Source organism: Mya arenaria, chromosome 9 (assembly GCF_026914265.1).
Source record: "Mya arenaria isolate MELC-2E11 chromosome 9, ASM2691426v1".
NCBI lineage: Eukaryota > Metazoa > Mollusca > Bivalvia > Myida > Myidae > Mya > Mya arenaria.
In genome coordinates, this window is record NC_069130.1 from 75,805,540 (window position 1) to 75,877,628 (window position 72,089).

The 72,089-nt window shown below is 34.1% G+C and overlaps 4 protein-coding genes and 2 long non-coding RNA genes across 8 annotated transcripts in view; 3 read left to right on the forward strand and 3 right to left on the reverse strand.

The window, feature by feature from the left end:
- Nucleotides 1-9,574: 9,574 nt before the first annotated feature.
- Nucleotides 9,575-14,364, forward strand: LOC128246396 (uncharacterized). Its single transcript, XM_052964581.1, has 7 exons — nt 9,575-9,752; nt 10,004-10,303; nt 10,490-10,795; nt 10,911-11,213; nt 12,716-12,847; nt 13,727-13,833; nt 14,179-14,364. The coding sequence occupies exons 1-7, from the start codon at nt 9,575-9,577 to the stop codon at nt 14,362-14,364; spliced, it is 1,512 nt and encodes a 503-aa protein (XP_052820541.1).
- A 4,859-nt stretch (nt 14,365-19,223) lies between these two features.
- Nucleotides 19,224-21,985, reverse strand: LOC128246397 (uncharacterized). Its single transcript, XM_052964582.1, has 5 exons — nt 21,974-21,985; nt 21,807-21,882; nt 21,096-21,227; nt 19,879-19,985; nt 19,224-19,431 (listed from the first exon to the last, which is right to left on the reverse strand). Exons 1-5 carry the CDS (start codon nt 21,983-21,985, stop codon nt 19,255-19,257), a joined length of 504 nt encoding a protein of 167 aa, XP_052820542.1. The 3' UTR covers nt 19,224-19,254.
- A 4-nt stretch (nt 21,986-21,989) lies between these two features.
- Nucleotides 21,990-22,963, reverse strand: LOC128246676 (uncharacterized). Its single transcript, XR_008263326.1, has 3 exons — nt 22,909-22,963; nt 22,341-22,658; nt 21,990-22,088 (listed from the first exon to the last, which is right to left on the reverse strand). It is a non-coding gene; the product is annotated as an uncharacterized LOC128246676 (long non-coding RNA).
- A 3,909-nt stretch (nt 22,964-26,872) lies between these two features.
- LOC128203156 (uncharacterized) lies at nt 26,873-35,098 on the reverse strand. 3 transcript variants are annotated; one of them, XM_052904442.1, is made up of 11 exons: nt 34,984-35,098; nt 33,955-34,272; nt 33,181-33,477; nt 32,636-32,944; nt 31,749-32,051; nt 31,217-31,438; nt 31,000-31,107; nt 30,683-30,734; nt 30,452-30,468; nt 29,637-29,734; nt 26,873-29,309 (listed from the first exon to the last, which is right to left on the reverse strand). In XM_052904442.1, the coding sequence occupies exons 1-11, from the start codon at nt 35,033-35,035 to the stop codon at nt 29,130-29,132; spliced, it is 1,956 nt and encodes a 651-aa protein (XP_052760402.1). In that variant the 5' UTR covers nt 35,036-35,098; the 3' UTR covers nt 26,873-29,129. The 3 variants fall into 3 exon arrangements, with proteins under 3 accessions (XP_052760402.1, XP_052760401.1, XP_052760403.1); XM_052904441.1 differs by having other exon boundaries at nt 31,217-31,498; XM_052904443.1 differs by lacking the exons at nt 32,636-32,944; nt 33,181-33,477 and having other exon boundaries at nt 31,217-31,498.
- Nucleotides 35,099-43,115: 8,017 nt separating this feature from the next.
- On the forward strand, nt 43,116-50,431 carry LOC128203384 (uncharacterized). The gene is made up of 8 exons (XM_052904789.1): nt 43,116-43,218; nt 44,144-44,461; nt 44,696-44,995; nt 45,184-45,489; nt 45,605-45,907; nt 47,403-47,534; nt 48,324-48,430; nt 48,842-50,431. The coding sequence occupies exons 1-8, from the start codon at nt 43,179-43,181 to the stop codon at nt 48,986-48,988; spliced, it is 1,653 nt and encodes a 550-aa protein (XP_052760749.1). The 5' UTR covers nt 43,116-43,178; the 3' UTR covers nt 48,989-50,431.
- A 12,574-nt stretch (nt 50,432-63,005) lies between these two features.
- The window catches only part of LOC128203769 (uncharacterized), a 12,720-nt gene continuing 3,636 nt past the window's right edge, over nt 63,006-72,089 (forward strand). Inside the window, exons 1-2 of the long non-coding RNA XR_008256045.1 lie at nt 63,006-63,098; nt 67,657-67,775. This is a non-coding gene — a long non-coding RNA (uncharacterized LOC128203769). The remainder of the gene's footprint in view (nt 63,099-67,656; nt 67,776-72,089) is intronic.

Consider the following 72,089-nt stretch of genomic DNA (forward strand, 5'->3'; position numbering starts at 1 on the left):
CTGTTTCTTTACTTCCAAATATAACAGTGATCGTTAAATGTTTCGTGGATGACCAGAATGATTCCGAGCAATGGACTCTTTTGTGGGAAGATGAAAATAACACTTTAATAATGACTTGTATCAATGCAGAGGAATGCCTGTTAACATTGAATTATACAGGAGATGGTGATAAGAGGTACATTTGCATCACTTGGAAATCAAAGGTGCTTCTGAGAAATTTCTTGACAGTTTCAAGCTCAAGGACAAATGGTTTGTAATTAACAATTTAGATAATGATAAAAAATTAATAATAGATAATAACCAGGCATAAATGGTACTATAAATGAAAGGATTTTGTACATTGCATACCTTATTCTTATTCACTCCTTTCAACTGTTTAATAATTCTTAAAATTCAGTTTTGTTTGAGAGATATATTTCTTCACATTCATACAATCCACACAGTAAACATCTGTGGTTTATTACTGTGATTTATACGCTCCGAATACGAGGCAATTTCAAACTAAATGTCTGTTAAAAATGAGAATTTATTGAGATGTTTTACTGTGTCACTGCCATCCACAGATGAAGACCCATGAAATAAATAAGATCACTGTTTCCAATGTATTAATTAAGCATGATTTAAGCAAACTGCAAAACTACATATGCAACTCTGAATGAATCTCAACCTAATCTAATTGTTGTTGTTTTTTTTAATGTTTAATTGATTAAAAAATAAACTTGTCAAGGTTAGTTAGTTGCCATTACATTGCATATAAGAAATGCAATGAAATCATTGAAAGATGGACGAAACAATATAATGATGAAACTGTAATAACCAAACTGAAATACTTGTACAACAATTGTTATCTAATTGCAGGAGCAACAACCAACCCTGAACTAGTTGTAACCCAACAGTGGTATTTGGTCCTTTACGCTGTAGCTGGAATACTTCTAGTTTTACTTGTAGCCACGTTTACCGTGCTTCTGTTTCGTCGGTGCAAAACGCATGGTAATTGTTCAGATTGAAAAGTACACTTTTGAAATCAATAAAAAATATTCTGCGGTTATTGTTCACAATCAAATGATTAATTGACAACTACTAACTAGCTCAATTAATCGAAACTCAAGTTGAGCTATTAGTTGTCGTCTACTTCCCGTTGACATTGTTTTTACTCAGCCGTCTAAGGTAGACTCATTTCTTGTTTAACTGTGGCATGAGGCGAGCCATTGGTAAGCAAATGTCGACTTTAAGGACTTATATATGAATCGTGTGTTACTACACTGCTTAAAACAGCACAACCTGACCCTGCATTCGAAAAATCATGATTGGCGTTTGAGAAAGTACAACCAGCTTTGCAACATTTGTAATGTTAATCAGCAGGACACTAGATCGAAGGAAGAGAAACTTATTAAATCGATATTGCAAAACCCATCTCATTACTACTACTACTACTGCTGCTGCTGCTACTACTACTACTACTACTACTACTACTACTACTACTACTACTACTACTACTACTACTACTACTACTACTACAAATAATAATAATAATAATAATAATAATAATAATAATAATAATAATAATAATACATTATAGTGTTTTAACGTGCAATTTGTATTAGTTAGTTAAAATTGAGTTCCAGTGAAGTTTTTTTATTACACAGATAAATAACATTCCTAAAATCCTGAGCTTCAACTGCTTAATCCATATTCATCATAGGTTGTTTTCGACGGAAAATGGCCGAGGTGTTTCGATTGCAAAGAATTTTAATGGCACATAAATACTAAGTGCATATCAATTTGCACACAAATACTCACACAAAGCTTATGTTTATCAGTAATCCTTGGATATATCAGCAATACAATCAGAGAAATCAACTCATTTTATAATGCCATACTTGAATATTTTTTATCTCTCCATGTCCACAAAAGAAGTAAAATACATGAATCTTTGACTTTCACTTGAGTGTATGGCACTCAGATAAGTGGCAGAATGCCATCGAGTCCTTCGCAAATTACAAACATTTTATTTTATTTTAAATTCCAAGAATAAAACTGTAACTACATGGATGATAAAAATATTTATTCTCTGAAACAGTGTATGAAACGCTTCTACGCCGAAGAAGAACTGCAGTTAGAGGGCAAAGTTTACACGTGTATGATGTTGTGCAGGCTAATGTGGCTACAACTGCCCTTCACAATCTAGTAAGATTTCTTTAAACCATAACAATCAAATGTAATGTCATCTAGACTTAAAACCATATATTGTCTCAGGATTCCCGATTTATGTTTATCATTGTAAGATAACGTTATTAATAAACGGTTGAAACCGTGACATTGCAACTGATTCTTGTTTAATACACGTGTTCAAATACATCTTACTTTCGACATAAATGACGCTTTCCGATTGAACAGAGCGAGGTATGATAGTAACACTGATCGTAGCTGAAACCTTCAGTGGCCTGAAACCATTCAGTGCGAAGAGGTTTCTTGAAACAAGTATGTAATCGTGTACATGATAGTCTTATTTCATAAACTATTGAAGGAGGATTAGTGAGTTCAATGAAGTCTTTATATTCTATTTATAAAGTACAGTTTCTTTACATTTGTAGGTAGGTGTGTCTGCAAGTGCTATCGCAAACGAACATGTACCATCACCATTGGATATGGAAGAAAACGAAGTCCGTTCGAACGAAAATGTTAGCCACTACGACTATGTTGACACCACATTCGATCACAGAGACCATCGGACAAACGCATCCGATGCAAATTATATTCACGCTATATAAAGCTTTTTCAGTATCCAATCTAAATATTTACTATGTAGTCAGACTTGAGTATTTGGCAATTCTCAATATCATAGTTTCGCTTACAGTTTCAATGCGTTTATTGTTAGAACGTGTATATCCATAGTGTTGTTAAATGTTTGTTGTAATATGTAACTATGGCAATGTTGCAGATATAAACGTGTATATATAAACCAAACTGCTACTTGTAATACTCGTCTATGAACTTTTGTCTAAATACTGTTGAGTTATTACAGACAGAGCCTCTCAAATAACGGTTTCATTTATTCAGTCGTTAGCTGGTCGCTGTGCGATTTGCATATGCTAATAAACTCATGTGCCTTTTATGTTGTTTTTCCTTCAATGGTAAATATAACAATACTGATGCCAGTTCTTACACCTTTGCAAGTAGACACTTGAACCACTATACCATTCTTATCCTCTAATGGCATTGCAGACACGGGCAGATATGTGTGTTTGAATTATCTTAGGCATGTCATGTTGTCTTTTAAAATATCAGAATTAAAAGTCACCGTTGCAGTATCTCGTTTCATATATATCATTATTTCATCCTAAGCTGCCTTGAGTATAACAACCTTAGAAATAACTCAGATTAGCTTAACATTTTTAATGTTTGAGTAGACTTCCTTACCACGGGCGTTATCTTTAATCTAATTTTCACTATTCCCCGCGATATAAGCATAACCCCACCGCGTTCATTTCTATAAAACCCCGCGTTCCACCGCGTCGAGTCAACGTTATACGTGGCGTTGAGAAGTGTTAATTAACGATTATTAAGGTAGCTGTCAGTTTCCTGAAGGATATTTCTTTGTTCTTGTCCTATAAATATATAATTCTAGTCAGTTTTATTGATATCATTCAAACTCGACCTGTAATCTACAACTTACTCAATTCGTACTCAAAACAAAGTTTGATCCTTGAAAATTATGCTATGCACATGTGAAATGTTTTAGACGATAGTGTCACTTTATTTGCAAAACTCTTAATTTCGAATGCACTTGTTTAACTTGAAAAAACGAACGGAGCTTCTTGTTTAACTCTTCTTAGAACCATGACAGCCCTTTCGCAGATATGTTTTGATATCAATAAATAAACTTATTAAAAATGCTTTAATAAACACTCAATATTCCAGACTATTCCCCGCGATAGAAGCATAACCCCACCGCGTTCATTTCTATAAAACCCCGCGTTCCACCGCGTCGAGTCAACGTTATACGTGGCGTTGAGAAGTGTTAATTAACGATTATTAAGGTAGCTGTCAGTTTCCTGAAGGATATTTCTTTGTTCTTGTCCTATAAATATATAATTCTAGTCAGTTTTATTGATATCATTCAAACTCGACCTGTAATCTACAACTTACTCAATTCGTACTCAAAACAAAGTTTGATCCTTGAAAATTATGCTATGCACATGTGAAATGTTTTAGACGATAGTGTCACTTTATTTGCAAAACTCTTAATTTCGAATGCACTTGTTTAACTTGAAAAAACGAACGGAGCTTCTTGTTTAACTCTTCTTAGAACCATGACAGCCCTTTCGCAGGTATGTTTTGATATCAATAAATAAACTTATTAAAAATGCTTTAATAAACACTCAATATTCTAGCCACATAATTATCAAGTTTCGGGGATGAGATTGTTTACCCTCGCAATCGGGTAAAAATCCATTCTGCGAGCACGGTTCAATTAAGTCAAGTCAGGGGAAATATCGTTTATTAACTTAAACCATAATGTATGACACATGTGGTATATACAATATACATACATGGCGGTAGATACATGTTTAAATGTATCGAAGAGTCATGCATTTGACTTGGAATCTAATTAACTAGCACACACACACACACACACACACACGCGCGCGCACACACACACACACACACACACACACACACACACACACACACACACACACACGCACGCACGCACGCACTCACGCACGCACGCACGCACGCACGCACGCGCACACGCACACACACGCACAAACACGAGTCGAGCGCTGTAGCAGCAGATGAAGGTGATGATAACGCGCACAACCCGATTTAATACGATGAGACAATCTCGCTCGAGGTGGCACCGCGATTTTTTTTCCAAAAAAACGTGTCGATGGTAGAGTAGCTATCTTTGGAAATTAGAGAAACAGTTATTAGCTGCATGTTTGAGAAATGCATGAATGTATGTTGATGCTTAAGTTATATGTTAGCATGGATACGCATATATTGGTTTTAAAACAAAAAGTGTACGTATACTTGCACGCTTATATGCAGTTAAATTCAAAAGTCATTTTCGATTTTCCTTTCGCTTTAAACATGTACTTGTAATTACGTGTAGACAAATTGTTTTCATTTTTGTACGTTGTGTGCTGGTCAAGGGAGATCACTGCGTATGAGATGGGATTGTATCTGTAGTTTGTATTGGCATTATATTGTAAGTTCCCCTGTTAATTGCTTGGCCAGTCTTTAGTTGTCCGTCCTCGTCAACGATTTCCTAATACAACCACCTGGCCAATATTGATGTGCCCCGGTGTTGTGACACTGACTGTACATTTATATTAAGTGAAAGTGTTATTATCAAAGTACTCACAGTTGTCATGTCAAATTTGTTGTTGTCCGTGATGGGGTAACTTAATTTTAAACCCAATTATAGACACGAGTTTACTTTGTAGAATTACCCCACCCGGCATTTCGTTTACTGTTTCCTGCTAATCCAACGTATATTCCGATTTAGAACATGCAAGCAACTTAGCTATATTGTGTAACAGACTTATATGACTTCATTTCATAAGCTTCTTACTTTTAAAACATGAGGAATATCACGTAATTTTGTCTGTTTCATAGCAACTTATTGCAATATCATAGTCAGTCAGCCATCTTGTTTCATTGATTTTTGACATTGACGTCACATCCTTTTACCAAGGTTGCTATAACCGCGAAGTTTAAACTCTAGAGGTTGATAATTTTACCTTGTATTGTTATTTTGCTTTGCTTTAGCCCTGAAAACTTAATGCGAAAATGTTTATTCTAGCATAACTATCTTAATCGCCATATTTTCAGCGGTTCTATTTTTAGACCGATCAAAGTTTTACTAGTCGATTCAATTTAAGGCGATCGATCGCATTTTCCTAGATCGATCAGCTGTAGTCGATGCGCTTTTTTGGTGTCGATCTACGAGTCGATGCAGTAGTCTGCATCACGCATATATAAGGAGCGTAGATTTTTGCTCAGGAGTTCTCCAGTTTTCTTTCGTGGCGGAAGCCTGCGTTTAACATCTCGGCATTTTTTAAAGTAATTATAGCATAAAAGAATCAAGAAATATTAAAGAACATTAGTTAAATAATAGGTGGAACCGTTTTACAACGTTTAAGTAATTTATAAGATTTTGCTAAAGTTTTATTAAATTTTATCAATTTAAGGCGCTTGATGGCTGACTGTTTTAGTGTTTGATTGACAGGGAAATAAAACTGTTTTAGTCATAAACAATAACAACATTTTAGCCTTTCTCAAAACGACGGTTTTACCATGCATGTTTTCTTGTTGATGTTAACATAGTAAACTGAATACATATTTTAACGGTTATTATCGTTTGTGACTTATCACCCGGATGTCAGCCTAAAGTCCGCGCCAGAACTGTAATACACGTAGGGCCAGAGCTAGCCCACAACAATATCGGTTTAATTAGTCAATTTTGAGAGTTGTTTGTGAATAATTGTGACAACGAAAAGTACAGAAAATTATTCTACAAAAGATGTCAAAGCCGACAGAATTCATAGAAGTTTATATACATGCAGTTTAAGCGTTTCTTATTGGTCAGTTTTCACACTCTAATAACTTTTATATCTAAAGATGTACATAAAAATCATTTCAGCTGTTAAAACCAAGACATGCAGTTGCTAAAGCAAACCTTATAAATATCGACGATTCTTCACCAACTGTAATGAATGGTTTTCCCATTCATAAAACAATCAAAGTATTTTACAATTCCTACACTATTTGCCCTGCATTTGATTATTTGTGTAAAAGTTTCGCCTGAAAAAAAAAACATTTCGTACTGCCAAACCACTTTAGCAGTATGAAGAAAAGCGACTTCAAACAAATTGAATTACTTTTTGTTTAATGACCTCCCTTTCAGTTAAAATCATAACATAATTAAACATTCAAATAGGTTTTATCAGTGAATGTCAGCTTAATGAAACTTTCCATGAATTATCTTCAGAACAATATTGCTATTATGTAAGATTGTAATTGTATTATTATCAGTGAAATATTCAAGGAGTGTAACCCACATAGTAATAAGACCTTTATTCCATTTTGAGATCTTAAAATGTACTGATATGGGCAACAATGTAACCACATATATTATAATAGAAAACAAATGCAACATTATATAATTGTTTCTGTTTTTGTGGTTGATGAAACTTTATGAAATTATGAAATCAAAATGGAAAATAGCAATATACTTTTTAATGCCAAAATGTGTTAAGTCATTTAAGCATTCGTTTGCACAAACTGAAATTCACTAAAGCTTATGTTCGTTGCCCGCCGCCAGAAAGACAAAGTCATTCAGAGATAAAGTTGTCAGTGAATTTTCTTCTCTAACGCCGCAAGAAAGCAACCAATTTCAATATGAATTAAATATTTGACCAATCCATTGGCTTACTTGTGACATTAGGTCTACGATTGTATTAAAAAACACACTACTGTTTCCCTAAAATAAATAAATAACTATCGTGCGTAAAAAGTTGCAATGATGCAATCTATCCGTACGCTAGCTTTTGAACGGGTAGTCTACGCCTTCTTGTAACGGCTCAGATATGGGGCTTAATGTATAGACGAAAGGAAAGGAAACTCTGTCAAACATGGTACAACTAATTTTATAGCGGTTTGACAGTACTCTACAAGTGTGTTAGAAACATGTTTTCTTATTTCTTATTGCAATATATTGCCCTGTCCATAGTTGTTTTATATCCATTAGTAAAATATCCAAAAGGTCGAGAGCACAGAGTACTGTATTTAAAAAATACATTGTATCATAACGTTTCAAAGCCATTATCAAATGGTACTTTTAACGATAGTGTATTCAAAACCTCACAATTTCATAATAGCTGGGACAATAGTTGGAGATATGATCATAGTAACCGGTTTAAAACCCATCCCCAGTGAAATATTTTATTCATTTAGCGTCCAAGACGGTATCACGAACACCGTTTTACTACATTTATATAGACATTTAAATGTTGATGGAAACTTCGTCTATTGCCATGTGGCGTTGTAAGTCGCGTTTAATAAGTATCAATGTGTCATGTATACTTGCGACTTTTAACATAATTGTTGTTTAATCCTGGTGCCATTCATATTCCTATTGAATTATTTGCTCAACTGTGATTAATCAAATGCTTTATTTTCTATTTTGTTCGTGCATTGTTTTTCGAATGTAAACATTGGCAGTGATTGTCCACTGAAAGTAAAAGTTTAACCACCAACGATAAAAGGATATTGTGTGGTTATTGTATTGTGTGGTAAAGTGTTTTATCTTGATTACTTTGAAACAATTGCAACCTTCGGGCGATAATTATTAATGAAACATTGCATGCGCGAATCTTCGTATTATAGAACAAGTTCACTACCACCATTTATATATAAGAAGCTTTTGATTATTGCAATGTCGAACATGAACGCGCTAGTGTAATGGATAAGTATTGCCAGTATCATTTGATTTCTGGTCTCGGTAAGTTGTTCGGTTGGTTTTCTAACAGCTGTTATTATATAAGTTGTGTCAATCTTTTACTTTTGTAGTTCTCGCGTTCTTCAAACTTGGATGAGGGTCTGTGGTAAAAGAATGTAAAGCAGACGGCAAACTAGTAGTTGTGCTAAGAAGCGAAAGTACTTTTATTTCATTTTTTCCGGTGTTTTATTGAAATATATCGGTGGATTATATCTCAATAAACTCATCGTTTAAAACACTGAGTTAATCGAAAAAGTAATTTCACTATTTTCTCAAAGTTTAATCGTTTCATTGTTACAATAGTAACATAAACACTTTTAATGCCTGGAAGAACATGCAATGCCGTCATTAAATTTCGTATCCAGTATGACGTCATTAGGTTAAAATTGTCCTATTTAATATCAATAAATTGTGCTTTTGTTAAATTATAGGCATGGAATAAAAAGAAAATTTGTTTATATCGGGTTAAAAATACAAAAGTAAATATTTCGCTTGTTGCGAAGCCACCTGTGTCATATTACTTTTGGTGCTCAATCGGTGAAATAATTTGCATATCTTAAACTGAAACAACGAAGTATACTCCATGCAATTGATACATTATTTTGAAATCGTTTTTAGAACTCGTCTGAGGACCTTAATGACTAATTAACTCAACAGTCTAAGTGGCAGACGAGCTAAATGACGAGCCTGTTATATTTCGAATTAGCATCGATCTGTATGGCAATCATCATCACCAATCAGGCATTGCTATTTCACGTGTTGTTGTTTTATTTTAATGTCGGGTTGAATATCGATTCCTGACGTGTGTGTTTTTTCAATTGCAAACCCCAACTCCTTCGTTGATTAAAATAACGATACTAATATTCCATTCATTCATCATGTGCAATCTCCGTGGATACATTATGGCTCCCATCCGATATTTCAGCTCTTATTGGTTACTTCTGTGCAGCAGAGAACAAGTATGGAACAATATCTTTGGTCGGGCCAGTTTTTGTGAACAGGGAGGTTACCCTGAAAGTAACACAGTTCTACCCTTGGAGATGTGAGGTAGAATGGAAATACATAATGGAAGGTGACACAGAATTTCAAACAATGAATGGGCCAAATGTTACAAGATATTCGGAGGATGGGTCGTTCTTCTTAAGATGGACGGCTTCAATTGAATACAACAGATCTTCCTTCTACGCCGAATGTTCAACAAACACAACAATTACAACAAGCATGATTTCTTTAAATATGAAAGGTATATAACGAGGTTCATTTTAAGATATTAACAATTTTTACATTTCACACTTATTTCTTATGTAAAAATTAAAGTGTTTAGTACATATTTGTTTAATCAACAATTATTTTTTTTTAATTGGGTTTAATTTGGAGTCTCATGGAATTGAGGTATTGTTTCTATGTATCTGAGCATTTTTTGGCTATCAATTTAGCATTAACATAAAATAGACAAATGGTTTTGTTATAATATTTTTACGTTATAATTTACAGATATTCCTGGCCAATGTGGCGCTCTCGTTCCTCTTAGCCCAGTTGTTCGCGACGCCGACGTCAAACTGGGTTATTTTCCGTCTGACGCTGCTTTATGGCCATATGCATTACAGAGACGATTATGGAAGAAAAACATCGAATATATACAGTTGCACAAAGGCCGTCATTATGAAGAGGAAAAAGTATCTGAATATTTGTACATATTAACTTTATTCCACTTTAATGAAAGAGACGAGGGATCATATAGTTTAGAGTGCAATACAGTGGATAGCACGGAACCTGTGCAGCTTTATATTTCAGGTACCTTAATTGTAATTCATCAAGAATTCCGGCAATTAGTTTATTATGTATGCTTGAAATGAAAACATGAGTCATTTAAGTGTAAAAATAATAATAACTACATAAGCAGTAATGTAAAGTACATTTTCATCAGGACTTGAAAATGTTTTGTAAAAAATGATTTTAATGAGTTGTGTTGTTTTTCAGAGCGACCGAGTTATCCAGTCCTCGGTCCACAGTACCCCGACTATAACACAACAGAATGCATTTATGTGTATGAAGGCTCCGTTGTTTATTGCAAAACTAACAATGGATCAGAACCCGTTAAAGTATTACTTATACTGGGACATGATTCATTTGTTCTTGCTGAAAGCAAACGGAACAGAGGGTTGTACCGAATCAATAACGTCTATCAACAGATGGCTGGACTGTCAAGACGGAATGTGACATGTCAGGTTTCTAATGCAGCCCTTGAAACACCCTATGAAGTGCATGGCATTCTATGTTACGTAGGTACGCAATTAGGATATGCATACTTACAAGCTTTGATTCGTTGATTTGTAGAGGTTAAAATTATTGGATCGTATATACTATCGAATGCTGTTAATTCATTGTGTTTGATTTTCAGAGAAAGGAAGCCTGCCTTTTCTCACAGTTCCAGCATTCCTTCATGGAGAAAGTTCTACATCAATTTGTGAAGTGCGCAATGCTATTCCAGCTCCGGTTATTGAATTTCACATTGACAACGACTTGCTAGCAGATGTTCAACAAATCGATTTATTTAATATATCTTCTCATACGTTTACCAGCACAGCAACGATTGCAAACGCTAACAAAACATGGAATGGAAAGCAAATGTGCTGCACCAGGAAAAGCATGTACAGTTTTGGTTTTACAGATGTGTCAGTATGCAAAAACATTAGTATGAAAGGTAAGTTAAATCTAAATTTGATCGTTTTCGAAGTTGAATAAAGTAGATAAATGTTAGAAACGTATGGCATTCTATCGATCTTGTTGAACATGCATTGCATGCAACTTAATAATGAGAACAATTAAATAATCAAATATACCAAAACGGTCCAAATGGACATAATAGTTATATAAAATGCACATACATTCGAACTGGTCAATCATTTGAAATTATTAACATTGTATTATTATAAAAATCCACCTAATTTAAAGGAACTAGCCACCAGATGATCCCAAAATCAGTAGATACAGTATTTCCTCAAAGCAAGCCTAAAATTATCAATACGAGCTTATATGATACCGATAATGCATCACTTCACATGATAAAAAATATTTTGTCGCCGTCTCAGCTGAGTTTACTCGTTTAAAATAGCGCACAGTTGTTTATTGTGTGTGTATTTACCATGTGAAAGTCACGGGAATAGTACACAGATACAATTAAGGACGCTATTTTTTTAATTTACTGGTATTTACGTGGTAGACAAACTCAGTAGATTTTGAATAGTAAAATACGCAAAAACTGCGAAAGATACATGTGTCGTAAGCGATGTTAAACACCAGTAAATAAACTTCAATGTACACAACGAATACAATTTTATGTAAGTTTTTGACAATTTTCTTTTTTGCAAGTATGTTTTCATGTACGTACTCGATCTTATTTTTTGACTTTCGTTCACCTACTAAAGCCGACCCTGACTGATATGTTCATCATATATTTCCATATCTTTCACATCTTTCATTTAGGATGGGTTAAGACCATTTAGTATAAATATGTTTTAATCTACGTTGAAATGTATAGTATCAGTCGTTTTCTCTTAACATCATTGGCAGTTTTAAGCTCAATGACAGAGGATTTGTATATAACGATTCGAATATTCACTTTTAAATAATACCGAAACGAGGCTTCAATTAGTATGTCGTCAATGGCACGATAAATGAAAATGGTATTTTGCCACTTTTCATCCCTTATTTTTTATTAACTCTTTTTAGCTGGTTAATAATTCTTGACATTCAGTTTGGTTGAGAGAGCAAGTTCTTTGAAAACAATGGTAAACTCCACACAGCAAACGACTGTGGTTTATTTTTGTGATTTATACCTTCCAAATAGGAGACAATTTCCAACTTAATGTCTCTTAGCAATGTCAATATATTTAGATGTTTTACGGAGCCAATGCAATCCGCGGATAACATGAAGACACGTGAATTAAATGAAATAACTACTTTGAATGTGCTTATTAAGAATGTCTTAAGCAAACTGCAAAACTTCATATGCAAATCTGTATGAAGCTCAACCTAATCTGATTGTTGTTGGCTTTTTTAATTTAAAATCAAAGTACGTTAGTTGGCATTATATTAAATATTAGACATGTAATAAATGCATTATATGAAGGAAGAAACAATATAATAATAATACCCTAATAACCAAACAAAAGTACGTGTACAGCGAATGTTATCTTTTTACAGAAGTAACAACCAACCCTGCATTAGCTGTAACCGAACAGTGGCATTCGATCCTTTACGCCGTAGCTGGAATTCTTCCAGCTTTACTTGGAACGACGTTTATCGTGATTCTCTTTCGTCGATGCAAACATCATGGTAATTGTTCAGATTGAAAAGTACACATTGCAGTCAATACCAAACGTACTGTTCACAATCATTTAATTAATTGACAATTATTGTCTAGTTCATTTCTAGGTCGAAACTCAAGTTGAACAATTTGTGATCGCTGTCTTCCGGTTGGCATTGTTTTTACTCAACGAGGGTTGCCTCATTTCTTATTTAACTGTGGCAGGAGGCATGCCATTGGTAATCAACTATCAACTTTAAGAAATTTAAGCCTTTAATTAGTGTAGTCTCTCTATATATGTGATCCGTGTGGCCACTACAATGCTCAAATCAGCACAAACTGTCCCTGCATACAAAAACTGATGATGAAAGTTTGAGAAATTACAACCTATTTGGCAATGTAATGTCAATTAGCAGGACACTAGATTGAAGGGAAAAGAATTCTGTTAAATTGATATTGCAAAACCAATGTCATCAAATCGATTATACGATGAAAGTCACATGTTAAGCAACCAAGAAATCTAATCGGAACGTTCCTGCCATTTTCCTTTTTAAAACAACCTCGGATGTATGCCGGTATATAATAATAATGATAATAATAATAAAACATACGATATTGCACACAAATACTCCAAGTTGATGTGCATCAATAATCCTTGGATATATCAGCAATGCAATCAGAGAAATCAACTCATTCTATAATGCTATTCTCGAATATTGTTCATCTCACCATGTTCACAAGATAAGTAAAATAATTTAATTTTTGACATTCACTTGTGTGCAATTGCATTCAGGTGAGAAGTAAAATGCCGTCTAGTCCTTAGCAAATTACAAATGTTTTATTTTGTTTTAAGTTCCAAGAAAACCGTAAATACATGATTTATAAAATTATTTATATATTTGATACAGAGTCTGAAACGATTCTAAGCCGTAGAAGAACTGTCGTTAGAGAGCAACATTTGCATTTGCATGATGTTGTTGAACCTAATTTGGATACAACTGCCCTTCACAATCTAGTAAGATTTCTGTTATGTATAACAATCTAATGTAATGAACTATAATAACTATATTGGTGCACCTTAGAATTCCCGATTTAAGTATATCATTGTAACATAATGTTAATAAAAAGCGTTTGAACCCGTGAACATGTAATTGGTTCTTGTTTAAAACACTTATTCAAATACATCGTCTCACCCTCTATATAAATGACCCTTTCGGTTTGGTTAAGAGCAATCACGTGATCAGAACGAGGTGTAATCGTTACACCGATCGTAGCTGAAATTGCTGGTGGCTTTTAACCATGCATTTTGTGCAAAGTGTTTATATTCATTTTATTGGAAACAGTTTATACACATTTGTAGAGAGGAGTGTCTGCAAGTGCAGTCGAGAACCAACCAGTACCATCACCATTGGATATGGAAGAAACCGAAGACCGTTTATACGAAAATGTTAGCCACTACGAAAATGTGGTAACCTTATCCGACCACCGAGACCGTCGAACAAACGAACCCGATGCAAATTGTATTTACAATTTCTATGCTATTTGAGTATCCTATCTTAATATTTACTATGTAGTCAGATTTTAGTGTTTTGGAATTATCATAATCATTATTGTTTCGCTTACAATTTCAGTGCTGTTTTTTGTTAGAATTTGTGTGTGTCATATATGTATATATGTATTGTTCTTAACTGTGTGTTGTCGTATGTAGCTATATTAGTTTTGCAGTTGTACATGTGTATATGTAAATCACAACGCTACTTGTAATTTATGTCTTATAACTTCAGTCTGTATAGTGTATGTTGAGTTATTGTTTGTTGCCGTATGTGGCTTTGACTGTGTTGCAGATATAAACATGTATATGTAAACCAAACTGCTTCTTGTAATACATGTCTAAGAAGTTTGGTCTAAATACTGTATGTTGAGTTATTACAGACAGAGCCTTTCAAATATCGGTTTCATTTATTCAGTTGTTAGCTGGACGCTGTGCGATGTACGTATGCTAATATACTCATGTGCCTTAAATGGTGTTGTTCCTTTAATGGTTCCTTTAATGGTGAATAAGATATTGCTGATACAAAGTTATTTACACTATTAGAAATATATTCACCAATTAGTACATCTTTGCAGATAGACACCTTAACCACTGGACCTCGTGCTTACACGTCATTCCAAACTTGTATTTGTAGACTTGCTAATATTTAAGTGTTAGATTGGTGTTTAGGTATTTTTGTTTCGTATCTGGAAAGAATCAGCATTGTTATTTCGTTTGTATTCATTATCACTTAACGCAAGTGCAGGTATCTTGTCGTTGAATATTTAAGCCTTAAAGTTAATAATACAGTCAAAACTCGCTATGTCGAACTCTGATATCTCAATATTCTGGTCGAATTTTTTCGAATGTGTAGAGTTTGAAGAGACATGTTTTGTATTTCGGTCATATCGAATGTTCGTAATATCGAGGTATTTTCAGAGGGTTGCAACGATTTCAACACCGAGTTTTTGACTGTGAGTGTATATTTTCTTTATTGTATTCAAGTTGATGCGGACTTATAACAGGCCTCTGTGTTTAATTTTGCAATGTCGTGACAATGTGATTTTGCCATCTAGTAAACCAGTTTACCCCCATTCCCAAAACTAATCAGGTTTTTCGCTGTATGTTTATTTTGCGATATTCAAAACATGTGAAACTATTATATATGTGTTTGTTGTCTTTTTTGTATACATATCGTTCACAAAGGTTTCACCAACTTGTCTTTTAAGAACAGATGTGCACAAATTAAAATTTACTAAAGCGTATGTACTTCGTCGTTGGTCATGTTTTGATATACAGTGAGTGTATACTACTTGATAAATTGCGTCATAAATGCTCCGTCCAAAGGCAATATTTTACTTCGAATGAAGACTTTAAACAAAAATCTTCGGCCTTTCACCAGAGTTTGAGATTTTAGTTTCTTAAAACACTTCGACAAACCTTTTAACAAAACCACCGCCTGACGGAGCACTGTCAAAACATAATTAAGGAAAAAGGTTTGAGAAATCTAATTACCTTATCAGACTCCGGAAAAAAAGACGAAAACGGGGCTCTTTAAGCGGCATAGACTGTCCTTTGTTTCATTTAAAATGGTGAAAAAATAAAAGTTATCTTTGTTTTAAGCCTGCATTCGAAGCAAAATGTTGATTTCTGATGTAGCATTTATGACGTAATTTATCACGTGGAATACACACACTGACATAGTTGCCAATGGGAACCGAAGAAAGAACAAGGTTAACATCGTCTAGCCCTAAAACTACAAACAGTCAAATAAACATGATTTCATAGAACAGCAATATAATTACATAGATGAATGATTCTTAAAACAAGTAATAGGAAAATTTAACATCGATGTAATTTCTCTGGTATTACATCTGCCTCATTTTCTTGTTGTAGCCGCCAGCTTGTCATGCATTCCCACTATGGCATCAGCAACCGTTTTTGCAAGGTTTTAGACCCAGTGACCAACACTCACAGAATGAGCAAAACACAAGTATGCACTGCGCACTATATACACTCACATAATATGTTTTGGCAATAATTAATAAAGGCAGTTTGTTGACCCCAATTATGGAGAAAAGTGTATGGTGTGTATTTCTAACGGAGAACCTAAACGTTCTGTGTTTCGGATGTAATTGGTGTATTTCTTGAAAACGGAATTACTCTTACGGCAGTGTTCAAGTGAAGGAGCTCTTTTCTTTTAATGGTAGGAACATACGTCACTGGCACTTGCTGAAACGATCCCATGCGGTTTATGAAAAGTCTACAAATGAGGTATTTTTCAGTGTTTACACTATTTCCCGATTAAATCATTACTATTGTTTGTATACTTTATATTTTATGTAATTTATGCTTTCGAAGAACCTCACTTCAAGAATGTATACACCTACACTGTATACGGTGATGTTGGAATACGGTTAGATGTAAGCAGCAATATTTGACATTAATAAAAGGAAAGTTAAAACCGTTTTTTTTCTATCTGCATAACTGAAAAAGTTCAAAAGCAGCAGGCAAACAAGTGCGTTTGTAAGGACGCAACTTGTACAAGCTTAATCTACAACTGAAACTTGAGCCTTTACATACAAAATGTATTGGTCAACGTTTACTTCAAATGCATTGTGAACATTAATTGTCAAGACTATATTAAGGACAGGAGTGGGTAGATTGTTTTACGGAGGTACCCTTTATTCATTTTTTTTTCTATACTGGTTAATGACGAGTAATTGACTAAAGGGTATCTCCGTAAAACAATTTTCCACTCCTGTCCTTAATCTAGTCTTGACAATTAATGTTCACAATGCATTTTAAGTAAACGTTGACCAATCTCGTCATTAACCAGTATAGAAAAAACCCATGACGTATTCTTGTTAATATACGCCTTCTTCCCTATTTAAGTGCACCGCGATTTAATCATGGTGTGTCGTTACAGTACCAATACAGTTTTGAACCATTTTCTTAACAAAATTTCAATGAAAAGATGAACTGCCGTCTTTTCGTTTGAGCTGAGTCACAAAGATGGGGGGATTATTTATGAAATAGCGCATGGATAGGAAACACCCCTTTGTATTCACTTCAACAAGCAGTGGACGATAAGGCCCACGAAACACACTTCAAAACATGATATGTCATTGTTGTAAAGGTCGATAACAAGGTGTAAACAGAATGTCTAACTATCTCAGACAAATAAACAGGAAGAGTATTGCTTATGAGATGTCATTGTTGTAATGGTCGGTAACCTGGTGTGTACAGAATGTCTAACTATCTCACAAAAATAAAGAGAAACAGTATTGCTCATAAGATGTCATTGTTGTGATGGTAGGTAATCTGGTGTGTACAGAATGTCTAACTATCTCAGACAAATGAAGAGAAACAGTATTGCTCATGAGATGTCATTGTTGAAATGGTCGGTTACCTGATTAATATAGAATGTCTAACAATCTCAGACAAATAAAGGGAAACAGTATTGCTCATGAGATGGCATTGTTGTGATGGTCGGTAGCCATGTGTTTAAATTGTCCTCGGGTACATGTCAGAATGTACTCGTTGCGCGGGTACACGTATCCTTCGTTGTAAGTTTTAAGTTATAATTCGGTGTTTAGCCAAAGTTATGGACAAATTTCATGGCGAGAACTATGTCCGAACAAAATATTTGTGAGTACAATAGTACGATGAAGTTACAAATATATATATCAGCAAGCCTACAAGTACAAGTTGGAATGAAATGTAAGTCATTGTGTATATCAGCAAGCCTACAAGTGCAAGTTTTGAATGAAATGTAAGATAGCACGAGGATGTGATAGATGAAAATATCGGTAAGCCTACAAGTACAAATTTGGAATGAAATGTAAGTCATTGTGTATATCAGCAAGCCTATAAGTGCATGTTTTCAATGAAATGTAAATTAGCACAAGGATGTGATGAATGTGAATACCAGCAAGCCTACAAATGCAAGTTTTGAATGAAAAGTAAAATAGCACGAAGATGTGAGAAATGTAAATACCAGCAAGCCTACAAGTGCAAGTTTTTAATGAAATGTAAAATAGCACGAGGATGTGATGAATGTTAATATCAGCAAGCCAACAAATGCAAGTTTTGAATGAAATGTAAAATAGCATGAGAATGTGATGAATGTGAATATCAGCAAGCCTACAAATGCAAGTTTGGAAAGACATGTAAGATAGCACGACGATGTGATGAATGTGAATATCAACAAGCGTGCAAGCACAAGTTCGGAAAGGAATGTAAAATTTTATATTATTTAAGATAGCCCTGTATGCAATAATGTTTTACATGAAACGACATACCACAAAGGTAGCGTTTAATGCTGATATTTGGAAAAGCAACATGACATGCCTTTTATACATTATAAAAACTTATTTAAATGTCGTTCTATGAACATGTTTCTGCGATGCCATTTTTAGGATATGTGTGGTCTAGTAGTTCAGGTGTCTATCTACGAAGAGGTAATTATTGGTGAATACATCTGTAATTCTGTAAATTATTTTACATACGTTTTGTTATAATCGCCATTTAAGGAACAACGCTATTAAAGGTACATGAGTTTATTAGCATATGTACATCTCACCGCGTCGACCTAACGACTGAATAGATTGGCCCTTTATTTGAGAGGCTCTGTCTGTAATAACTCAACATACATAATAATTGAATAATAATTTTAGACTGAAGTTATTAGAAATGTATTACAAGTAGCCTTTTGATTAATATATACACGTGTATAACTGCAAAACTATTATAGCAACATACAACAACACACAATAAAGAACAATTCAGATATGCACGTTCTAACAATAAACGCACTAAGACTGTAAGCAAAACTAAAATGACAATTCCAAATTACAAAAATCTGACTACATAATTAAATTTAGATCGGATACTCAATAATCTTTATATAGCGTGAATATAGTTTTCATCGGGTGCGTTCGTCCGACGGTCTATATGGTCGGGTGTTGTGTCCACATAGTCGTAGTGGCTAACATTTTCGTACGAACGGACTTCGTTTTCTTCCATATCCACAAGTGATGGTACATGTTCGTGCTCGAAAGCACGTGCAGACACTCCTCTCTACAAATGTAAATACAACTGTTTTTAATAGATAAAATGCAAACAGTACTTTCCTAATCCTTCTTCAATAATTTAAGAACAAGACTTTCGAGTACACGCTTACACACTTGTTGCACAAAATATCTTGATTTTGAATGGTGTAAAGCCTCTTGATTTTGAATGATTTAAAGCTACTAAAGGTTCCAATCACTGTAACGATTACACGTACCTCGCTCTGATCACGTGAATGTTCTAAACCAGTCGGAAAGAGTAATTTATGTTGAAAGTTATATATATTTGAATACGTGTATTACACAAGGATCAATTGCAATGGCAAGGGTTCAACCCGTTTTTAATCACGTTATCATACAATGATAAACTTAAATCAGGAATCCTGAGGTCCAACAATATATCTATGGTAATCTTAAAGACATTACATTTGATTGTTACAAATTTAATAAATCTTACTAGATTGTGAAGGGCAGTTGTCTCCACATCAGACTGAACAACATCATATACATGAATACTTTGCTCTCTAACTGCTGTTCTTCTTGGGCGTAATGGCTTCTCATACACTGTATCAAAGATAAATATGCTTAAATGTTTGTAATTTGCAAAGGACACGACAACATCTAAATGCCATTGCACTCAAGCGAACGTCAACTATTCATGTACAGTTCTTCCTTTGTGGACATGGTGAGGTAAACAATATTCAAGTATGGAATTATAAAATATTTTGATTCCTCTGATTGCCCTGCTAGTATATCAAAGGATTATTGATAGACATTAACTTAGGTGTGAGTATGTGTGTGGAATGTAATAAATACGTTCTATTCATGTGTCAGTAAAAGGAAAGCAATAGATACCTTGGTAATAGGAAGACCTCGGTCATTTTCCATTGAAAACAACGTTTATCGATTTAGCAGATAAACTTAAGGACTTTACCGACTTACTTTATTTATACAATTATTATTTATTATTATTATTATTATTATTATTATTATTATTATTATTATTATTATTAGTAGTAGTAGTATTCTTAGTATTATTATTATTATTATTATTATTATCGATATTATTATTATTATTATTATTATTATTATTATTATTATTATTATTATTATTATTATACCGGCATACATCCCTGATTGTTTTCGATGGGAAATGACCGAAGTGTTCCGATGGGATTTGTAGAGCTCGGTTGGTCAATGTGCTTCTTTAGCTTCCAGTGTATAATCGATTTAGTGAAATTGGTTTTGGAATATCCATTTAACAAGTTCCCTTAGATCTAGTGTCCTGCTGATTAACATTACAAATATTGCCAATCTAGTTGAATATTCTCAATCTTCAATCATGATGTTTCGTATGCAGGGAAATATTGTGTGCTGATTTGAGCAGTGTAGTAGATTAACACACGATTCACATACATGTAACCATGAATCTTAAATTTGTTAGAGTCGACATTTGATTACCAATGGCAAGCTTCCTGCCACAGTAAAATGAGAAATGAGTCTACCTTAGCTAGACTGAGTAAAACAATGTCAACGGGAAGTAGACGATCACAAATAGCTCACCTCTAATTTCGATTAACTGAGTTAGATGAACAAGAACACAATTTATTCTGATTAATGACCACATAATATTTATTATTTCTATGAATTTGTAACTTCAATCTGAACAATTACCATGAGGTTTGCATCGACGAAAGAGAAACACTGTAAACGTGGTTACAAGTAAAACTAGAAGTATTCCAGCTACCACGTAAAGGACCAAATGCCACTGTTGGGTTACAACTAGTTCAGGGTTGGTTGTTGCCTCTGCAATTAGATAACATTTGTTCTACACGTACTCTAGTATGGTTATAACGGTTTCATGATTATATTACTTCGTCCATCTTTACATGCATTAATTGCATTCCTTTTTAATATAATGGCAACTAACATACATAGAAAAGTGTTGTTGTTTTTCAAATTACATATTTAAAAAAAGCCAACAACAATCAGATAAGGTTGAAATTTATTCAGAGATACATATGTAGTCTTGCAGTTTGCATAAATCAATTAACACATTGAAAGCAGCGATCTCATTTATTTCAAGGGTCTTCATCCGCGGAGGGCAGTGAAACAGTAAAACATATCAATATCATTTCTAAGAGACATTTAGATGGAAATTGTCTCGTATTCGGAGTGTATAAATCAGTCATAAATCACAGATGTTAACTGTGTGGATTTGATGAATGTTTTCAAAGAAATATATCTCTAATGCAAACAGTTGAAAGGAGTGAATAAAAATAAGGGATGCAATGTACAAATATTATTTTCAGTTATCGTACCATTTATGCCTGGTTATTATATTATTATTAACTTTTTATTATTATCTAAATGCTAATTACCAACCATCTGTCCTTGAGCTTGAAACTGTCAAGGAATTTCTCAGAAGCTCCTTTGGTTTCCAAGTGTTGCAAATGTACCTCTTATCACCATCTCCTGTATAATTCAATGTTAACAGGCATTCCTCTGCTTTGATACAAGCCTTTATTTCAGTGCTATTTTCATCTTCCCACCAAAGATCCCATTGCCCAGGATTATTCAGGTCATCAACGAAACATTTGACGGTCACCGTAAAATTTGGAGGTAAAACAACAGGCGATGTCGTGTTCAAATACAGAGTCGGAATATCTGAAATGTAGTGTACAATTTGTTGAGAAAATAACAAACGATTACACAGTTAAAAACAACAACAGTTGTTATATATTTTAATAGATATATTTTATCTTATTGTTACTAAACACATGAATAAGGATATGGTCATATCATCAGGACATTCCGAAAGTCGGACAGTTTTGAGAATAGAAAATACATAAAAGTAGCATTCGCTGTTTAATTTAAGTGTAAACGAAAGTCCAGAAAATGAGTAAGGCCAAAACGTACCTGAAAACGAAATGTTATAGGTTTTGTTTAAATGAGATGGGAAATTATTGCATGTAGTTGAACATGTAATTGTTCCCCCAGCCATGTCTTTAGTTACGTTGTAAAGCACGTTGGAGAAAGAACGGTAACTCCCATTTTTAGCATCAGCCCAACTGTTTATATGAACGTAACGCAAGCTATCGGTTCCACTTGACCATTCAATTGTACAAGGCGGATTGGATTCATCAGTTGCACAAGACATATTTAAGAAACAGACAGAAACATTGTTGCTATATTCAAGTATTTTGTTTAAGGAAATCGAAAGCTGCGACGGTGGATCTGAAAACAGATAGGACATGCTCTTAAACAAACCGTTTTCAATTCAGAATAAACAAAAATATAACGTTTATTTTTCAATGATACATACTCATAAATTAGATAAAAACAAAATAGTTATCTTCCAATAATTGAATTGTTTACCACCGAAAATATAGGTAAATTAAATTTGTTATGCCTTCTCTTATTGTTCATTTATAACTTTTTCCATTAGACGTGACTATATAAACAAAACGGTCTTAGTTCAACTTACATTTTATACTAATGCTTTTGCATACTGAATCATCTTTAAGACCAAAAATGTCTTTGCTTTTCCTATCGCAGCACATTTCGTATGCATTCCAATTCTTGTTAATCTTTGTCACCGTTGCTGTGCTAGTAAATGTATTGGAAGATCCATTAAATGAATCAGTTTGTTGAGCATCAGATAGCAATATTTTCCCAACATGTATTTCTATTAACGGAGCTGGGATAGCATCGCGCACTTCACATATTGCTGTCGAGCTTTCTCCATCAAGGAATTCAGGAACTGTCAGCATAGGCGGATTACCTTCCTCTGAAATTGACTCACAACGTTTAATATTATACAAGAAATAATGAGTTTTACTTCCACAAAATTACAAATCATAGCTTGTCATAATGTATCTCCAATTTGATTACACTGGAATTGAGACACAATAATTTAACAGCATTCATTATTATACAAGATATAATAACCTCAGAATAACAAATCATTGCTTGTAAGTATGTATATCAATTTTGCTTACCGACGCTACATAGAATGCCGTGCACTTCATATGATGTTTCAAAGGCTACATTAGAAACCTGACATGTCACATTACGTCTTGAGAGTCCATCCATTTGATGAGAAACGTTATGGATTCGGTACAACCCTTTATTCCCTTTGCTTTCAACGTGAGGGAATGGTTTCTTTCCAATAAACAGTTGTACTGGTTCTGTTCCGTATTCAGTTTTGCAATAAACGTCTGAACCTTTATAAACATATATGCATTTCGTTGTGTTGAAGTCAGGATACTTTGGACCAAGGAGTGGATAACTCGGTTGCTCTGCAAAGCAACAAACAAAAATATTCATATTTATTGCCTTGTAACTTTAAAAAATGACAATGAAAACGATTGGTTTATCAGAATAGCTGCTCATGCATTTGTTTTATCTGGAAACGTAAATTGTCCCATTGTACTTGTATGTCGCCATTTATTTCAAGCTGACGAACCAAGGCATTACCAATATATACCAGTACTCGGTAATGTAAAAGCATGGTACCTAAAATATGAAGGTGCACAGAATCCGTGTTGCAACCTAAATTGCAACTCAAAATACCCTTCCTACATCTTTTTATTCGAATCTATGTATAGTTAATATGTACAAATTACTAGAATCTCTTTCCTCTATGTAAGATCGTTTTCGTAGCTGTATTTTGTGATGGTTTTTCTTCCATGTTCGTTTATTGTATCTTTTGCGCTGTAGATAATAGTGTCCCAGTTCTGTGCGGTAACGTTTGCTTAGGACGTCAGAACTGGCTTAAATTTTCAAAACAGTAAAATTTGTCAAATTGTTATTTAACTGTTTGAAACATGTTGGTTTGTATGATATGATCATTCGCATATTTAGCTTTTAACCATTAACATTTTAGTTTCATTCAACGTCCAAAGAAATGAATATTCTAAGGTGTTTTATGAAATACTAGCCAACACATATTATAGTACAGAAGCAGTTATATGGACATGCAAAGTGGCAAAAACCTACATATCAACATAGTGTAAGGACACGTAAATGAATCAACCCCAAAATGATCACGAACAGGAAATCCATAACAACACAAACTATCAAAAGTATTGAAGTTACCGCATGGAATCGGTCAACGATATTTACCTGTAATATTTAAAGAAACCATGCGTGTTCTAATTGTTGTGTTTGTTGAACATCCGGCGTAGAAGGCAGATCTGTTGTATTCTATTGAAGCCGTCCATTTTAAAAAGAACGACCCATCTTCCAAATATCTTAATATTTTGCCCGTGCATTGTTTTGAATGTTGTACCCCCGTCCACTTTGTACTTCCATTCTACGTCACATCCCCAAGGAAATAATGGTGTCGCTTTCAGTGTAACCTCCCTGTTCACAAAAGCTGGCCCGACCACTGATATCGTTCCATACTGGTACCCGGCTGCACAGATGTACCCAAACACAGCTGTAATAGAGCTTGCAAATCAATTACAAATACGCTTTTCACCCTCAATAACGATATTTGACAAGCTATCGAAAAATAAGTAGAATAATATGTATGGACGTTCACTGTTTTGAGGTTTAAAGGGTTGTTTCAATGCGTTGTTAAACAAAAGAGATTGCAACACAAGCTATAGCAATGATCAGCGTGATAATAACAAAAAACATAGAGAAACATTAAGAACAACCTTAAAATATGAACGTTATCTAAATAACTAATATCAATGAAATTTCTTTTACATGTATCTCTATATAAAGACGAATTTATTTTGTCGCAAAAAGACAAACGATTTCTAATATACTATAAAGAACAACGTTTTTTAACTTATACTTTCTACTTCAACAACTTATAGTATTCTTTAACTCATAGTTGTTAACAGATCATCGTTTTTGACGTAAACGACAGGTACAAAATTATAATTTTTACACAATGTTATTAAAACGGAATCGCCTACCTAGATAAAATATCAGAGTATACGGACAGCAACTATCCATCACACCTTTAGAGCACAATGTACAAAGTGCATTACTATGTAGCGGTTGTGAGACATGTGTCACTATCTAGGTCTTTAAAACGGAAACTGGTATTCTCGCGCTTTCAGTAAACAATAATAGTCCAATAGCTGCCATTCTTTCAAAATAATTAACAATTACACATGTAACCTCACAATCGAATGCAATTATCTGCCCGTTTAGACTTAAGCAAACCACATTACGCCTCAAAGTCCGTTCGTTGTATCTAGCCTGTTGCCACTTCCGGTTCTAATAGGCAGACCCCAATACATGTAGAGGATTACCACCGACTCCTTGGAGGCCTGGCTACGAACAAATAAAGCACATTGTTAATAAAAGCTGGTCTTTAATGAAAGTTATAGTTGATTTGAACAAATCTGAAAAGTAAAGACCCACAGTCAGTTTGTCTTCTTTTAAGCCTCAGCATTGTACCTATTCGTCCTTAGATCCATCTAACGCCATTTGAAATAAGGAGTCTGCATTTAACATGTATACATATAAACCGTCGGTGGGCTTATTTAGGCTTTTAGCACAGCAACACAGTTGTATATTTACTAACATTTACTAAGAATATGCGTTCACCATCTCGCGTTTGCTATCATCAAATATATCCCTCCGCAATAACTGTTTTTAAATTATTTTTTTTAAAGTTTACTTCATTATTTTTTAAATCTTCACCAGATTTGCGAAAACCTATTAATAGTCAATAAGTGCTAACAACTGATTGCATTTAATTATATAAAATGGTCAAATATATCCATTTTTGAAAATAACAGTAATGATTAGTGTAAAGTTATATCCCACGCTCACTCATCGAAAACATAATGTTTGCCTAGGTAATATTTTCTGTTGCGATTTACAATCACCAATGCAATAAAGATTTCTGTTGGTGTTGTTGTTATTGTTGTTGTTGTTGCTGCTGTGTTGTTGCTGGTGAATTATCGAGGAAGAATCAATTTGCTTTCGACCTCTCCTGTATTGAAAGGAAATGGAAAAGTAGTGACTTTATACAAAAACTTGTGGCTTAACGTCGTGTTGGTAATACAATGTACACTTTGCGAAAAAGTCACTAGGAATTGCTGTATTTCAAAATTTACTTTTGTATATTAATTACTGCTTTAAATGACGAAAATAGTTGAGCACATATCACACTTCTGATTTCACACAGCTGCAGGCTAGGCATTTTTCACATCGCGTTTCCTTCAACTCACAATGGCAACTATATCCCTACATAACCAACGACGTAGTACAAACGGTTTTGTATATTTCATCGCTGACACAAATACCCTCAAATGTCTAAAAAAAATGAATTCAAGTGTTACCATTGTTGTATCATTTCCGTGTCAAAGTAACATGTATCATCATTATACAACAAAGAATGAAACACTATATTGTTTTTAAATTCATTCTTTTATTTCATTCGTTTGTTATTACATTTGTTTGCTACTACGTTCATTTGTTGTTATATAACCAACAAAGACACAAACACTTATATAATGTTTGTTATTGCATTCATTTGTTTTTTTAATAAGAGCGGTCATTTTGATACACACCAAAATTACCATTTTGACAGAATATCATTCAAAACCATTGTTGTATAATTTAGGTGTCAAAGTTACATAAAACATTCTTTAATAACAACACATTGGCATTTTATATTACGGTCGTTTGTTATTACATTATATTTTTGTTATATAAACAACAAAGAAACAAACACTCATATCATGTTTGTTATTGCATTCATTAGATTTTTTTAATAATATAGGTCATTTTGAAATACAAAATAGTATTAATCTGGAGTCCATGATTGTAAAAGAAAATACCATGGACTTTACATTGGCATTTGAGATTCCAGATCTGGTAAGCCGACTATTTACCCTTTTAACAATACAATGGAAACTACAATGACAAGCAGAAATGCCAAACATAGTGTAATGCTATTTGGTTTAAAGGTACAAATTTCAAAACCTACGGAAACAATCCAACTAATGAACAAGAGGACCCTGAAGGCCCTGTATCGCTCACCTGATCCAATAAAGATCATCAAGAATAACATTCTGATCAAGTTCCATGAACATTTGGTCATAAATATGACCTTTAGATTGTTAACAAGCCTTACCTTAAATTTGACCTGTTGACCTAGTTTTTGACCACATGTCACCAAGATTCGAACTTAGCCTAGAGCTAATCAATAAATACATTCTGACAAAGTTTCCTGAACATAGAGTCATAAATATGACCTCTAGAGTGCTTACAAGCTTTTCCTATGATTTGACCTGGTAGCCTAGTTTTTGACGGCACATGACCCAGATTCGAACTTGACCTAGATATTATTAATATTAACAATCTTACCAAGTTTCCTGAAGATATAGTCATAAATGTGACCTCTATTGTTTCAACAAGCATTTCCTTTAATTTGATCTGGTGACCTAGTTTCTAACCCCAGATGACCCAATATCGAACTCGTTCAAGATTTTATTAAGGGTAACATTCTGACCAAGTTTCATTACGATTGTGCCCAAATTGTGACCTTTAGAGTGTTAACAGTCAAATTGTTGACGAATGACGACGGCGGACGACTACGACGGACGACGGACATAGGGCGATCACAATAGCTCACCTTGAGCACTTCGTGCTTAGGTGAGCTAAAAATGAAAAGGACACATACAAAATACATATTCACATGCAAAATGTTTTGCCATGGTGATATAAATATCAAAGCCTCGTAAATAAATAAATGTTTTGGTTTCATCATCAAAACATAGAGCGAAAAGGGTAACTTAGGAATGGGTGTACTCAAGATAACGAGATCTCAACATACTCAACTTGTCCAAACATTGCAAAATAATAGTACGATATAAGTCCCTTCGTTATATCGAGGTGCAGACTGCGTAGTCCGTTACCATCTAGTACAATCTATTGGAGAAGTATACATTTATTAGCATAAATTCGATATCATTGTATATTGAAGTATTATGTGCATTAAGCATTTATTATGTTACATATCATAGCTTTGACTCGAATGTATTAACAATATCACCCGGCCCTTTAAGTCACCGTATTATAAATCTTTACAAAGGTTGTGAAGCACTAAATGAAGATGTACATGACCGTGTCGGCTACTTTATGTGCACAATTTCATCCTGTTGTATGTACATTGCATGAAGTTTGTAACGGCATATAAGGTAGCACGAGGAATATTATATTATATCAATATCAGTGAGACAAAACGTGAAAATACGCGTACTTGTTGTACTGCAAGTTTTACTCGAGTATGTGTATACGCGTAGATGTACACTTACACATTTACACAAAAATATTCTCATTGTTCAGAATTAAATCTGAATTATAGAACATAAGAAAATTACATGTAAAAGAGACCACTTGGGATGAATGAAATCATACAACATGTTGCTAAAGCAATTGAGAATCCAATAATATGCGTTTTCTAAAAAATAGTTTTCAGTCTAGACACCATACATAAAAAAAATACTATGTAGCAAAACATTTTTATAAGAAGTGGTATGATTACGGTGCGTACCATATAGAATAAATGTATAATTACAAAAACATTGAATTATGACTTTAACAATTTAACAAAACTTTACAATATTGGTACAATTGATTTTGTAAAAGATGAAACATATGAAATATAATATCCAAAACATACAATAAGGCCGAATGTTTTGGTTATATGTTTTGGTCTTTGATCTCCATTTACACTGATGCATAATGGTACCCAGGTTGTTCGACAGCAGGTCCCTGTGTCGAAAAGAACTCAATTTCAGCATACTCCGTCGGCGTATTCTTTTTCCATGACGGAACTCTGGCGTTGGCTGCCTGTAGGAACTTAACGTCCAATTCAGCGTATTTGAGGCATTCTTCATCCTGTGGGTTCTGGAAATTAAGACATTGCACTACGGTTACAATCAGTGAGAATTAGTATTACCGATTACGAATCACATAGGGAAAGGATCTTTGTATTTAAACACGCATGGCGTCACCTTTTGAAGTCTATGTTAAATTTTTAATTTTGAAGACAAGAATGTTCGATACCTTACGGAAAATTGCACACCTGCCTTACTGCTTTCAATTATGATGTTCTCCATAAGAGTAAAACTTACTGTAGTTTGCTACCCAACACACCTTACTTTTCTGGTCAAGCTACTTTGTACTAATGTTTTGTCATTTGCATTAATTATCTCGCAAGGTGAAGTGAGTTACCTGCGTTTCAATCCTCTGTGTGGCCGCCTGCCTATGCACGACAGCATACTGGACTCCTTCTGTTGCTATATGTAGCACTCCATTGTCCGATGAGGTGTCTGTTTTTGAGGTAATCATTAATGGCTATTATTTATAAAATCACATTTGGAAGGAAATAGTATATTCTGTTATTGCATAGAGAACCTGAACAAATAGAATAAAGCCGGATAAGATTCCGAATTACTGTCTTTGCATTTGTAAATGGCTTTAATAACTATTTTATAAAATTCAATAAATTTGTTAACTTGATACCAAATATTTACTTAATATTTACCCAGTGCCATTAAACCGGGTTAATGTTTAAACCTTTTGCTACTGAGCTTGTTTCCGTAGCTTTTCGCATAAATATTGATCCAAAGCTAGAATTAACAGGAAACAAATTATATTGAAAGCGTTATATTGTTAAAGTGTTTTCGCTTTCTTTATCTATTTTTTTTTTGGTTACATAAACAAAATGTTGATAATTGTATCAAATGAAATACCATTCGAAGGTAGATTTAAAGAGTATTCATGGATTTTTAATTTTAATAAGTTTATATGACTAATTTGAATATTTCATTATTAAGATGTTTTGATACTTTATGTTTGTTCTGAAAGGCCTAGTAAAGTATCTTACAGGATAAATCAAAAATGTAAATGGCACTTGCTTAACAAAAATTAAAATAAATCAAAGGAACACATTTTATATTTTCACCTAGGTACATGATTGAATTGTTAAAGAACGTGTTAAGAACTTATACAGGAACGTATAGGCAAACTTAAAGATAAAAACTTACCACTGTGATTTTCAACACTGAAATAAGAACGCAACAATTATATATCTTTTTAATACATATAATAATATGGCTTTGATAAGTTCAAATACCGTCAAACGAAACTCTGTCTTATCGGAAAGACTTTGCTAAATACGTTTCATTATATATCAACGATTGAAATATATCCAACTTTGCAACATTCAATAGATATTTGAGATTCTCAATCACTAAATCACTAAATCAAATTCATACATTTCTACTGTGTCAGTTGTGTTGACCTTCAGCCGTTTCAGATATATCCATCCTAAAAATAATATATTTTCATATAATCAACATATAGTGTGGGTTTTTTTTCAAGTGTCTTTGTAGATATAATAAATAGTTTGTGATAGTTGAATAATTTGAAAGTATTATAAAAATGTATGCCCATTCTAAACACTTACGTCTAAACGTACAAATCATTTATGGACCGTTTCAAAACTACACACCCTGACTCTCCTGCAGAAAATTAAATTGCATGCGGTATAATATTGTAGAAGATGAGAGTATTCAGGAAATATAATCCTTACTTCCAATAACAAACAGGATGCAGAGTCCACATATAACACCTGCTCCGATAAGTACATTGATGACAGGAAATCGGAATGTATGAATGTCAGTTTCGTAGGATTGACTTCCTGCAATGATCGTATTTTTTAAATAAAATTGTTATATCATAATCAACAAACATAAAATGCATTTCATCCACTAAAAATATAACCAATATTTCAGCTGTTAATTACGAACCATCTGTTCTTGCGCTTATAACGGTCAAGGAATTTTTCAAAAGCTCGTTTGTTTTCCAAGCGTTGCAAGTGTATGTATTTTCGCCATCTCTCGCATAATAAAGTATTAACAGGCATTCATCTGTTTTGTTACAAGTCTTCATAACAGTGCTATTCTCATCTTTCCACGAAAGCGTCCATCGTCCTTTAGCATCGCTGTCATCAACATAGCATTTGACGGTCACTGTAATATCCGGATATAAATTAACAGGTGATGTCGTGTTCAAATTCATAGTCGGGTCACCTAAAATGTATAAAATGTTGAGAAAGTAACTAAGTAAAATGAATACACAGTTAAGATATATCACTTATTATACATTTTCAGATGGCTTTTATCGTATTCATGTGGAAAAACCACCTTGAATGAAAGTATGTATCTTCCAATAATACAGACATTCACCAATGGGTTTAATTTATTATGCATTACCTCGTTTAACATTACTAACCTTTACCATTACGCGTGTGTTACACAATCTTCACGCTCTTAAACTTACATTTCATATTAATGTGTTTGCAGACTGACACATCTTTAATACCAATATTATATTTTATTTTCCTGGAGCAGCACATTTCTTTTCCATTCCACGTTTTGTCAGCCTTTGTCACCTTTGCTAAACTTGTGAACGTATGAGATGATCTATTAAATGAATCGGTTTGTTGAGCATCAGCCAGTAATACTTCGTCAACGTGTATTACTATTTCCGGAGCGGGGATAGCATTGCGCACTTCACATATTGTTGTCGAACTTTCTCCATCAAGGAATTCAGGAAGTGTTAGGATAGGCGGGTTACCTTTCTCTAGAATTGAAAAACAAAAAATTAAAAGCTAATTATACTGTGTCAACGTGAAGTTCCATTGCCGGAGCTTGAAAAACATTGCAAACTTCACGTATTGTTGTCGTCCTTTCTCAATCAATGAATTCAGGAACGATGAGCACGGGCAGGTTACCCTCATCTGGAATTGAAACACAATAATTAATTAGCTAGTAATACTTTGTCAACGTGTATTCCTATTGCCAGAGCTTAGATAGCATTGCGCACTTTACATATTGTTGTCGAACTTTCTCAATCAAGGAACTCAGCAACTATAAGCACGGGCGGATTACCTTCTTCTGGAATTGAAACACAATAATTAATCAGCTAGTAATACTTTGTCAACGTGTATTTCTATTGCGGAGCTTGGATAACATTGCGCACTTTACATATTGTTGTCCTACGTTCTTCATCAATGAATTCAGGACTATTAGCACGGGCAAGTAACCTTTCCCTGGAAATGAAACACAATAATTTAACAGCATTCAATATTATACAAGATCTAATGATTTTAACCTCTACAAAATAACACATCATAGCTTGTCATTATGTGCATCCTATTTGCTTACCCACGTTACAGAGAATGCCGCGCACTTCGTAGGGTGTTTCAAGGGCTACATTAGAAACCTGGCATGTCACATTCCGTCTTGACAGTCCATCCATATGTTGATGAACGTTAAGAAATCGGTACAATCCTTTCTTCCGTTCGCCTTCGGCAAGAACAAATGAATCATTACCCAGTAAAAGTACTACTTGTACGGGTTCTGTTCCATTGTTTGTTTTGCAATAAATATCGGAGCCAACATAAACATAAATACATTCGGTTGTGTTAAAGTCAGTGGAAGTTGGACCATCAATTACTGGGTAACTCGGTCGCTCTTCAAAAAACAAAAAAAAAATTTTTAAATCATTTGTAATACCATTTAACCATTCAAAATGTAAATCTAAACTGATGGTTTATCACATTGCTGTCCAATTATTAATTATCTGGAATCATCAATTATCAACTTATATAACCCATTTTTATTCAAAGCTGAACAAAGCTGATGTACCGAAAACAAAGAAAAAACAGTATATAAGGGTCAGAACATTCGATGAAGTAACAGCAAGGTACCTGGTGTATGAAGCTGCACAGAATTCGAGTAGCTATCTGAGTTGCACTTTATAATATACGTTCCTTCATCTTTTTCTCCAAAGCTAAATATAGTCAATATGTATAAATAATCAGAAACTTTTTTCTCTTCGTAAGACCCTGCTCGTGGCTCTATGTCCGTGACGCTGTTTTTCCATGTTCGTCCCGTGTTTGTTTGGTGCTGTATGGAATAGTCAGACGGAAAATATCCAAGTTCAACGCCGGTGCCGCGAACAACCGGGCTTAGAATCTTGAGAGCTCCACATGTTCCAACAATATCTGTTAATTATTACTTATATATTAACGTAAATGTCAGAAAAAAGTGATATTTTTATTTGTGATTGCCCAGGGCCCATAACTACAAACAACTCTGGAAAGTGGATATTAAAACTTTCGAATTGTCAGATTTAAACAATGAATTAACAGAATAAATTATTTGTAAAAGAATTTAAATCAATTTGCGTAAACTGTTTAATTAGTACTTTTCATATTTTTAGCTTATTATAATTTAAGAGTTTCTTTTATTCAAATAAAAAAGAAAAGACAGAAAAACAGGTGTTAGTGAATACAGGCCCAGAAAAAATATGAGTACACGTGAAACTACATCGATAGGCACAGTGGCAAACAACCTACCATAAAAGTATAAGAAGAATTTAAAAAATAAAAACCCGTATGGCAAACAAGGAGGAAACAAAAACACACATACTTTATATCATAAATTTTAACATTTGGGTTGCTTCCTTAAAACAGTTTTACCTTTCAGATGTAAAGGTACAAAGCGTGTTCTAATCATTTCGTTTGTTGAACATCCGGCGTAGAATTCAGATTTGTTGTACTCAATTGAAGCCCTCCATTTTAAAAAGAATGACCCATCCTCCGAATATGTTGTAGCATTTTGCCCATGCATTGTTTGTAATTGTGTACCACCTTCCATTATGTACCTCCATTCTACCTGACATCTCCAAGGGTAGAGCGGTGTCGCTTTCAGTGTTACCTCCCTGTTCACAAAGGCGGGTCCTACCATTGATATAGTTCCATACTGGTTCTCGGCTGCACAGACGTAGTCAACAAGAGCTGATTTAGAAGTAGCACATAAATTACAAATACACATGTCACACTCAATAACGGGTAAAACTGTAAATACTATAATTAAGTATTATTATGAAAAATCATATAGTTAATTAACAAGTTGGACACTATAAGGCTAAAGCAATTAAGCATCCGAAATTATCTGAACATTCATAAACGTAGGAATCTAAAATAAAAACGAAATATAAAAATAAAATAAACGTTACATTGCTTTTTCTATTTATTTTAGCATTAACATTAATTTACATACAAGAAATAGTACGAAGTTGAAGTAGTAGTAGTAGAAGTATTAGTTTTAGTAGTAGTAGTAGTAGTAGTAGTAGTAGTAGTAGTAGTAGTAGTAGTAAAGTCTGTGTGGCTAATAAGTTAATTTCGGTACTTGTTCGCCATGCGGAGTTATGTTGGCCTACTGTCATACTCTGTCAGCAAGACGCCTTTATCACAAATCATGTCTCTGTTATAAAAAGAAATACGGCCTTTCATCCCTTACACCTTAAAATGTTAGTTCCCAGAATTATCCACTGCGCAATGCATCTAAAATAAGAACGTTTATGTCACTGATTTTTACTTTTAGTAGTAGTAGCAGCAACAGCAGCAGCAGCAGTTTGAGTAGTAGTAGTAGTAGTAGTAGTATTAGAAGTTTTTGGGTAATTTGAGAATTAATATTATTAACAGGGTTTTACTTATGCAACATACCTGAAGCAAGTACGGCAAGTTGAGCACATATAAACATCCATTGTCGTGGCATATTTCCGCAAAATAATGTATTTATTAATACGAGTGTTGCTGTTTTGTTGTATTCATTTGCAATTTTGTTACACTTGCTACTTATCCTTTTAGAAACAGACCATCCATATAATTTCCATAAGGAAGTTATGTGTTGTTCGCAGTTTCTGTCAACAATTGTTGACAATTGTTTAACTTGCGTACCGGAAACGCTTAAGTCATTCTTTGGACTTGACAATGATGTGAACTGATGTTACATTATTGTTAAGGAAAAAATGTTTCATCTTAAGACAGACGTTATATTCTTTATTCTTATAATCTATCATAAAAGAGAAATGAAATAGGTCTAAAACTGTTCTTGAATGTTGCATCATTAAGTTGCTCAAACCGCAATCGAAGTCACGAGTGAAGATATAGTTTTTCAATGATCACGATTGAAATGAAATACGATCTCTGAAATTAACCAATGTTCGGTTCAGTTTACCGTTTCCTGTACGAAATTTATTGGCTAGATTAAGAACCTCTTGTCATAAACTTTTTCATCGAATAAAATTTCGTTTGTTCGTTCGTTTTATACTGACTTTCGGAGTTGTATTGGTATTATTATTTATTTCTCTAAATACACCCTTTTAGAAACGCACGTTTGCTACGCTGCTACCCATGGAAAACCCTCACGTAGTTTTGATTGCTGATGCTGTAGCTATGATTTTGGGGAAGTTTATCAAGACTGTTTTAAAGTTTATTATATACTCATGTTTCAGAGCAAACGTTTTATGAAGATCCATCAATGAACTTTTATTAATGTATCTTTGTTCTAAATAATAACAGTAAATGCACGATTGTTGTTTTGTTTTAAATTAAAATTGAACTGCCATTTATAAATGACCAAATTACATTGGTCGCCATTTTTGAAGGAACATTTGAAAGGTCGGACGTGTAGCATAAAAATGTGAATTAACCTTGGATTTAAAACATTTTAAAACAAGTTTAAGAGTTTGTTTCATGATACATGGGTATTCAATCACCTTTCACTCTCTGGAATCAGTTTGATTCGATTGAAGACGGTGCGTTTTCCTGGGAAGACCAGACTTGTTTTTTTTAACAAATTTAAGGCTTGGTATAGTAAACAAAACATCAGTCATTTTTTTGTGAAGTTCATTTTACAAAGTAAAACATTTTAAAAAGATATTTGATTAATGATAAAACTGTACATTTAGCTTGAAAAAAGGACAATTGTTTTTTTAATAAACGGTTATGTTTATTTTCATAAACATTTTAATATAAACATATTTTTACTATCAAAACACTATTTTGGCTAAATTTACTGGTTTAAATGTGAGGAGTTTAGTTTTGATCAAGGGGAAGCAACTACAATTGATTTAAAAGTAGTTCTTATAGTTGAAAGTTTTACTTTGCAGTTTAGTTTAATTTAGTTTGCAGTAATAATCACTGTTGTTATTCACTGATAACACTCTATATTTCATCGTAAAGCATGGCAGAATACATGGAAAACAAAAAATCAAAATACATCAGTATTTTCTTTCAAGCGACAATTCAGGTATCCGATGTAAAATGGGCGTGTCGTTTCAACGAGTCAGTGGTAACAATGATTAATTTTAATGCCACGTGACCCAATACATTTTTGCTACCATTTTAAGGGCAAAAAACGCTTGTTTGTTACATTTTTTCTCTTCTCTTGTAAACGAACTCAAAATATTATGGGGTCGCCAGGTTTCCAAAATCCCAAAAATCGTACATTGAATACCTTGAGTATTTTTGAAGGTTATTTGACAGACTCAGACTGTTTTTATGTAGCGATGTACATACAAAATGCGCGTGCATATTATGCTCAAAAGCTTCTACTCTATGTCACCAGTCAACTGCTTAGTCAAGAAGGAACTACACCTGTGTCCCGTCTCTTTGGTCGTTGTATACAATTTAAGGGTGGAATTTCATGTTCTAAAGGCTCTGACTAAGATGTAGTTGACTTGGAGTAGATCTTTTAACATACAAAAGCCCACTAAGTTTATTTACAACTATGGTAAAATCTTCAATTTCGGCTTTGCTGTTTTAATTTAAAAATGATGTATTTTTGTGTTTTTCGAAGACATATCCATACCATATCAAATATGTTTTTGTAAGTGATTAGTAAATATCATTTCACCTACATATTAGGGTAGGTAGGAGTTCATATTTGCAAAATATGAAATAAACGAGTAATGATAAAACATTCAATAAGCATCCAAATGATGAACACGATGAATATTCTTATGCAGTTGTGAAATCCTTCGCATCATACATATATAATCTTCTAAATTATATCTTACTCTACCACTTATTTGTATAAGAAAACTTATCCGGAGAGAAACAGTATAAGCTCTGCTTTCGTTGTTAACCTGTTTGGTTTCTTGGCTTGTCGCAAGCTCCAACATCGGTAACTTCCCTTTGCTGGCATCACGCATATCACGTGATGATGATAAGGAGGAGGATGATGATGATGAGGATGGGAAGAGGTGGAGGAGGATGAGGATCAAAAGCACATGAGAACATTTATTTTATAATAAGATTTTGTATGAAAACAATTTGTATACATGTATACACGTATTTATGCAACGTTTTATTGGGTTTTCATTCAATAGCACTGTTTTCCAAGTTAAGATATGTTATATTCAAATATTTGTTTTGATGTTTTTTACTTATTTTTATATAAAGAAAGACATAACACATATTAAATAAATTGGAGAAATGTAAAATTCATGATACTTAATGAACCAATTAATACAACAAAATACAAACGCTTAAACTGCATGTGTATAAATCTTTATGAATTCTGTCTGCTTGGACATCTTTTTTCAGTGTGACTTTCTGTATGCTCCGCTGTCATGATTTCTTCATGAATAACCCCTAAAAAGAACCAGCTAAAACGATATTGGCCAAATTGTTAAATAATGTAATCGCTGACGGACAACTATTGACTGATCAAGCAATATTTACACCTCAACTTCAATTCCTTAAATGAACAGTTTCCGGTTACAGTCGGGTCGTTCTATTTACAGAATGGGTACAAAAGGATTACTGAAAAGTATTCTTAACAAAGGAAATAAAGCATTTTTTTAACAATTCTTGAATGAAATAATGAACAATTGGTGTAAATATAAAGAATGAAATGTGGGGGCGATGTCGGACACCACACACTTTCACGAGCCCAATTGCGTTAATACCCCGATAATGACATCAATCCCGCAATTCATTCCTTAAATCAACATGGGGAACTTATAATACAATGCCAATGGAAACTACAGAGAAAAGCCCAATCGCAAACGCACTGATCATTCCTGTCGAAAATAGCTGGATTTCAAGCTTTTGCTTTATAAGTTTTGCAAAATAGCATTCCGACGTAGCATTTATCTAAAAAATATATTGTGTTATAGAAAATCAAAGTTAATGTTAATTTGTAAAATATGATCGAAATCATTTAAAACAATGAAAACAATTAGAAAAAAAAGGCCATCTGAAGGAGCATTGTAAAAAAGAAAAATCTGAACTGCTTTGGAAAAACAAAACCCCTAATCAAACTCTGGTAAATACCGCACTGTAATGTTTCATTTATAATAATGAAGTTTATATATATATATATATATATATTTATATATTCAATATTCGTCCTGCCAAGCCATTGAAGCAGTTTGAAGAAAAGTGACATAAAACTCATTAAGTTAGATTTTGTGGCTTTCAAATGAAAACATAATAGAAATGTAGCAAACATGTTTATCAGTTAATGTCAGCTAAATACAGCTTTCCATGAAATATCTTTAGGCTAACTTGTTATTTAACTTGTCGACACTTACAATATTCCCAAGGGATCCCGAAGGGACATCACCAGCTGTAATCAAGTGGCCCTTCTTGATGTCAGGTGAATTTACGTTTTGTTTTATGTGTTTTAATGAGCTTTAATATACCTTAAAATAATTTACATGACGTTGTATGTGGTAGAAGGGCTCTTAAAGTATTCAGCGTCAGTAAGAAACCACACGAGGCAAATAGTCGAATATTAATCTTTTTATAACTGTAACAACTTTAAGTTAACAGGCATGGAAAAATACAATGCAACAAGTGTTTACTTCATTGCATGGTCTGCGGTGTAAGGGAGATAATTATGTACTGGCGCTATTTCTTCTCTTTTAAGGAAAATAATAATTTCAAAAACAGACAAATTAGTAGGACTGTTTTGGGCACTATATCAAGTCTTAGTAAATACAAAAACAACATCTATAATCCGAAATCAGTATGGTAATTCGGCAAAAAAATGCAGAAAAAAAAAATAATCACAATACAATCACTTTTAACAAGTGACTTCAGCTGTTAAATGAATAGAAAGAACGCATTATTTATACGCATGATACAATAAAATGAAATAAATATGTTTTGAGGATAAGTTTCTCTCGCTACAAAAGTAACCAAAAGGCATTAATAAGTGTAAATCCTGACCAAAAGTCTCAGTTCTAATAAAACCCAGTGTATGTTAAGCTAATTTCACAGTACAAAATCAGAAAGATATGTAGGGTGCCTTCTTGGGCGTTTAGGTCTAGACATGATATCAGAACCAAATAGGGGTTTATCTTTTTCATGTGGAGATGATTGCGGTTCGTCAACTTCAGATGGTTGTAGTATATTAGGCTGACTAATGACGATTGGAACTAGACCTGCAGAATAAGGCGGACGTTCGGGGTTAGTCAACCTTGTTCGAATTTCAGCCGGCGCTGCTGGTTGGGAGTCACAGCACTGCGGTTCACACTCGAAGACCGACTCATTATCAGAATCTGCATGAATTATTTGTCGATCCGTAGATTGATATCACTCGGTAATGGGTAACACTCACTTTGCTTCATTTTATAAGAACTAGCGTGGATTTGATTTCCGAAGAATTGGTTAATAAAACACCACTCCATATCACACGATACAACGAGATATCTGTTTCAAACCTTAAGTTTGCTTTTGTCGGAATAAAGATACACTAGGTCAGCGACACGAACGTAATCCGACTGGCTTGTAGATTCTCCAGTCCGCTTTTATTTTTCACTATATGCATGATTTTTGTTGTTTAAGAATGATGTCCTGATCTGAAACTGGTATTTGGTCGTGCGTTAACTGAGATCTATGTGTTTACAGCTCCCGCAAGGAGAGACCTGATTTACGTAAACGCGAGTTGAGCCAAGCAACATAGATAGATAAACCTAAATTTGAGACATGATCCCCACCTGGTTTAAACTAAACAAGTTCACTTTCAAGTTCTTGTACAGCTTTCTCAGCAACTGGATGTTTGTTGACATTCTTTGTGCGTCATATTTCAAGCACAGTGTTAAGTCTTTAAAACGTGTCATCGAACGTAAAGCCACAAAATTATATTATTTTTATTTTAAGCGAGAATCAAGAGCATTTCCTATTGATATCAAATTTCCTGAAAAGCGAATCTGTTAAAATCTAAAAGAATCAAACGTGGCGTATATATTTAACATGCGGTAGAAGACACATATTAAAATAAATATTTAAATAAGTCAGCAGCCGTGTACAACTACCTAACTCTTACACTAACATATATATTTTATGACAATATAAAATTAGTCTTGTACGTTGATTATTAAACGACATTTAAAATTAAATCAGAGTCAACCATCGCCAAATTAAGGTGACCGACAATGCACAACTCGTTTCGAAAACAGATATCCCCGCCATTAATCATCGATAATATCATATGCATAAAGGTCATCATAATGTCAGTATTGTCTGTTAATATTAATATAAGAATGAAATTGTATTTCTTTCAGTGAAATATTCAAGGAATGTAACCCACATACGTAATAAGACCTTTATTCCGTTTGAGATCTTAAAATGTACTCATATGAGGAACAATGTATAGGTATTTCTGTATTTATGGTCGATTAAACATTAAGAATTAATGCAAACAAACTAAAATTCACTAAAGCTTTTCCGCTGTCAAAAAGACTCTCAGAGATAAAAATGTAACTTTGGCATGCGTTAAAAGTTACAGAGATATTATCTATCTGCACGCTAGTTATTGAACGATCAAGCTCCGCCGTCTTGTAACGATCCGATATGGGGCTTAATGTATAGACGAAAGCAAAGGAAATTCTGTCAAACGAGGTACAACTAATTTGATAGCGGTTTGACTGTACTCCCAAAGTGTGTTCGAAGCATTTTATTTCATTACAATAGGGTTCTTGCCCAAAGTTGTTTTATATCCATCAGTAAAATATCCAAAAGGCCTAGAGCATTGTATTTAAAAAAATGCCATCGGAAAGTAACTTTTCAAAATCGCTTTCCGAAGTTATTTTTAACCAGGTTTTCCGATAGTGAAACCTGGTTATTAGTTTGACGAACCTCGTTGTTCGGGCGGGCCGAGCGGCAGGGCGGCCAGGCGGCGTCAAACTCACCTATGAAACTGAATAACTTTAGTAAGGGTTGACATACCTTGACCAAACTTGGTCTATGGGAGGTGTTTATGGAGACCTTTCACGGGATTGCGTTTGGGGTCCCTATGGTCAAGGTCACTGTTACTAATAATAGAACAACGGTTGAAACTGAATAACTTTAGTAAGAGTTGACATATCTTAACTAAACTTAGTCTATAGGAACAGTTTATGGATACCTTTCATGGGATTGCGTTTTGGGACCCTAGGGTCAAGGTCACTGTTACTTAAAACAGAAACACGGTTAAAATTAATTAACTTTTGTTAGGGTCCACAAATCTTGACCAAACTTGGTATAAAGGAAAAAAATATGGATACCTTTCACGGGATTGCGTTTGGGGTCCCTAGGGTCAAGGTCAATGTCACTGTTACTAAAAATAGAAAAACAGTTGAAACTGAATAACTTTAGTCAGGGTCCACATATCTTGACCAAACTTGGAATTAAGGAAGAGTTTATGGATACCTTTCGCGGGATTGCGTTTGGCGTCCCTAGGGTCAAGGTCACTGTAAAAAATGGTTGAAACTGATTAACTTTAGTCAGGGTTTACATATCTTGACCAAACTTTTTGGAAGACTTTATTGATATCTTTCATGGGATTGCGTTTGTGGTCCCTAGCGTCAATGTCAAGTCTACTGTTAGTAAAAATAGGAAAACGGTGTAAACTGAATAATATAGTTAGGATTGACATCTCTTGACCCAACTTGGTATAAAATAAGAGCTTATGAACTTTTTTGGGATTGCGTTTTGGGTCCCTAGATTCAAGGATAAGGTCAATGTTACTAAAAACAGAAAACTGGTTGAAACTGAATAACTTTAGTTAGGGTTGGCATATCTTGACCAAACTTGGTGTAAAGGAAGAGTTAACGGATTCCTTTCATGGGATTGCTTTTGGGGTCCCTAGGGTCAGGGCCACTGTTATTAAACAAAGAAAACAGACACAGGCTGAATTTCTTCTGTCAATCATTAAAAACCTTGTTTCGTCGCATTTCGGCGTTTCTTGTTTAAGATTCAAATATTGAATTCAAAACCTCACAATTTCATTCACTTAGACTGACATATTTTGTTTGAGTAATTCATAAGAGGTTGGACAATAGTTGTAGACATGATTATGTTTACCAGTTTAATCCCATCCCAGGTGCAATATTGATTCACTGAGCGTCCAAGACGGTAACACAACCACTGTTTCAACACATTTATATTGACATTAAAAAGTTTATGGAACCTTCGTCTATTGCCATGTGGCGTTGTTAGTCTCGTTTAATAAGTATCAATGTGTCATGTAACCTTGTGACTTTTAACATTATTTTGCTTAATCCTGGTGCAATTTCTGTTCCTATTAAATTATTTGCTCAACGGTGATTAATCAAATGCTTTATTGCTTTTTTGTTTGTGCATTGTTTTTCGACTATAAACATTTCCGGTCATTGTCCACTGAAAGTAAAAGTTCAACAACCAGCGATAAAAATGATATTGTGTGGTTTTTGTATTGTGTTGTTACATATACTATTGTGGTTCCTTTAAAACAATTGCGACCTTCGGACAATTATTTTTAATGAAACAATGCGGAGTAGAATCCACGTATGATAGAACTAGTTCGTGACACATTCCTGGCTCCCAACATTTATGAATATGTTGCTTTAGGTTATTGCAATGTCGTACATGAACGCGCAGGTGAAATGGATAAGTATTGTCGGTATCATTTGATTTCTGGTTTCGGTAAGTTGTTCGTTTGTTTTTCTAACAACTGATATTATATAAGTTATGTCAATTTTTTACTTTTGTAGTTCTCGCGTTCTTCAAACTTGGATGAGGGTCTATGGTAAAAGAATGTAAAGTAGACGACGAGTACTAGCAGTTATGCTAGAAGCGAAAGTAGGTTTGTTTAATGTGTTCTGGTGGTTTATTGAAATATAACGGTGCATTATATCTCGATAAACTCATCGTTTAAAACACTGAGTTAATCGAAAAAGTAATTTCACTTTTTTCTCAGAGTTTAATTGTTTCATTGTTACAATAGTAACATAAACACTTTAAATGCCGGGAATAACATGCAATGTTGTCATTAAATTTCGGTTCCAGTATGACGTTATTTGGTTAAAATTGTCCTATTTAATATCAATTGAATTGTGCTTTTGTTAAATTATAGGCATGGAATAAAAAGATTTTTTTTATATCGGGTTAAGAATACAAAAGTAAATATTTCGCTTGTGGCAAAACCACCTGTGTCATATTACTTTTGGTGCTCAATCGGTGAAATATATTGCATATCTTAAACTGAAACAACGAAATATACTCCATGCAATTGATACAATATTTTGAAATCGTTTTTAGAACTCGTCTTAGTACCTGAATGAGTTATAAACTCAACAATCGAAGTGGCAGACGAGCTAAATGACCAGCCTGTTATATATCGAATTAGCATCGATTTGTATGGCAATCATGGTCAAAAGTCGGGCATTGCTATTTTACGTGTTGTTGTTTTATTTTAATGTCGGATTGAATATCGATTCCTGACGTGTGTGTTTTTTTTTCAATTGCAAACCCTAACTCCTGCGTTGATTAAAATAACGATATTAATATTCCATTCATTCATCATGTGCTATCTTTGTGGATACATTGTGGCTCCCATCCGATATTTCAGCTCTTATTGGTTACTTCTGTGCAGCAGAGAACAATTATGGAACGATATCTTTGGTCGGGCCAGTTTTTGTGAACAGGGAGGTAACCCTGAAAGTAACACCGTTCTACCCTTGGGGATGTGAGGTAGAATGGAAATACATAATGGAAGGTGACACACGATTCCAAACAATGAATGGGCCAAATGTTACAAGATATTCGGAGAATGGGTCATTCTTTTTGAAATGGAACGCTTTGAATAAATACAACGGATCTGAATTCTACGCCGGATGTTCAACAAACACAACAATAAGAACACGCTTAATACAGTTAAATATGAAGGGTAAATAACGACTAACATTCCAAGATATTAACCAATATCATACTTCACACTTATTATCAAAGTAAAATTTAAAGTGTTTAGTACATTTTTGTTTACTTTTTAATTGGGTTTTATTTGAAGCCTCTTAGAATTAAGGTGTTAAGGTGTATATTGCGTATTGTTTTTGCTATCAATGAACATAAGGTAGACAAATGTTTTGTTATAATAATACATTATTTAAGTTATAATATACAGATATTCCTCGCCAATGTGGGGCTGTCGTTCTTCTTAGCCCGGTTTTTCGCGGCGCCGACGTCAAACTAGGATATTTTCCGTCTGACGCTGCTATATCGCCACATACATTACATAGACGATTATGGAAGAAAAACATCGAAAATATACAGTTTCACAACGGCCATCATTATGTAGAGGAAATAGTATCTGAATATTTGTACATATTAACTATATTCCACTTTAATGAAAGAGACGAGGGATCATATAGTTTAGAGTGCAATGCAGTGGATAGCACGGAACCTGTGCAGCTTTATATTTCAGGTACCTTAATTGTAAATCATCAATAATTCCGGCAATTAGTTTATTATGTAGGCTTGAAATTAAAACATGAGTAATATAAATGTAACAATGATAATTACATAAGCAGTAATGTAAAGTACATTTTCATCAGCACTTGAAAATATGTTGTCATATGCAAAATGATTTTAATGAGTTGTGTTATTTTTCAGAGCGACCGAGTTATCCAGTCCTCGGTCCACAGTACCCCGACTTTAACACAACACAATGCATTTACCAGTATGCAGGCTCCGATGTATATTGCAAAACTAACAATGGATCAGAACCTGTTAAAGTATTACTTATACTTGGACATGATTCATTTGTTCTTCCTGAAAGCAAACAGAACAGAGGGTTGTACCGAATCAATAACGTCCATCAACAAATTGCTGGACTGTCAAGACGGAATGTGACATGTCAGGTTTCTAATGCAGCCCTTGAAACACCCTATGAAGTGCATGGCATTCTATGTAACGTAGGTACGCAATTAGGATATGCATACTTACAAGCTTTGATTCGTTGATTTGTAGAGGTTAAAATTATTGGATCGTATATACTATCGAATGCTGTTAATTCATTGTGTTTGATTTCCAGAGAAAGGAAGCCTGCCTTTTCTCACAGTTCCCGCATTCCTTCATGGAGAAAGTTCTACATCAATTTGTGAAGTGCGCAATGCTATTCCAGCTCCGGTTATTGAATTTCACATTGACAACGTCTTGCTAGCAGATGTTCAACAAATCGATTTATTTAATATATCTTCTCATACGTTTACCAGCACAGCAACGATTGCAAACGCTAACAAAACATGGAATGGAAAGCAAATGTGCTGCACCAGGAAAAGCACGTACAGTTTTGGTTTAACAGATGTGTCAGTATGCAAAAACATTAGTATGAAAGGTAAGTTAAATCTATATTTGATCGGTTTCGAGTATAAAGTAGTTAAATGTTAGAAACGTATGGCATTCTGTCGATCTTGTTGAACATGCATTGCATGCAACTGAATAATGAGAACAATTAAATAATCAAATATACCAAAACGGTCCAATTGGACATAATAGTTATATAAAATGCACCTACATTCGAACTGGTCAATCATTTGAAATTATTAACTTTGTATTATTATAAAAATCCACCTAATTTAAAGGAACTAGCCACCAGATGATACCAAAATCCGTAGATACAGTATTTCCTCAAAGCAAGCCTAAAATTATCAATACGAGCTTATATGATACCGATAATACATCACTTCACATGATAAAAAATATTTTGTCGCCGTCTCAGCTGAGTTTACTCGTTTAAAATAGCGCACAGTGGTTTATAGTCTGTGTGTAGCATGTGAAAGTCACGGGAATAGTACACAAATACAATTAACGACGCTATTTTTTAATTTACTGGTATTTACGTGGTAGACAAACTCAGTAGATTTTGAATAGTAAAATACGCAAAAACTGCGAAAGATACATGTGTCGTAAGCGATGTTAAACATCAGTAAATAAACTTCAATGTACACAACGAATACAATTTTATGTTAGTTTTTGGCAATTTTCTTTTTTGCAAGTATGTTTGCAGGTACGTACTCGATCTTATTTTTTTACTTTCGTTCACCTACTAAAGCCGACACTGACTGATATGTTCATCATATATTTCCATATCTTTCACATCTTTCATTTAGGATGGGTTAAGACCATTTAGTATAAATATGTTTTAATCTACGTTGAAATGTATAGTATCAGTCGTTTTCTCTTAACATCATTGGCAGTTTTAAGCTCAATGACAAAGGGTTTGTATATAACGATTCGAATATTCACTTTTAAATTATACCGAAACGAGGCATCAATTAGTATGTCGTCAATACCACGATAAATGAAAATGGTATTGTGCCACTTTGCATCCCTTATTTTTTATTAACTCTTTTTAGCTGGTTAATAATTCTTAACATTCAGTTTGGTTGAGAGAGCAAGTTCGTTGAAAACAATGTTAAAATCCACACAGTAAACGACTGTGGTTTATTTTTGTGATTTATACCTTCCAAATAGGAGACAATTTCCAACTTAATGTCTCTTAGCAATGTCACTATATTTAGATGTTTTACGGAGTCAATGCAATCCGCAGATAACATGAAGAAACGTGAATTAAATGAGATCGCTACTTTCAATGTGCTTATTAAGAATGTCTTAAGCAAACTGCAAAACTTCATATGCAAATCTGTATGAAGCTCAACCTAATCTGATTGTTGTTGGTTTTTTTAATTAAAAATCAAAGTACGTTAGTTGGCATTCTATTAAATATTAGACATGTAATAAATGCATTAAATGAAGGAAGAAACAATATAATAATAATACCCTAATAACCAAACAGAAGTACGTGTACAGCGAATGCTATCTTTTTACAGAAGTAACAACCAACCCTGCACTAGCTGTAACCGAACAGTGGCATTCGATCCTTTACGCCGTAGCTGGAATTCTTCCAGCTTTACTTGGAACGACGTTTACCGTGCTTCTCTTTCGTCGATGCAAACATCATGGTAATTGTTCAGATTGAAAAGTACACATTGCAGTCAATACCAAACGTACTGTTCACAATCATTTAATTAATTGACAATTATTGTCTAGTTCATTTCTAGGTCGAAACTCAAGTTGAACAATTTGTGATCGCTGTCTTCCGGTTGACATTGTTTTTACTCAACGAGGGTAGACTCATTTCTTATTTAACTGTGGCAGGAGGCATGCCATTGGTAATCAACTATCAACTTTAAGAAATTTAAGCCTTTAATTAGTGTAGTCTCTCTATATATGTGATCCGTGTGGCCACTACAATGCTCAAATCAGCACAAACTCTGTTAATTCTGTTAAATTGATATTGCAAAACCAATGTCATCAAATCGATTATACGATGAAAGTCACATGTTAAGCAACCAGGAAATCTAATCGGAACGTTCCTGCCATTTTCCTTTTTAAAACATCCTCGGATGTTTGCCGGTATATAATAATAATAATGATAATAATAATAAAACATACGATATTGCACACAAATACTCCAAGTTAATGTGCATCAATAATCCTTGGATATATCAGCAATACAATCAGAGAAATCAACTCATTCTATAACGCTATTCTCGAATATTGTTTATCTCACCATGTCCACAAGATAAGTAAAATAATTTAATTTTTGACATTCACTTGTGTGCAATTGCATTCAGTGAGAAGTAGAATGCCGTCTAGTCCTTAGCAAATTACAAATGTTTTATTTTGTTTTAAGTTCCAAGAAAACCGTAAATACATGATTTATAAAATTATTTATATATTTGATACAGAGTCTGAAACGATTCTATGCCGAAGAAGAACTGTCGTTAGAGAGCAGCATTTGCATGTGCATGATGTTGTTCAACCTAATTTGGATACAACTGCCCTTCACAATCTAGTAAGATTCCTGTTATGTATAACAATCTAATGTAATGAACTATAATAATTATATTGGTGCACCTTAGAAATCCCGATTTAAGTTATCATTGTAACAATGTTAATAAGAAAGCGTTTGAAACCGTGAACTTGCAATTGATTCTTGTTTAAAACACTTATTCAAATACATCGTCTCACCGTCTACATAAATGACCCTTTAGGTTTTGGTAAGAGCAAAGACATGATCAGAGCGAGGTATAATCGTTACACCGATTGTAGCTGAAATTGTTAGTGGCTTTTAACCATGCATTTTCTTGCAACAAGTGTGTAATCGTGTACTCGATAGTCTTATTTCTTAAATTATTAAAAAAGGATTAGGAATTTCACAGTGTTTATATTCGTTTGATTGAAAACAGTTTATTTACATTTGTAGGGAGATGTGTCTGCAAGTACAATCGAGAATACACATGTACCATCACTTGTGGATATGGAAGAAACCGAAGACCGTTTATACGACAATGTTTGCCACTACGAAAATGTGAATACCCTAACCGACCACCGAGATAAACGTGTCGGATAAACGAACCCGATGCAAATTATATTTACAATTTCTATGCTATTTGAGTCTCCTATCCCAATATTTATGTAGTCAGAATTTAGTATTTTGGAATTCTCGTTATCATTATTATTTCGCTTACAGTTTCAGTGTTGTTTTTTGTTAGAATGTGTGTGTGTGTGTGTGCGCGTGTGCGTGTGCGTGTGCGTGTGTGTGTGTGTGTGTGTATATTGTTCTTAACTGTGTGTTGTCGTATGAAGCTATACTAGCTTTGCAGTTGTACACGTGTATATGTGAACATAACGCTACTTGTAATTTATGTCCAATTACTTCAGTATAATAGTGTATCTTGAATAATAACAGACAGAGCCCCTCAAATATCGGTTTCATTTGTTAAGTCGTGAGCTGGACGTTGTGCAATGTACGTATGCTAATATACTCATGTGCCTTAAATAGTGTTGTTCCTTTAATGGTTCCTTTAATGGTGAATAAGATGTTACTGGTGAAAAGTTATTTACACCATTAGAAATATATTCACCAATTATTTCATCTTTGTAGATAGACACCTTAACCACTGGACCTCGTGCTTACACGTCATTCCAAACTTGTATTTATGCTAATATTCACTTTGATCAGATGCTCGAGCTTTCGTTTATGATATTCCAAACGTGTATTAAAGACTTACTGATATACAAATTTGTCACTTCCTCGTGCTCTTCCACGTCATTCCAAACTTGTACTTGAAGACTTTCGATTATTCACTTTGATCACATTCTCGCGCTATCGTTTATGTTTTTCCAAACTTGTTCTTGTAGGCTTCTGATATACACATTAGTCACTTGCCCATGCTCTCTTACCTGTCATTACAAACTTGTACTTGTAGGCTTACTGATATTCACATTAATTATTTCCTCGTGCTGTCTTACCTGTTTTCCAAACTTAATACAATTGTGTTTTTATCTGATTATATATTCTGCCTCTTTTCGTACAATGTTCATATTATTACATTCATATGAGACCATAGTTTTAAACCTTTAAATCTTAGACGATTTGTGTTATTAGATGGGTGTTTAGGTAATTTTGTTTCGTATCTGGAAAGAATCAGCATTGATAGTTCTTTTGTATTCATTATCACTTAATACAAGTGTAGGTATCTTCTCGTTGAATACTTAACTCTTAAAGTTAATAATACAGTCAAAACCCGCTATGTCGAACTCTGATATCTCAATATTCTGGCTATGTCGAACTTTTTTGAATGCGTAGAGTTTGTAGAGACATGTTATGTATTTCGGTCATATCGAATGTTCGTAATCTCGAGGTATTTTCAGAGGGTTACAACGATTTCAACACCGAGTTTTTGACTGTGAGTGTAGTTTTTCTTGATTGTATTCAAGTTGATGCGGACTTATAACAGGCCTCTGTGTTGAATTGTGCAATATCGGGACAATGTAATTTTGCGATCTAGTAAACCGGTTTACCCCCAATTCTTAAGGTTAATCATGTTTTCGCTATATGTTTTTTGCGATATTTAAAACATGTGAAACTATGATATATGTGTTTGTTTTCTTTTCTGAAAACATATCGTTCACAAGGTTTCACCAACTTGTCTTTTAAGCACAGATGTGCACAAATTAAAATTTACTAAAGCGTATGTGCATCGTCGTTAGTCTTGTTTTGATATAAAGTGTGTGTATACTATGTGATAAATTGCTCCCTCCAAAAGCAATATTTTACTTCGAATGAAGACTTTAAACAAAGATCTTCGTTCTTTCACCAGAGTTTATTTGAGATTTTAGTTTCCTAAAACACTTCAACAAACCTTTTCACTAAACCACCGCCTGACGTTGCACTGTCAAAACATAATTTTGGAAATAGGAAATCTAATTACCTTATTAGACTCCGGTAATAAAACGAAAAAGCTCCTTAAGCGGCGTAGACTGCCCTTTATTTCATTTAAAATGGTGAAAAAATAAGTAATCTTTGTTTTTAATCTTCATTCGAAGCAAAATGTTCCTTTTCGATGTAGCAGTTATGACGTAATATATCACGTGGTATACACACACTGATATAGTTGCCAATGCGAACCGAAGATAGAACGAGGTTAACATCGTCTAGCCTACAACTACAAACAGTCAAATAAAACATGTTTTCATACAGCAACCCATAAATTCGGCATTGACCGGTGGTTAATGTTAAGGTTCTATCTTTAAAATAGGCGCAGAGAATCAACAATGTAACAAAATTTACCCGCATGACTTTCGTTACACGGAGATTTGCTTAGTTTAAGCCTGAAATACGATACAGATTTTACTTTTGTTCGTACATTGTCCGAATAAGTCTGTAATCCGGATGGTTCAGTGCAAAAAACAGGTATGCAATTTTCTACAAAATATTGAATAAGATATTTATCCCTCGTTGTAAGATTCAAGTAAAAGTTAGGTGTAAAACAAAAGTTATGGACACATTTCAAGGCGAGTACCATGTTTAAATAAAATATTAATAAATAGCGCGATGAAGTTACAAATGTATATATCAGCAAGCATACAAGTGCATGTTTTGAATGACATGTACGATTACACGAGGATGTGATCAATGTGTATATCAGCAAGCATACAAGTGCAAGTTTGGAATGAAATGTAAATAGCACGAGGATGTAATGAATGTGAATATCAGCGAGAATGCAAGCACGAGTTCGGAATGGCATGTAAGATTTTATTTTATTTAAGACAGCCTTTTTTGCAATGCTGTTATATATGCAAAGACAAACACAACGGTGGCTTTTAATGCTGATATTTGGAAAGGCAACACGACATGCCTTATACATTATAAAAACGTATTTAAATGTCATTCTATGAGCATGTTTCTGCGATGCCATTTTGAGGATATGTGTGGTCTAGTAGTTAAGGTGTCTATCTACGAAGAGGTAATTATTGGTGAATAGATCTGTAATTCTGTAAATTATTTTTAAAAAGGTTTGTTATAATCGCCATTTAAGGAACAACGGTATTAAAGGTACATGAGTTTATTAGCATATGTACATCGCACCGCGTCGACCTAACGACTGAATAAATGAGCCCGATATTTGAGAGGCTCTATCTGTAATAACTCAACATACAGTATTTGGACTCAAGTTATTAGACATGTATTACAAGTAGCGTTGTAATTAATATATACACGTGTATAACTGCAAAACTATTAAAGCTACATACAACAACAAACAATTAAGAACAATTCAGATATACACGTTCTAACAATAAACGCACTTAAACTGAAAGCAAAACTATTATTATGACAATTCCAAATTACAAACATCTGACTTCCTAATAAAATTTAGATCGGATACTCAAAAAATTTATATAGCGTGAATATATGAATACTTTGCTCTCTAACTGCTGTTCTTCTTGGGCGTAGAAGCGTTTCATATACTGTGTCAAAATATAAATGATTAAATGTTCGTATTCGCAAAGGACACGACGGTATTATGTCACTCATCTACTTGCCATTGCACTCAAACGAACGTCAACTATTCGTGTATTTTATTTCTTTTGTGGACATTGTGAGGTAAACAATATTCAAGTATGGACTTGTAAAATATTTGGATTCCTCTAAATGCACTGCTAGTATATTCAAGGAATATTGATAGATATCAACTTAGGTGTGAGTATGTGTGTGCTATGTAATATGCAGTTTATATCCATTAAAAGGAAAGCAGTAGATTTCTTGGCAATAGGAAGACTTCGGCCATTTTCCATCGAAAACAACCTTAAACGTATATGGATTCAGTAGTTAAACCTTTAGGACTTTACTTACTTTATTTATACAGAGGAATATTATTTATTAGTGCAATAAAAAACTTCACTGGGAATCAATTTGAACTTGATAATACAAATAACACGTTCAAACAATACAATTCATTGTTCTTCTTCTTCTTCTTCTTCTTCTTCTTCTTCTTCTTCTTCTTCTTCTTATTATTATTATTATATACCAGCATACATCCGGGATTGTTTTCGATGTATAATGACCGAAGTGTTCCGATTGTATTTCTAGAGCTCGGTCTGTTGATATGTTTCTGTAGCTTCAATTGTATTATCAATTTAATGACATTGGTTTTGCAATATCCATTTAATAAGTGTATCTTCCCTTCGATCTAGTGTCCTGCTAATGGTCATTACAAATACTGCCAAACTGGTTGAATATCTTCAAACTTTAATCATGATGTTTCGTATGCATGGAAAAGATGTGCTGATTTGAGCAGTGTAGTAACACACGCTTCACATACATGTGACTAACATACCCAAGAATGAAAAATTTGTTAAAGTCGCCATTTGATTACCAATGGCATGCCTCCTGCCAAAGTAAAATGAAAAAAGAGTCTACCTTAGTAAGACTGAGTAAAACAATGTCAACGGGAAGTAGACGATCGCAAATTGCTCACATTTAGTTTCGATTAACCGAGTTAGATGGTCAATAACTCATTGTATTGTGATAAATGACCAGATAATTTTTTATTGATTTGAATGTCTAATTTTCAATAAGAACAATTACCATGAGGTTTGCACCGACGAATGAGAAGCACTGTAAACGTCGTTACAAGTAAAACTAGAAGTATTCCAGCTACGGCGTAAAGGACCGAATGCCACTGTTGGGTTACAACTACGGCAGGGTTAGTTGTTGCTTCTGCAATTAGATAACATTTCTTGTACACGTACTCTAGTTTGTTTATATTGTTCCGTCCATCTTTCAATGTAATAATTGCATGTTTTATATTCAATAAAATGGTAACTAACGTACCTCAAACAGTTTTTTTAATCAATGAAATATTTATTTTTTTAAATCCAAAAACAATCACATTAGGTTTAGATTCATTATGAGTTGCATATGTAAGTTTGCAGTTTGCTAATGTCATGCTTAAATAATACATTGAAAGCACAAGAAATATGAATGCTGGCGAAAATGTATGAATGTCATTTTCGTGGGAGTTCCTACCTTCAATATTATGTTTTAAATAAAATCGTTTAATTTAAAAACAACAACATCAAAGGCATTTCATCCATTAAAATGTAACCAATATTTGAGCTGTTAATTACGAACCATCTGTTATTGTGTTTATAACAGTCAAAGAATATCTCAGAAGCTCGTTTGTTTTCCAAGCGTTGCAAGTGTATATGTTTTTGCCAACTCGCATAACTAAGTGTTAACAGGCATTCATCTGTTTTGTTACAAGTCTTCATAACAGTACTATTTTCATCTTTCCACCAAAACGCCCATTGTGCTATAGCATTGTAATCATCAACAAGACATTTGACGGTCACTGTAATAGCGGGATATAAATGAACAGGTGATGTCGTGTTCAAAATCAAAGTCGGGTCACCTGAAATGTAGATTACAAATTATTGAGAAAGTTATTAAGTAAAACGAAAACACAATTAAGAGAAAATATCACTATCATACATTCTTAGATTGCTTTTATCGTTTTCCTGTAACAAGTAAAAAAAACACATCGCATAAAAGATATTAAAATATCTTATATATAAAGTACATTCCGAAATACGGATCCCTTCGGAAGAAGAAAGGACATGAAAATAGCAGTCTTGTTTGTTTGAGAGTGTGAACGAAAGGCGAAAAATAAATAAGACTGAGGGCGTACCTTGAAACGATACTGTATAATTTCTATTTAAATGAGATGGGAAATGATCGCATCTTGTTGCACATGTAATGGTCCCAGCCATGTCTTTAGTAACATTGATAAGCACGTTGGAAACAGAACGGTACTTCCCACTGTCACCATTTGCCCGTTTGTTCCTTCGAATGTATCGCATGTTATCGGTTCCACTTGACCATACAATTGTGCAATTGTGCAAGGCGGATTTGATTCATTCATTTCACAAGAAATAGACATGAACATTGTTGTTATATCCATGTATTTTGTTTACCGACATCGAAAGGTCCGACGGCGGATCTGAAAACAGAACAGGATTAACTCTTTAATAAATGTGACTGTTTTATTCAGAGAATACAAATATGTCGTATATACACACTCTAGTTGCATTAAGCATGTATCTTCCAATAATCCAAACATTTACTATAGGTTTATTTGGTATGCATTATCTCGTTTAACATTACTAACCTTTACTCTTAAACTTACTTATTAATATGTTTGCAGACTGACTTATCTGTTAAACCAATATCATATATGATTTTCCTGGTGCAGCACATTTCTTTTCCATTCCACGTTTTGTTAACCTTTGTCACCTTTGCTAAACTTGTAAACGTATGAGATGATCCATTAAATGAATCGGTTTGTTGAGCATCAGCTCGTAATACAGTATCAACGTGTATTTCTATTTCCGGAGCGGGGATGGCATTGCGCACTTCACATATTGTTGTCGAACTTTCACGATCAATGAATTCAGGAACTATTAGCACGGGCAGGTCGCCTTCCTCTGGAATTGAAACACAATAATTAAACAGCCAATTATACTTTGTCAACGTGTATTTCTATTGCCGGTGCGGGGATATCATTGCACACTTCACATATTGTTATCCTACTTTCTCCATCAATGAATTCAGGACTATAAGGACGGGCAAGTAACCTTCCCTTGGAAATGAAATACAATAATTTAACAGCATTCAATATTATACAATATGTAATTATTTTAACCTCCACAGAAAAACATATCATAGCTTGTCATTATGTGTAACCTATTTACTTACCCACGTTACATAGAATGCCGTCCTCTTCGTAAGGTGTTTCAAGGGCTGCATTAGAAACCTGACATGTCACATTCCGTCTTGACAGTCCATCCATATGTTGATGAACGTAATGGAATCGGTACAATCCTTTCTTTCGTTCGCCTTCAGAAAGAACAAATGAATCATTGTCCAGTAAAAGTACTACTTGTACGGGTTCTGTACCATTATTAGTTTTGCAATACATATCGGAGCCTGCATAAACATAAATGCATTCTGTTGTGTTAAAGTCTGTGGAGTGTGGACCGATTACTGGGTAACTCGGTCGCTCTGGGAAAAGCAACAACGACAAACCATTAAAATCACTTGGAATACCATATAACCTCTCAAAATGCAAGTCTAAACTGATGGTTTATCACATTGCTGTGCATGCATTTATTATCTGGAACCATCAATCATCCTACTTGCACTTATATAGTCCATTTTTATTCCAAACTGATGTACCAAAAACAAAGAAAAACAGTATTTAAAAGTCAGAATATTCGACGAAGTAAAAGCAAGGTACCTGGAGTATGAAGCTGCACAGAATTCGTGTAGCTATCTGAATTGCAGTTTAACTTATAGGTTTCTACATGCCTTTCGCCAAAGCTAAATATAGTCAATATGTATAAATATTCAGAAACTTTTTTCTCTTCGAAAGACCCTGCTCGTAGATCTATGTCCATAAAGCTGTTCTTCCATTTTCGTCCCGTGTATGTTTGGTGCTGTATAGAATAATCAGACGGAAAATATCCAAGTTCGACGCGTGCTCCAACAGCAACCGGACTTAGAATCACAAGAGCTCCACATGTTCCAACAATATCTGTTAATTATACCTTATTTATTAACTTAAATGTCAGAAAAAGAGATATTTTTGTTTGTGTTTGCCCATAACCACAAATAACTCTGTAAAGTGGAAATTTAGAACTTTCGAATTGTCAGATTTTAACAATGAATTTTCAGAATAATCTGTAACAGAATTTAAATAAATTTGTGTGAACTAATTAATTAGACAACGATCCAGGAGCTTTCCACATGTTTAGCTTATTATAATTTACGAGTTTATTTTATTCAAATAAAAATGAAAAGAATAAAAGCAGGTGTTGGTGAATACGGGCCCAGAAAACAATATGAGTACACGCGAAACTACATGGATAGGCAACGGTGGCAAACAACCCCCCATTGTTGTGTAAGAAGACTTTAAAAAATAAAACCCCAAATGACAAACAAGGAGGAAACAAAAATACAACACACATACTTTATGGCATTAGATTTGGGTAACCGCATTAAACAGTTTTCGTTAGTTTACCTTTCATATGTATAGGTACCATGCGTGTTCTAATCGTTGCGTTTGTTGAACATCCGGCGTAGAATTCAGATCTGTTGAATTTAATTGAAGCCCTCCATTTCAAAAAGAATGACCCATCCTTCGAACATGTTGTAACATTTTGCCCATTCATTGGTTGTAAGTGTGTGCCACCTTCCTTTATGTACCTCGATTCTACCTCACATCTCCAAGGGTAGAGCGGTGTCGCTTTCAGTGTTACCTCCCTGTTCACAAAAGCGGGTCCAACCACTGATATCGTTCCATACTGGTTACCGGCTGCACAGACGTAGTCAACAAAAGCTGATAATGATGTTGTTAACAAATTACCAGCATCTCACCCTCAATAACGACTCAAACGATCATTACTCTATTTAAGCATTCTAATGAAATATCATATGTTTATCTATAGGTTGGACACTCAGGTTATAGCTATGAAACATATGAAATTATCTGAATGTTTATAAACATAGTAGTATTAAAGATTGCATTGAATTTTCTACTTATTTTATCTGTTTAGCATTACAATTATTACACATAAAAAGGAATTAAAACAAAGAGTACTCGTCGAGTAGTGTATTAGTAGTTATGGCATCAGTAATAGTAGTAGTAGTAGAAGTAGTAGTAGTAGTAATAGTAGTTGTAGTAGTAGTAGAAGCAGTAGTAGTAGTAGTAGTAGTAGTAGTAGTAGTAGTAGTAGTAGTAGTAGTAGTAGTAGTAGTAATAGTAGTTGTAGTTGGAGGAGGCGGAGGAGGAGGAGGAGGGGGAGGAGGAAAAGTGGTAGTAGTAGTAGTAGTAGTTGTAGAAGTAGAAGTAGAAGTAATAGTAGTAGTAGTAGTAGTAGTAGTTGTAGTAGTAGTAGTAGTAGTAGTAGTAGTAGTAGTAGTAGTAGTAGTAGTAGTAGTAGTAGTAGTAGTAGTAGTAGTAGTAGTAGTAGTAGAAGTAGTAGTAGTAGTAGTAGTAGTTGTTGTAGTAGTAGTAGTAGTAGTAGTAGTAGTAGTAGTAGCAGTAGCAGTAGCAGTAGCAGTAGCAGTAGTAGTAGTAGTAGTGGTGGTAGTAGAAGTAGTAGTAGGAGTAGGAGGAGAAGGGGGAGGAGGGGGAGGAGGGGGAGGAGGAAAAGTGGTAGGAGTAGTAGTAGTAGTAGTAGTAGTTGTTGTTGTTGTTGTTGTAGTAGTAGTAGTAGTAGTAGTAGTAGTAGTAGTAGTAGTAGTAGTAGTAGTAGCAGCAGCAGCAGCAGCAGCAGCAGCAGCAGTAGCAGCAGCAGTAGCAGTAGCAGTAGCAGCAGCAGCAGCAGCAGCAGTAGCAGTAGTAGCAGTAGCAGTAGTAGCAGCAGTAGTAGCAGTAGCAGTAGCAGTAGCAGTAGTAGTAGCAGTAGTAACAGTAGTAGCAGTAGTAGCAGTAGTAGTAGTAGTAGTAGTAGTAGTAGTAGTAGTAGTAGTAGCAGTAGTATATAACAATTCTTGTCTAATATTAGAACTTTTATGATTAAAAGGGTTTTACTTATCCAACAAACCTAAAGCGAGCACGGCAAGTTGAGCACATATAAGCATCCATTGTCGTGGCATATCTCCTCTTATTTATTTATTCATTTTTTATTTATTTATTCATTTATGCGAGTAATTTTGTTTGGTCGTATTCATTTGTAATTGTGTGTCTACGTGTTACTTAGTATTAAAGAAAAAAACCTTCCATAGAATGTCCATAAGGAAAGTTTGTGTTGTTCGCCGTTTCTGTCCATAATTGTTTAACTAGATTACCGGAAACGCTAAACCTTGACAATGAGTTGAACTGATGTTACATTTATGTACATGAAAGAAGGTTTCATCCGCAGAGATACGCTTTATTCTTTATTCATGTGATTTATCATAACAAGGAAATAATGTTGCATCATTGAGTTTCTCAAACCGCATTCGAAACCATGAGTGAAGTTTTCCAATGATCCAAAATTTGAAACGCTAGCGTGCGTTAAACGTTACAGAGATGTGATCAATCTGCACGCTAGATATTGAACGGTTAAGCTCCGCCGTCTTGCAACGCTAGCGTGCGATAAACGTTACAGAGATTTAAACTATCTGCACGCTAGTTATTGAACGGTTAAGCTCCGCCGTCTTGTAACTCTTGCGTGCGTTAAACGTTACAGAGATGTTATCTATCTGCACGCTAGTTATTGAACGGTTAAGCTTCACCGTCTTGTAACGAATCCGATATGGGGCTTAATGTTTAGACAAAAGCAATGAAAATACTATCAAAAACATTTTATAGTGGCTTTACAGTATTCCCCAAGTGTTTTGAAAGCTTGTTTTCATATTTCTTATTTAAGTAGATTGCGCTGCCCATTGTTATATTATATCCTTCAGTAGATTACCTAAAAGGTCGAGACCATAGACTTTTGTATTTCAAAAATCGATCGGATAATTTTAAAAATCATTTCCCAATGGTTATTTGTACGATTTAATTTTTGTATTCAAAACTTCACAATTTCATGCTCTTAGACTGACACCTTTTATTTGAGTAATTCATTAACGTTGGGACAATAGTTGGAGATTTGATCATGTTTCTGATAACCCCATCCCCAGTAAAATATTTGTATTCACTGAGCGTCCAAGACGGGAACCTTCTCGACACATTTACATTGGCAACTTAATGGATATATGTAACCATTTTCTGTTTCCTTGTGGCGTTGTACGTATCGTTGACAAGTGTCAGTTGCGTTTGTTATCCTTGTGACTTTTAACATAGTTGTTTTCTAATCCTAGTGCCATTTCAATAGTATTCAATTTATAATTTGCTCAAACTTGATTAATATATATACATATTTCAATGCACTTTAATGGTAATATCCACATTTTGAAGCATCATGTGCAGTTATATAAATGGACTATCATATATATCATTATTCTAAAGCATTGTAAAAATAATTTAAGTATCACTATTTGAAATATAAAATCAAAATAAAAAAAAAAAATTCATTTCTATTATAAACTTCAAGAACTGAACAGCAGGACACTCAGATCTTAGATCTGATATACAGAAGTCAGCAATAAAAAACAAAAATCAATACACAAAAGTGGTGTACTATACATTGATTGGGGGTGGGGGTGGTTGTCACTTATTGAAGGCTTCAACTAGGCGTTTGAAACAATATGGGATAATCTCTTTTTAAGGTCTCATGAGTGTTCATGAGGATGTTGACCTTGACATAAAAACATCAGGGTAAGTTCTAAACTCAGATCGAGAGAAACTCAATTAATAACTCGATGTTTTCTTACTTTATACTGTAGATACTGTGGTTTATTTTAAAAACCTGCCAGACATGCTCATGACTGCTCCCTACTTGCTGAATCAGGATCCCGACCCCTCGTGCGCCTGGCAGTGTCGTGGGGCGCGTGCACTACCCGTTTCGGCGGCATCGTCTGCGCTCCAGAGCAAGGGCCAACTTGGACCTGAAATATGGGGAAGTATAGCAAAACAATTAAAACATATATCACAAGTTAATACATTTACATGTACATGTAAATATTGAATTATTCAGTACAAATCGGAAACTCTGTATCGTGTGTAGAATAAGACGTTTTATCTATTTAATAGTTGTTATACTGGTACGTGATGAAACCGGAATCCAATCCCATTCAAGATCCAATGCATTCGGAACTCCTCGGCCATTTTATCGAAAACAACCTCGGATGTATTTGGACGGTTTACACACTCAAAAAGTGGTACGTTTAAGTCCGCTGCAAGTAGATCGCGTAGTAATTTATTTAGCTGTTAAACTTTGTGACTTAACTCTTGGGATTCTTCATTATGTTTGCTATAATACAATTCAATGACAATAAATTTAAACTTAGATCAATAAATACAACTCTAAAACACTACATTTAACTAATGATATAATTCAAAATTTTACGAACTACTTCAACAGATGTACCGGCATACATCCGAGGTTGTTTTCGATAAAATGGCCGAGGAGTTCCGAATGGATCCAATGAAAACACACATGTTTGATTGTATGCATATTTGAATGCACAAGATAAAAGGTTTAAATTTTAAATTCTGATGAAATAAATTTAAAATTGCCGAAGTTATAGATACTTGAACAAAAAATAAATGAAATGAAAATTCAATTGAAATCCGATTTCGGATTACATGGATCCACTGATAATTCACATATAATTTTAGAATTATCTTCGTAGTTTAGTTATATTGCGAAACACTTCGTTCTGTGTATGCACATTTGTTTATTGTATGAGTGTTATAATGTACAATACCTTATTTCAGATATACACAACGTCCATAAACTTCCAGGCTATACTACGATGAGCCATTTTGTGTGTGTTTTATAGAATCACAATTAAAACACACACAAACAGTTTTATATCATCGATATACATGTATCATATTTGTATTCTGAAAAAATGTTTGCTTTTTACTTCTATTTACTTTAGTTATTGGTTGTTTTTACATGTTTATTTATGTTTATGCATAATGTAATATAGTGGCTTATGGGACATTATGTAAATGTAGTTATCTAATTTATTAATATTGTATTTATTTAAAAACGTTGTGGTTGTCTTCAAACGACTCGGCTAGGGTTTCGTTTATATCCAAATGTGACTTAACAGATTTAGTAAAATACATGTATGTTTATTGTTGAATACATTCAAAATCAAGTGTTTAAACGGTTAGCAGGCAATGTTTCTGATACAATTGTACACGGTTAATGCGTAATGTAAACATCCAATGGTACTACAGCTTAATTCTGATGAGTTGACAGGGTGTTACTTATTATTTAACGATGTAGATCCGCAGATTTTTTTACCCAGTACTTGTAAACTAACCCTAAATGACCATAAGTAATGATATAACTGTCACTTTGTACAAACAAATTCAGAAACGGTAACTTTGCCTTCGAAGCTTGAATGCCATTAGGCGTATGTGAAATCGTATAAAAACTGAGTGTTCCAAGAGAAGGGAAAAAGAGGTGAAGAGAGGAGTTGAAAAGCATTATATAGCATATTGAAATGTTGAAGAACAATCTATATGAAACGTTTTATTCTTGGACTTGTAAATTTGTTATTGCACATTTAAGTTCACCTGTTATAATAATCATACAGTTCATTTATCAAAAACATACATGCAGTTGCATACAAACGGACAGACAGCTTAACTCATGATGTAAAATAATTTGTTTTCGGTGTACAAAAAAATCAGTATGTTTCCGGATACTAGGAACAGGGGTTACATAATTGTCGGACAATGCATAATGTTGGTTTACAATAATGAAAAACAACACATATACAAATGAAAGGACAAATGAAAGGACGTTGAGGGCGAATGAAAAGAACACTTATTCACAATGGTACTTCGTGTTTGAATAGGAATAGTCTCGGCTTGTGAACAACAAGCACCGAACATTTAAGAAGTTGCCGTGCAATGAATATAACAATTATAATATTTAAAGTGGTATATCGTGATGATGTGCACTGCCATCCGTACTGAGCTTGACTCTGAGCTTGCACTGTCAACTAGTAATGGTCAGTAATTCTCGGCGTGTACGTACGCATCCAACACCGGACACCTGTCGTGCACTGTCTACCAAAATGGTAATGGACAGTAATTCTCAGCGTGTGCACATCCAACACCGGACACATAAGAAATTGCACGATCACCAATGATGGAAGTGGACAGTAATTCTCGGAGTGTCAATCGGTGGTCTTCTTGAAGTAAGTGAAAATATTTTGACTTTGTACTTAGCCAGTTGACATGAGCTATTAGGCTGTTTCGTTGTAGTCATTGTTTTTTCGTATTGAAATATTAACCAATTATAAAGTGTATTCCAATTTTCATACAATGAAAAAATAGTAATAAGTTGATGTCTGTTCCTGTTGTAATTACATGAATTTCTGTATTTCCAGTTAAGTCACATACCGGTTTTATCCGTTTGTGATAATACGTTTTGCCTTTTGAAATCGCGTGCGAAAGCAAAATGGTAAACATCTTGATGATCTTGGCTTTTCTTCGTTTTCTTCCTCAAACTGTTGACTTGCCGTGTCTGCGGACCAATGCTCACTTAACAGGAATAAAGTATGTCCACGTACAATATCTTTTTAATGTAGAGGTACTGTTTGTGTTTTCAGTGAACAATGAACAATTTAATCAATTATAAAATGACGTATTTTGGCTGGGACTTCCAGTAGTCTAAAATAATAGACGTGTAATACGGGATTCTTCCAATCCCTACTGTAACGTCTAAACGGGTTGGTGCAAAAAGCGGGGGTGTTTTAAAAATATTGAAATTGTATTAAGTATTTTATGGTCGAAATTGATCATAAGATTTATACTCAATGTATCATCTATCGGTGTATACCGTCTATCGATGTAATCCGAAACATGCCGAATAACGATCATGTGAACGGGTACCTGCACTTCAGATTGTTTATATTCATTCGAGAGAACTGTCAGCTACAAAAATTTGAAGATCATGTTGTTTCTATGCGTAAGAATTCCCCAGAAATTAAAATATATACGTAATTACATTTTTTTTCTATATTCTACTTCAACTTTTTAAATGTAAGCCATTGCTATTGCTAGAATCTCGCAAAACCCAGATAAGATTTTCCCGATTTCATCTATTTATATATGCTGATGACGTCACTGACAGGTGCTTCTTAACAACATGCATATTCGCGGTCACGTTACCTCCATGTTTGGTATTGTTATCTAGTGAAAATATCATGTACACAGAACAAAACAAAATGGCCGACCTCTATGTCAACAAATAGGTCAGGTGTCAGACACATACTATAGAAATACTTTTTATGACCACATAATTTGAAAGGTAATTAAATCCTCAACATATATGTATTAAAAATTATACATTTACAAAATATATCAACTTCGATTTCACAGTAAGCAAAGGAAGTCTTAGTACACCGATAGAATTGATACACACAGGCTATATTCATATTTTACCATGTAAGTTAAAAGTTATTTTGCACATAACTTCAGGGTTCGAATTTAGACTCGCATACTCGCAAAATGCGAGAGACATTTGGAAATTGCGAGTGACTTTTATTCAAGCTCGCAAAATTCTGCGAGTGGCTTTTTCTAGACCACAAAATGTTAAAAGGAAAGTAGAATAAACATGAACTTAATTCCGCTACGTAGTCGAGTGTAAACAGCCTATACATGGCATGTTTACACTACCGGTATAAGGAAGGCAGTACGGAGTCACGCTCTAGTAGGTTTTCAAAAATAGAACAAATACTGAAAAGGCCGAGTTTAATCTCGAATCTTTCCGGGATGCTCCGAGGTGTGCATAATACAAAGTTAATACGAATGACGTAATCACCTAGCTCAATCATTGGCTAAATTTAGCGCTTTCGCGCACTATATGTAAACCCCATCATCCTTTGAATATATTTCCGCCCAACTGTCAAAATGAATAGACTTCGTTGATCGATATATTTCATGGTCCAAAGTATCCACGCTACATTTACTGTTGCTTTTTTTATTTTAAATTTATTATTTTATTGTTTTTAATACTTATAGACTTAATGAAATCTGTAGCGTGCTTGTCGAATGGGTATTGAAATACCCGATGGCGAGGGTAAATATACAAAGTGAACAATGTCAAATTATTGGACAGCTTTGTTATCAAAAAGCTGCCAGCATCAGATGAGTCTTTTCATACCCCCCAAATAGAATAAGCCATCAACAAGTTCTAGTAGTCGAGTCACTCAAGATTGATACTTTTTAATATTCATAATATGTCTTAGGTGTTAATTTCTACTTTAATTAGACAATATTATAAGGGAATAAAGCAAATAATAAAATTGCAAGTTGATTTTTCATTTTGCGAGTTGCCTCAAAATGCACTCGCAAAATTTTGCGAGTGCTCCTCAAAGCTAAATTGGAACCCTGAATTAACAAGCATTTAATGCATTAAAACACATTTTCCAATAAATTGAAAGTTGACTGACACAGACAACAATTAATGCCAAGGGGAACAACTCGATCCAATCGTAATAACTCGGCCACCTCTGGCAAGCTTCGAGATAGACCTTGTTATGCACCAGTCAATTGTAACCACGGCCCCCCCCCCCCCCCCCCCCCCCCCCCCCCCCCCCGGTCCAGGGGTATACTGGGGATAGCAGGGGAAAAGAGCCGTGTTTCCAGGTGGCCCCACAGGGCCGGGTGAGTGCGGTGGTTTTTGTCTTAGTGCCAAATTTAGCAGAGATTGGGCCTTATATAGAGTCTCTGGGGTGCAGGGGCATATGGCCGGGGTTTAACCAATAGTTCATCCCTACAGGGTGGGGATTTTACTCTGGGTTGGCTGGACTGAAAGTCAAAGTCCCGGCTATTCCCCGGACCTGGGGTTGTGTGGTTACAATTGCATTAATACAATCGTAACAACTCCGCCATGGCCGAAATATTCCGATTGTTTTAAAATTGTGCCCAGAAGCCTTGCAGGTGCCCTTCATGTATATATCGTTATGTTTTGACAGAATGAAATGAAGAAAACCCGTCAAACTCATATTAGAAGTTGGATATTTATTTTTGGTGTACGGAACTATTAAATATAAAATAACATAACTGGTAATATTTCTTGTTTTTATGATATTTTATAGATGTATTTATGCTTTAACCCGGAATCCCAATCGGAATAACTACCCACTTTTGATACTTAACAATTTGTACCTGAAGGATTTGCCATATCAAAAATTAAAAAAAAATCAATAAACGTACAATTATTTGGACAAGGACTTCCAGTAGGCGAGTAGTTTTATTTCTAATGGTTTTATCAAATAAAGTATCCTTATTTTGAAAGATAAATGATGTTATAAATGATATCAATGTTCATATTAAAGTTCAGATATATGATATAAAATATATATAAAATTTAGTGACATTTCATCTAAAATATATTATTTTTTTTCAGATTTATCAGAGGAATAGAAGTGACCCCTATGATTAATCTGAAAAAACAAATATTTTAGGTTAAATGTCACTAAATTTTGTACAGGTCAAATGACACCAACGCAGGAGTTCATTCCCATCAAATGACTGTGATATATACAGCGATGTTTCTTCTGTTGAAATAATGCTAAATCTTATTATAAGTGAAATTAAACAATTTAAGTCCATTCCCATGAGGTTCGAATGAGGAGCTCAAAAAGCGTCAACTTTTAGTTTGACAGAAGTAGTTCTCGAACACTGTTAAATTATTAACAAAACTGGGAAACATGTGTGTTTTTTATTTGATACATTTAAAAGTGGAATATTTAAACCAGTTAGTAATATATATCTTATTATTTTTCATTAAAAACTGTACATTTATACATATACCATGAAGCTCATAAACATTAAATGACCTATTTTTAGCACCTGTGTGAAGTAAATTGCTTAACTAAATATGAATATTATTATAAACGCAGAATGTCTTCTGCGCCAAAAAAGGTTGTATACCGAATAAAACGCATAGCCTAACTAATTCCCGTATTTTATGCTGTGCTTTTTGCCACGCACTCTTTAAATTGTGTTTCCATGCAGAAGTAAAATGTGATTTTTGTAAACAACTGGAAACTTTTGGAATATATGCTAATAATCCTAACCTGGTGAAAAGATTAGGTATGTGCTGAAAATTTTCAAACACCTGATTGATTTAAAGGTTAAAGTTTTAGGGCAGGTTGATATTTATTTATAACTTCTATACTCTTCATTCAGTTGACTTAATACTTCACACAATTGTTCAGGACCATTCACACAATGAGGTAACATAACTCCATAATATCCAACTCCATTATATTTTTGATACAAGTTATGGCCCCTGATTGACTTACGAACTTCTGGTAAATTTTAAGGGCATGTTAACATTTAAAGCTGCACTCTCACAGATTGAACGTTTTGACAACTTTTTTATTTTTTGTCTTGTAACGAGCAGATTTTAGCGAAAATCCATTGAAACCAGTTAAATAAGACTGCTGAAAAAAAATGAGATTGCACATATTTGTATATAAGTTAAAAAAATTATGTTTTATGCATTTTTCTTAAACCGTTAGTAGCGCTTTGTGCCATAAAACATTAATTTTCGAATGGAAATATTAAAATATGAAAATCTACGATCTGATTTTTTGTCAGCAATCTTAATCACAACAGGATCTCAAATTAGATCTGGTTAGGCCTTAAAAAAATGTTTGGTTAATAACCAAACATTTTTTAAAGGCCTAACCAGATCTAATTTGAGATCCTGTTGTGATTATCTCCCTTTGACCATAAGTGGTGATTGAAGGTACATATTGACCTGTGTGGTCTTTTGTTGTTATCAGGTGTGACCAGTTGTTTGCTCAATTTAGGAGGGAGTTTTGAAAGTCATTGTTCACCTGACTTCTGTGGTAGACACAGCTGATAATTTTATATGATGATATAATACTTTCAAGATCATTTAAGAGGTTAGTCATGGTATTATTTCTAGTTGGTTATGATTGCAGTTGGACTGTTATTTGTATCAAAATTGTAGTAATTGTATTGTTAAAAAATTCAACATGGTGGCACATAAATGTATTCTTGGCATAACCATTTATGTTTTTTGTTTTTTGAACTATACTGCATATCAAATATGATTTGTTTCTTTTTCTTATAGACGGATTGATCTATTTCATCTTGAAGTGTGTTAATAGGAATATATCCAGCAACCTGCCTGAAGTTTTGCCAGAACAACTGCAACATTGGACCACATGCATTGGAACCTTATTATTTAAGGTACCTTATTAGTAATGAAGTGAATGTTTGTATACATGCATTTGTTTTAACCAAAGACTATTGATGTTTAAGTATGAAATTGTAAATCTAATAATACATAATATCAATTAATAATACATTATTTTCTTTTATAGTTTTGACATTTTAACATTTACACTCAAGGCAAAAGAAATAAAAAGTGAGTCGGTTTCATTAAAGGGACTGTACACCAGATTGGCACTAAAAAGTTTTTTTCTATAACGAATCTCAGGGCAATTATTTTGTTTGCAATAATTGATAGGACCTGCTCATTTGAATGAACCTAAAAGGGTATTGCACATATTAATTGCTAGAGCCACTGATGGAATATCACTTTATTTATTTAAGGGGCTGCTGATCTTTTGGTTAATCCTCATCGTGGAGGACTCCTTTGAGAGCTTGTGGATGCAGTAATCTGCACAGCCGAGTTATCTCTTTAGCAGCCTTCCTCTGATATTTGAAACAAAATTATCTTTCTATAGATAGCTTGGGTTCAAAATGTTTATTTATTTAAGGGGCTGCTGATCTTTTGGTTAATCCTCATCTTGGAGGACTCCTTTGAGAGCTTGTGGATGCAGTAATCTGCACAGCCGAGTTATCTCTTTAGGAGCCTTCCTCTGATGTTTGAAACATAATTATCTTTCTATAGATAGCATTTTTTTTCTTATTTCGGGAATGTAACGTATACCAGTGACATTTGGATTTTGGAATTATATGGCTATCTGGTTGAAATTTGGCCAGTTGACAGTGCTTAACCGAAAAATATTGATAATTGAGTATGAAATTGTAAATCTAATAATACATAATATAAATTAATAATACATTATTTTCTTATATACTTTTGGCATTTTAACATTTATACTCAAGGCAATAGAAATAAAAAGTGAGTCGGTTTCATTAAAGGGGCTGTACACCAGATTGGCACTAAAGAATTTTTTTTCTATAACGAATATCAGGGCAATTATTTTGTTTGCAATAATTGATAGGACCAGCTCATTTGAATGAACCCAAAGGGTATTGCACATATTAATTGCTAGAGCCACTGATGGAATATCACTTTATTTATTTAAGGGGCTACTGATGTTTTGGTTAATCCTCATCTTGGAGGACTCCTTTGAGAGCTTGTGGATGCAGTAATCTGCACAGCCGAGTTATCTCTTTAGGAGCCTTCCTCTGATATTTGAATCAAAATTATCTTTCTATAGATAGCGTTTTTTTTCTTATTTTGGGAATGTAATGGATACCAGTGACATTTGGATTTTGGAATTATACAGCTATCTGGTTGAAATTTGGCCAGTTGACAGTGCTTAACCGAAGAATATTTATGTTTGAGTATGAAATTGTAAATCTAATAATACATAATATAAATTAATAATACATTATTTTCTTATTAAGTTTGACATTTTAAAATTTACACTCAAGGCAAAAGAAATAAAAAGTGAGTCGGTTTCATAAAAGGGGCTGTACACCAGATTGGCACTAAAGATTTTTTTTTCTATAACAAATCTCAGGGCAATTATTTTGTTTGCAATAATTGATAGGATCAGCGCATTTGAATGAACCCAAAGGGTATTGCACATATTAATTGCTAGAGCCACTGATGGAATATCACTTTATTTATTTAAGGGGCTGCTGATCTTTTGGTTAATCCTCATCTTGGAGGACTCCTTTGAGAGCTTGTGGATGCAGTGATCTGCACAGCCGAGTTATCTCTTTAGGAGCCTTCCTCTGATATTTGAAACATAATTATTTTTCTATCGATAGCTTCTTTTTTTCTTATTTAGGGAATGTAACGTACACCAGTGACATTTGGATTTTGGAATTATACAGCTATCTGGTTGAAATTTGGCCAGTTGACATTGCTTAAGCGAAGAATATTGATGTTTGAGTATGAAATTGTAAATCTAATAATACATAATATAAATTAATAATACATTATTTTCTTATATAGTTTTGACATTTTAACATTTACACTCAAGGGAAAAGAAATAAAAAGTGAGTCGGTTTTAGAAAAGGGGCTGTACACCAGATTGGCACTAAAGAAATTTTTTTCTATAACGAATCTCAGTGCAATTATTTTGTTTGCAATAATTGATAGGACCAGCTCATTTGAATGAACCCAAAGGGTATTGCACATATTAATTGCTAGAGCCACTGATGGAATATCACTTTATTTATTTAAGGGGCTGCTGATCTTTTGGTTAATCCTCATCTTGGAGGACTACTTTGAGAGCTTGTGGATGCAGTAATCTGCACAGCCGAGTTATCTCTTTAGGAGCCTTCCTCTGATGTTTGAAACAAAACTATCTTTCTATAGATAGCTTGGGTTCAATATGTTTATTCATTTAAGGGGCTGCTAATCTTTTGGTTAATCCTCATCTTGGAGGACTCCTTTGAGAGCTTGTGGATGCAGTAATCTGCACAGCCGAGTTATCTCTTTAGGAGCCTTCCTCTGATATTTGAAACATAATTGTCTTTCTATAGATAACGTTTTTTTCTTCTTATTTAGGGAATGTAATGTATACCAGTGACATTTGGATTTTGGAATTATACAGCTATCTGGTTGAAATTTGGCCAGTTGACAGTGCTTAACCGAAGAATATTGATGTTTGAGTATGAAATTGTAAATTTAATAATACATAATATAAATTAATAATACATTATTTTCTTATATAGTTTTGACATTTTAACATTTATACTCAAGGCAATAGAAATAAAAAGTGAGTCGGTTTCATTAAAGGGGCTGTACACCAGATTGGCACTAAAGAATATTTTTTCTATAACGAATATCAGGGCAATTATTTTGTTTGCAATAATTGATAGGACCAGCTCATTTGAATGAACCCAAAGGGTATTGCACATATTAATTGCTAGAGCCACTGATGGAATATCACTTTATTTATTTAAGGGGCTGCTGATCTTTTGGTTAATCCTCATCTTGGAGGACTCCTTTGAGAGCTTGTGGATGCAGTAATCTGCACAGCCGAGTTATCTCTTTAGGAGCCTTCCTCTGATGTTTGAAACATAATTATCTTTCTATAGATAGCGTTGTTTTCTTATTTCGGGAATGGATCGACTTTAATACCAGTGACATTTGGATTTTGGAATTTTACAGCTATCTGGTTGAAATTTGGCCAGTTGACAGTGCTTAACCGAAGAATATTGATGTTTGAGTATGAAATTGTAAATCTAATAATACATAATATAAATTAATAATACATTATTTTCTTATATAGTTTTGACATTTTAACATTTACACTCAAGGGAAAAGAAATAAAAAGTGAGTCGGTTTTAGAAAAGGGGCTGTACACCAGATTGGCACTAAAGAAATTTTTTTCTATAACGAATCTCAGTGCAATTATTTTGTTTGCAATAATTGATAGGACCAGCTCATTTGAATGAACCCAAAGGGTATTGCACATATTAATTGCTAGAGCCACTGATGGAATATCACTTTATTTATTTAAGGGGCTGCTGATCTTTTGGTTAATCCTCATCTTGGAGGACTACTTTGAGAGCTTGTGGATGCAGTAATCTGCACAGCCGAGTTATCTCTTTAGGAGCCTTCCTCTGATGTTTGAAACAAAACTATCTTTCTATAGATAGCTTGGGTCCAATATGTTTATTCATTTAAGGGGCTGCTAATCTTTTGGTTAATCCTCATCTTGGAGGACTCCTTTGAGAGCTTGTGGATGCAGTAATCTGCACAGCCGAGTTATCTCTTTAGGAGCCTTCCTCTGATATTTGAAACATAATTGTCTTTCTATAGATAACGTTTTTTTCTTCTTATTTAGGGAATGTAATGTATACCAGTGACATTTGGATTTTGGAATTATACAGCTATCTGGTTGAAATTTGGCCAGTTGACAGTGCTTAACCGAAGAATATTGATGTTTGAGTATGAAATTGTAAATTTAATAATACATAATATACATTAATAATACATTATTTTCTTATATAGTTTTGACATTTTAACATTTATACTCAAGGCAATAGAAATAAAAAGTGAGTCGGTTTCATTAAAGGGGCTGTACACCAGATTGGCACTAAAGAAGTTTTTTTCTATAACGAATATCAGGGCAATTATTTTGTTTGCAATAATTGATAGGACCAGCTCATTTGAATGAACCCAAAGGGTATTGCACATATTAATTGCTAGAGCCACTGATGGAATATCACTTTATTTATTTAAGGGGCTGCTGATCTTTTGGTTAATCCTCATCTTGGAGGACTCCTTTGAGAGCTTGTGGATGCAGTAATCTGCACAGCCGAGTTATCTCTTTAGGAGCCTTCCTC

Bases quoted from the DNA above. Each gene is read 5' to 3' on its own strand.
- LOC128246396 (XM_052964581.1), top strand. From the start codon at position 9,575: ATGGAAGGTGACACAGAATTTCAAACAATGAATGGGCCAAATGTTACA. The intron at 10,304-10,489 runs GTACCTTAATTG...GTTGTTTTTCAG, and splicing joins TGTGCAGCTTTATATTTCAG to AGCGACCGAGTTATCCAGTC. The intron at 12,848-13,726 runs GTAATTGTTCAG...TATTTGATACAG, and splicing joins TCGTCGATGCAAACATCATG to AGTCTGAAACGATTCTAAGC.
- LOC128246397 (XM_052964582.1), bottom strand. The intron at 21,228-21,806 runs GTTGGTAATTAG...ATCTAATTGCAG, and splicing joins TTCAAGCTCAAGGACAGATG to AGGCAACAACCAACCCTGAA. The intron at 19,986-21,095 runs GTAATTGTTCAG...TCTTTGATACAG, and splicing joins TCGTCGATGCAAACCTCATG to TGTATGAGAAGCCATTACGC.
- LOC128203156 (XM_052904441.1), bottom strand. From the start codon at position 35,035: ATGCCACGACAATGGATGTTTATATGTGCTCAACTTGCCGTACTTGCT. The intron at 31,108-31,216 runs GTTCGTAATTAA...CGATCATTGCAG, and splicing joins TATAAGCGCAAGAACAGATG to GAAGTCAATCCTACGAAACT. The intron at 29,310-29,636 runs GTAACTCACTTC...CTTAATTTCCAG, and splicing joins CACAGAGGATTGAAACGCAG to AACCCACAGGATGAAGAATG.
- LOC128203384 (XM_052904789.1), top strand. From the start codon at position 43,179: ATGGATAAGTATTGTCGGTATCATTTGATTTCTGGTTTCG. The intron at 44,462-44,695 runs GTAAATAACGAC...TATAATATACAG, and splicing joins AATACAGTTAAATATGAAGG to ATATTCCTCGCCAATGTGGG. The intron at 45,490-45,604 runs GTACGCAATTAG...TTTGATTTCCAG, and splicing joins TGGCATTCTATGTAACGTAG to AGAAAGGAAGCCTGCCTTTT.